Genomic DNA, 72,089 nt, shown 5'->3' with positions numbered 1-72,089 from the left:
AGAGAGTGAGATGGCTGGATGGCATCACTGACTCGATGGACGTGAGTCTGAGTGAACTCTGGGAGTTGGTGATGGACAGGGAGGCCTGGCGTGCTGTGATTCATGGGGTCGCGAAGAGTCGGACACGACTGAGCAACTGAACTGAACTGAAGTATTGATTGGTTAATTGAGTTGTAACTGCTGATAGAGAACTAAAGGCCAAGCAGGTTGTAGCAGGACCAAAGGGAGCATTTAGTCCTAAACTACAACTTCTGGATATAAAATGATGCCCAGAGAGAAATGAGAAGAAAATAATGTGCCTGACACAAAGCAGGTTCTCACCAAACATCTACTGAATTAGTAGATGAAGTGCTTTTGCCCACATCATCCCTCACTCCATTAAGCAATACTTTTTTATCCCCCCTTTACAGATGGAAAAACTGAGGCCAACACAAGGAACCTAGCCAAGTCACAAGTGTCTTCAAAGCACTTTGAGCAATTTCCCTGGTGGTCTAGTGGCTAAGACTCTGTGCTCCCAATGCAGGGTGCTCCGGTTCTGTCCCCGGTCAGAGAACTAAATCCCACATGCTGCAACTAAGACCCAGTGCAGCCAAATAAATAGATTTTTTTTTTTTCAAAAAGCACATTGAGCCCTGCTCCTAAGAATAATGTTTGTAAATTATTTCTATTGATCTTGACATGTTGTCAAGCACTTTCCTATACACTTTTTCATTTATTTTAATCCTCATAGGATCCATGAGGAGTATGTATTACTATTACAGTTTTACAGATGAGGAAACTGAGGCTCAGCAAGGTTGTCTGCCCAAGGACACACAACTGCTGAGGGTCAGATCCGAAAGTGAGGTCCCTAGTCTCTGAGTCTACCCTCCATCAGCAGGGGATGTTCTTGCCCGTACAAGAATTCACTGGAATAATTTTTCACTTTGTTTTTTTCATTGTTAACTGTCTTCCCAGCTTTACTGAGATATAATTGACATAACATTGTGTGAGTTTAGGCTTTCCTGGGCGGCTCACCGGTGAAGAATCCACCTGCCAATACAGGAGACACAGGTTCGATCCCTGGTCCAGGAGGATCCCATAAGCCGTGGGGTAACTAACTAAGCCCATGTGCCACAACTACCACGCCTGTGTTCTAGAGCCCAGGAGACGCCACAGCTGAGCCCACGTGTCAAGAGCCCATGCTCCACAAGAGGAGACATCGCATTAGCCTGTGTACAGCTAGAGAGTAGCCTCTGCTCTCCACAACCAGAAAAGCCTGTGCGGCAATGAAGACCCAGCACAGCCATAAATAAATAAATACAATTATTTTTAAAAAACAACATTGTGGGAGTTTAAGACGCACAATGTGATGACTTGATGCCAGTATATATTGTGAAATGTTTACCACAGTAAGGTTACTCCTGCACCTCACATAGTTACCCGTTTGTTGTTGTTATGGGGAGAACATTAAAGCTTTATTGTCATAGCAACTTTTAACTATACAAGACGGTATTGTCAACTATAGTCACTACCTTAGACCCCTGGAACTTACTCGTCTTTATTTGGAAGTTCGTACCCTCTGACCAACATCTCCCCATTTCCCCCATCCCCCAAGCCCTTGGCCAGCTTCCTTCTACTCTCTGTTTCTTTGAGTTCAGTGTTTTTAGATTCCACATATAAGTGAGCTCATATAATATTTGTTTTTCTCTGTCTGAAATTTAACTTAGCACAATGCCTTCAAGGGCTATTCATATTGTCACAAAAGCTTTTTTTTTTTTTTTTTTAACGAATGGGCACTTTAAAACTAATAGCTGCCTCCCAACTTCAGTGTCCTTGTTTATATTTTCCGATGGCTTCAGCCATTTTAATTATTCAGAGCCAACAAGAGAGAAGAAAAGAGAGAGAGACCTAATACCTAAATGATGCACTCATACCACGTGAAAGTCAAATGGTTCCAAGATACATTGTTAGAAGGGAAGATTTATAGGGGTTTAAATCAAGGCAAGGCTGGGGAGGAGTGAGTGAGCTGCCTGGCACACCCCCGGGCGTGCCACCGCGTGCTGTGGCTGGTGAGTACTAGTGCCTGTCGGAAAGTGCGACTTGGATGTAGAAAGAAAAAAATAACATTAGTGTCGCTCATTTGAATTTTAGAAATGTTGTAATTCTGTTTGCATTTAATCTGTAAATTTGCTTTTGGTTTCATAGTCACATAAGAGCTACAAGCATACGATTATACCGAGCTTCATGCTTCTACCTGCTTAAGTGATATAATGACATTAACTTGTCAACACAGAGTCCCTGGGAGTATTTTTCCCTTTAAAAGGACTGTGCACACAGTCAGGTTAGACCTGTCTTCCACACTTCCTGCCCTCAAAGCCGGGGCCATAGCCACGGATATCTTTTTTCCTCTGGTTGGGAAGGAGCTCTCTCCCTAGAGAACAGGCAAGAGTTCACTCCCAGGCCAGATGCAGGGCAGTGGGGAGGCAAGCCCTTCTCTCCTTCCCAGCCCTTCCCTGCCGCCGGGCACAGGCACAGGGAGTATTTGCTTTGAGGCTAAGAGGAGGATCCCGGTAGAAGCTTGGCAGCTCTCACCTGGTTCAGTCAGGAAGGCAAGAGGGTGGTGGACCTTAAAACTAGGGTGAAGTGGAGCCACGTTCCTCTCACCTGACTCACTAATAAAACAACTGGGATTCACGTCCAGGCAAATGAAGGTTAGGTCCAAGGCAACAGTTAGGTCCAAGATCTTACTGTTGGTTTCCTTTAGAATTTTACTAAACTCTTCAAAAATCACAAAAATAACTTATGCTGATTGCATTCAATGAGACAACTGTATAATATCCCCCTAAAAAAAGAATAAGTGATTAATCTCTTCCCCACCTCCCTAGTACTAGCTGCTCAATGTGATTCTCTACTCATGTCGCCATACTCACACAGCCATATCCAAACACACACATCCTGCTTAGAGGGTGCTCTGGTCATTGTTTGACAACACAGGACCATGCCACTTGCTTATCTCCCCTAACATCATCTTAAACTTTCAGGTCAAAGGATAGACCCTCAGCTCATTCTCTTTGAAGAGCTACATGAAGTTGCAGACTGCAGACGGGACACAATTTGCTCACCCACTCCCTTGAGGACTGACAGGTTGTTTCCAAGTTTTCCTTCCTGACCATTTCAAGCAAGGCTGCAAACAACCATCCTTGGACATATGGCTTTCTCCTTCACACTCCTTTCTGATGGATCTTAGAAGTGAGCTGGGTCAATATACGTGGGTCACTCTTCTTTCGTTCAACCGTTATTCCCCACATTATTATTCTTGTGTCCTTTTCTCAGATCTGCACTGAGCATCTGCTGTGTGCAGAGCACTGTCTTAGATGTGCAGAAGTAAATGAGACAAGGCTCTGCTCTCAGGCACATGAATACTAAGGAGATTTACACAGCTGGCATATATTAGTTACATATGCAATTATTAGCGATGTGCTAGAAAATCCCATGGATGGAGGAGCCTGGTAGGCTGCAGTTCATGGGGTCGCTACGAGTCAGACATGACTGAGCGACTTCACTTTCACTTTTCACTTTCATGCATTGGAGAAGGAAATGGCAACCCACTCCAGTGTTCTTGCCTGGAGAATCCCAGGGACGGGGGAGCCTGGTAGGCTGCCGTCTATGGGGTCGCACAGAGTTGGACATGACTGAAGTGACTTAGCAGCAGCAGCAGCAGTTATATAGTATATAACTAGTATTTACATTTATACAACAGACAAAGTAATAACACCCTAAGGGAGGTAAATACAGTCAAAGGGGTGAGTGACTATGTATGAATCTGTGTCCTCTTACTCCAGGGCAGCCAGAGAGTGAGGGTGATCTGAGGGGGCTCTGCCCAGCACGGGCAAGTGCTGGGGCCTTTCCCCTGGGTCCATCTTTCTCATCCCTGGTTGCCCACGAGAGCGCACCACTGGAACTGGAGGCCAGCTTTCCCACTCACACTAGCCACCATTTATCATGGTGGCCCTTCTACATGTTAAACATCTCACATATATTCCCCTACTCAAATGAATCCTTACAAACCCACTGCATTCATTAGCTATTGTGTTGTTTGTGTTAGTTGCTCAGTCGTGTCCAACTCTGCAACCCCATGGACTGTAGCCCGCCAGGCTCCTCTGTCCGTGGAATTCTCCAGGCAAGAATACTGGAGTGGGTAGCCATGCCCTTCTCCAAGGGATCCTCTCCACCCAGGAATCTGCATAGCAGGCAGATTCTTTACCATCTGAGCCACCAGGGAAGCTGTCATTAGCTATTGCTATGTAACAAATTACTTCAAAATTTAGTGGCATAAGCAATAAACTTCTGTTATCTCACGGGTTTTACGTGGCCTTTTGGATCCAACTTCTTTCACTTATCGTAACATTTTCAAGGTTCATCCATGTTATACACATGAATACATATGCCATTGCTTTTTATGGCCAAAAAAATTGCACGGTATGGATATACCACTTTCCTTCATCCATACATCAGTTAACAGACATTCTTTTAAAGTTGCCTTAGATATTATCAAACTAAGTGAAGCAAGTCAGAGAAAGGCAAATATCATATGATATCACTTATATGTGAAATCTAAAAAAATTGATACAAATTAACAAAGCAGAAACAGACTCACAGAAAAAGAAAACTAACTTATGGTTACTAAAGAGGAAAGGTAGGGGGAGGATAAATTAGGAGTTTGGGATTAACATATACACACTAATAGGTATGAAATAATCAATAAGAACCTACTATATAGCAGAGGGAATTCTACTCAACATTCTGTAATAATCTGTGACTTGCCCGGCAATCCAGTAGTTGAGACTCTGTGCTTCCACTGCAAGGGGCACAGGTTTGATTTCTGATCAGGGAACTAAAAGCCCACATGCCCCTTGGCAAATGTGTATGTATGTATATGTAGGTATATATATACACACACATACATAAATATATATATATTCTGTAATAACCTATATGGGAAAAGAATGTGAAAAAGAATGGATATATGTGTATGTATAACTGACAACTTTGTTGTACATCTGAAACTAGCACAATATTGTAAATCAGCTATACCCCAATATAAAATAAAAATTGAAACAAAAGAAAAATCTAAGCAAGCAAAACACCTAAAAATATTCTGAAGAAGAATAATGGCTATGGAGGAGGAAATGGCAACCCACTCCAGTATTCTTGCCTGGAAAAATTCCATGGACAGAGGAGCTTGGCAGGGCTACAGTCCATGGGGTCGCACAAAGTTGGACACGATGGAGAACACATGCTGAGACTTTTATTAGTATCTATATATTGAAACATTAGATGATCAGTTTGTCTTATTATAACTTTAGTAAAACATAAGACTTGGATAAATGAGTCGCTCTCCTAATCTATTTCACAATTACTTCAATCAAAATGCATAATAAGAATACAGATATAAAAAACCCCAGCAATACTGGACAAAAATTATATTTCAGAAAAGACAGTAAGAATCAAAACGTACATATACTTTTATTAGGTAAATGATATAGCTTTGAAAGAACAGTAAAAAACTAAAAATGGAAAAAATAAAGTAAAGATGCTATTTTATTAGATGTCTTCTACTTTTTTCAAAGGCAAATAAGAATTGTTTTGCCCTAGGAACATTAAGTTGTTCTCTGAAATTCCCCTCATTTATCTTCTAAATTCAAAACCATCATTGAGCAGTGACAGACTTGTTCCCAAAAGTTTGCATCATTATTGTTATTGACAATAACTTGTTCTCAATTTCTGGATAAAGGAAAACAAAATAAGCTACAGCTCTACAAGGACAGCGGTTACATATCTGTACTTAAATTTAAGCCAATAAAAATGACAGTCTTATTAAAACAAAATAACTACGGGTAAAAGAATAAAGGCAGTCATGCCCCCAAACTGAATTATATAGAGTTTTTTTAAGATTTAAAATTTAGTATTGTAAAGAGGCTATTAACTATTAGATTCTTCATTAAAAAGCCTGTTTCAATATTGTCTTTTCAATTCTATTTGGATGAATATAAATAAATGAAAACTCCTGTTTGTTAAAAAAAAAAAAAAAAAAAGAATAATGGCTAGTAACTCTCTCTACTGGATAATAAAATATTTTTTTAAATCTATGATAATTAATGTTGTTGACATGTTAAATAAATATATAAATGCAACAGAATAAAAATTCTACATTATTCCCATGTAAAAAGTACTATTATAATAGCACAGAAAAAGGAAACGGATACAAATTAATAAAATATATGTAGAATCTATATGCTGAAAATTACAGAGCACTTATGGGAAAAAAAATCAAAGAAGTCCAAAAAAAAAAAAAAAAAAATTCCAGGTTCATGGATCAGAAAACTCGGCATTGTTAAGATATCAGTTGTCTTCAAATTGATCTATGAATTCAGTATAATTCAAACAAAAACCCCAGAAAGATAACTTATAAGCATTAACAACACGATTCTTAAATTTATATGCAAAGGCAAAGAGACTAGAATATCCAAACTAATTTTGAAAAGGAATAGCCTTGGAGGATTTACATTACCCAAGTTCAAGACCTACTATAAAGATACAGTACAATGTTGGCAGACAGACAAATACATGGATGGAATAGAACACAAAGTCCAGAAATAAAAATATGGCCAAATGAAAAATAAAAAGGGGCAAAAGCAATTTAATGGAGAACAGAGTCTTTTCAAAAATGATAATGAAACAACTGGAAAGGACTACAACATACAAATGGAGGGGAGAAAGGGAGGGAGGGAGAGAGGAGAAGAGAAATAAACCAGGACCCATACCTCGTATTATATATAAAGTTAATTCCAAATGGATTATAGATCTATATGTAAAACTCTAAAACTTATAGAAAAAACATTAGTAGGAAACCTTTGTTACCTTGGATTAAGCTAACTGTCCTTAGATACACCAAAAGCACTATGCAAAAAGAAAAAAAATTAGACTTCTCTAAATGTTTTAAATGTTTTCTCTATAAAAGACAAGAGAATGAAAAGACAAGTCAGACACTAAGAGAAAATATTTGCAAATCGTATATTTGACAATGGACTTGAATCCAGAACACATAAGAAATTTTTAAAACTCAACAATGAGAAAACAAACAGCCCATTAAAAAGATGAAAAAAGGTATACAGGTAGCAAATAAGCACATGAAAAGATGCTCAATATCTTTTACCATTTGGGAAACCTAAGTCAAAATCACAACGAGGCATCACTACACTGTTATCGTTCAGTCACTCAGTCGCGTCCGACTCTTTGCAAGCCTGTGACTGCAGCGCACCAGGCATTCCTGTCCTTCACTACCTCCCTAAGTTTGCTCAGACTCATGTTCATTGAGTCGATGATGCCATCCTACCATCTCATCCACTGTTGCCCCTCCTCCTCCTGCCCTCCACCTTTCCCAGAATCAGGGTCTTTTCCAATGAGTTGGTTCTTCACATCAGATGGCCAAAGTATTTGAAAAGTTAAAATTAATAAAGAACAACTGACAATAGCTAGTGTCAACAAGGTGAAAGCAAATAATACTCTCATATATTCTTGGTGGGAATGTAAAATGGTGTGGCCACTCTGGAAAATAGTCTGGCAGCTTTATTTCTATTAGAGTATCGTTGCTTTACAATAGTGTTAGCTTCTGTGGCACAGCAAAGTGAACCTGTTATACATATATATCTATCCCCTCTCTTTTGGATTTCCTTCCCATTTAGGTCCCCACAGGCAATCTCTCTTAAACAAACACCATAAAATACAGTAATCCCACTCTTATTTATCCAACATTAGCATTAAACCTGTACACATTTATATTAATAGCAGTACTCGTAATCATCAAAATAGAAACCCAAATGTCCTTCTGTTGGGGATTAGATTAATACATCTTACATATTCATATGCTGCAATATTTCTCAACAATAAAAAAGAATAAACTATGATACACAGGAGAGCAACATGGATGAATCTCAAAATCATTATGCTGAGTGAAAGAAACCAGACCCAAAAAGAGTACATTGTATGAAAGAGTGAATGGTATGATTCCATTTTTACAAAATTCTGGAAAATGCAAACTAACCTCTAAGTGACAAAAAGTAGATAAGTGGTTGTCTGGCGAAGGGAGTTGCAAGCGCAGCAAGGACGGGAAAGGGCAGGATGACAAGCGGTTATGAGGAGACTTTTGGGTGTGAGGGGCATGTTTCTTAATTGCAGTGATAGTTTTAGCAGTAGCTACCTATGTCAAAACTTATTAAATTGTCCACTTTAAATGTCTGGTTTTTCCAGTAGTCACGTATGGATGTGAGAGTTGAACTATAAAGAAAGCTGAGCGCCAAATAATTGATGCTTTTGAACTGTGGTGTTGGAGAAGATTCTTGAGAGTCCCTTGGACTGCAAGGAGATTAAACCAGTCAATCCTAAAGGAAATCAGTCCTGAATATTCATTGGAAGGACTGAAGCTGAAGCTTCAATACAGGAGAAGCTGATGTTCTCCTGATATGAAGAACTGACTCATTAGAAAAGACCCTGATGCTGGGAAAGATTGAAGGAGGGAGGAGAAGGGGACAACAGAGGATGAGATGGTTGGATGGCATCACCGACTCAATGGGCATGAGTTTGAGTAAACTCCGGGAGTTGGTGATGGACAGGGAAGCCTGGCGTGCTGCAGTCCATGGGGCCGCAAAGAGTCGGACACGCCTGAGCGGCTGAACTGAACTATTGTATGTCTATTACACTAAAATAAAGCCGTTTTTTTTTTTTTTTTTAATGACCTGCCTCTTTGAACATGTTTGGATTCCTCTATAAGAAGTTGTAACTTTCTCAGTTTACAAACTCTGTTGGTTTTGTGTCATCTTGGTTGGGTTATGGTACTCAATTATTCAAATATTAATAATAACATAGGTGTTGCTGTAAAGGTATTTTGTAGGTGAGATTAATATCAGTTGAAAGAAAGAAGGAAAGGAGATTATCCTGGATAATATTGATAGGCCTGATCCAATCAATTGAATGGAACTGAGGTTTCCCTGAGGAAGAAGAAATTCTGCTAGCAGACTGAAGCTTCAATTCCTATTAAAGTCCCAGCCTGCCAGCCTACAGATTTCAAACTTGTCTAGCCAGCCCCCCAAAACACATAAGCCAAGTACTTACAGTAAATCTTTTTATATAGAGAGAATATATTACATATTAATATATTATATATATCTATTATAATGGCAATATATATGTATGAATGTATGTTATATATGGTTGGATATATATACACAAGTATCTCAGTTCTTTTTCTTTGGTATGAAGTGGCCCAAATATACATAGTCACTACTCCTGCCACATTACCTTTTCTCTCCCAGTCTGCCCCTACGACCTCATGGTGAGTTCCCTATAACCAGCTGACTGAGGAAGAGAAAACTCAGGACTGGCTTGAAACCATTCATCTCAGATTGGGGCTTAAACCCACGTGCTTGGACTCAAACCCAACCAAAACCCTGTTTGGGACTCTAACCCACCATCTTTTAAATAGAACCACTCACCTGGTGTCTGGACTTACTGAGGCTGAGGATCTTTGTGTCCCAGCACAGAAGGAATTCAGCCAGAGGCAAAGTGATAGGCAAGAAACAGATTTATTAGTATGGAATGCTTGTAAGAGATGCAAGCAGACAGGCGAGGGAGCTCTGCCCCAAGGATTAAGTGGGCTACAATTTTATAGTCAAAGAAAAGGGGAAGGGGTAAAGACTGCCTTCTTCAAGGCTCACATCACTAGCCCCTTCTTTGTATCAGGCAGGAGAGTGTCTGACCCTGAGGTCAAACTAGGATTATTATAGGCTTATTCAAATCAGTAGAAGGATGGTGACATTTTTCTTTTTCCTAATGACCTAAAGCACATCTCGTGCTTTTATTTATAGCTTTATAGTTAAGCAGGGCTTCTCTGGTGGCTCAGTTGGTAAAGAATCTGCCTGCAATGCGGGAGACCTGGGTTCAATCCCTAGGTTGGAAAGATCCCCTGGAGAAAGGCATGGCAACCCACCCTTGTCTGTAGAGTTCTTATCTGGAGAATTCCCATGGACAGACGAGCCTGGCAGGCTACAGTCCATGGGGTCGCAAAGAGTCAGACACGACTGAGTGACTAAGCACAGCATAGTTAAGCAAGCCTACTTCATCCCACAAAGTTCCAATAGCCTTCCTAAGCGATCATTAACTTACAGTGATCTCCCAAAGTTTCCTAGGTTTCCCTCTATCTAGTCCGCTACTGGAACTTCTACAACTACCTGTTATTGTTTAGTCACCAAGTCCTGTCTAACTCTTAGTGACCCCATGAACTGTAGCCCACCAGGCTCCTCTGTCCATGGGATTTCCCAGGCAAGAATACTGGAGTGGGTTGCCATTTCCTTCTCCAGGGGATCTTCCCAACCCAGGATTCGAACCCACATCTCCAGCACTGGCAGGCAGATTCTTCACCACTGAGCCCCCAGGGAAGCCCCACAACTACCTGTGTAACCATCTGATTCTACCCCTATCAGGCTTACAGATGGTTTTGCACAGTATGTAGGCACCTCCCTAAAAACGTGGACAGCTACAGCACTACAGTGGTAGTACACCCCTTTCTAGTGCATTCTCAAGGACAGCAGTGGCAGTAAATCTCCCCAGTGGGCAGCATTCTGATCAGGGCACCTGTCTGTTCATTTTGGGGAAAAAATGGCCAGAGGGATAAGTTTGATTCGTGCCCGTGGCCAATGGTTTGGCTAGATAGCCAGGGACTTGGAAGGAACATGATTGGAAAATTGGTGACAATCAATCTAGGTCACAGTCCTATCTGAATGAACATAGAATGTGAAGACATTTATATCTGATGTGAATGCTCACCAAAGGTGATTTTAGTAATCAGAGGTGGATTTTAGTAATCAAGTAGAGAGGGTGACCAGCCAGCCTGTCATTGCCCACTGGCTTATAAACAAAGTAGACAGATGGCAGGGATGAAGGTTATGCATGGGCTTAGCAGCATAACTTCCACTCGCCAAGGCCTAACTGGCTACAGCTACTGCTGAGTGTCAGTCTGCCAGCAGCAGAGACCAAGGCTGAGCCCCGGCACCCTTCCCTGGGGTGACCAGTCAGCTACCTGGCGGCAGATCGATTACACTGGACTGCTTCCACCACGGAAGGGACAGTGCTTTGTTCTTATTCTGCACATGGATTTGCTTTCCACGCACGTACTGCTTCTGTGGACTTCTAGAATGCCTTATCCACCATCATAGTATTCCACACAGCATTGCTTCTAGTCAAGGAATTCACAACAGATGAAGTGCAGTAATACACTCACGTTCACAGACTTTACTGGTTTTACCATGTTGCCCACCATCCTGAAGTTGCTGACTTGATGGTTGAATGGCCTTTTGAAGACCCAGTCACAGATGTAACTAGGTGGCAACACTTTGCAGGGCTGGGGCAATGTCCTTCAGGAGACTGCCTGTACTCAAATTAGCATTCCGTGTATGGTGCTATTTCTCCCACAGCTAGGATTCATGGTTCCAGGAGTCAAGGAGTGGAAATGGAATGGCAGCATTCAATATTAACCCTAGTGATTCATTTGAAAAATTTTGTTTCCTGTATCTGCAACCTTATGCTTGCTGATCTAGAGGTCTTCCTTCCAAAGGGAGGAACGCTTCCACATTCACATGAGGATTCCACTGAACTATAAGTTAAGACTGCCACTTCCATTTTAGACTCCTCATCCCTCTGAATAAACAGGCAAAGATGGGAATTACTACACTGGCTGGGGGGATTGATACTGGCTACCAAGGGGAAAGGGGGCTGCGACCACATAATAGAGATAAGGTAAAGCATGTCTGGAATACAGGAGACCCCTTAGGGCATCTCTTAGCACTATCATAACCTGTGACTAAAGTCAATGGAATACTGTAACAATCCATAAGTCAAGATTTCTAATGGCACAAACCCTTCAAGAATGGATGTTTGGGGGCATCCCACCAGGAAAAAAACAAAAACAAAAACAAAACACACAACCAGTAATGAGGTGCTTGCTGAGGGTAAAGGAAATACAGAGTGGAGAGCAGAAGACAGTAGTTGTAAATACCAGTTATGACCACCTAACCAATTTCAGAAATGAGGACTGTATGAGTATTTATTCCTTATTTTATCGTGAATACGTCTGTGTATTTTTTCTTCCCTCTCTTATCTCCTTGCCATCTAATATAAAATGTATTAATAAAAGCTAACTTTACATTAGTGAAGTTCAGTTCAGTTCAGTTCAGTCGCTCAGTCATGTCCAACTCTTCTCGACCCCATGAATCCCAGCATGCCAGGCCTCCCTGTCCATCACCAACTCCCGGAGTTCACTCAAACTCACGTCCATCGAGTCAGTGATGCCATCCAGCCATCTCATCCTCTGTTGTCCCCCTTCTCCTCCTGCCCCCAATCCCTCCCAGCATCAGAGTGAAGTTACAGGATTATTAACATCATCCAAGGACTTGGCCTCCTCTTTTGGGGGAAGTGTTAGTATATTTTCAGTCATACACAGGATAAATGTATCATGTTAGGTGGAAGCATGACTTTTTTACTGTCTTTATAAGGAGATTAAATGTGGTTTAAGGAGATGTGTATTGGTGTCAGGTTGACTGGATATAATCTGTGATCATCAGTTTTATGTGTGATCAGTTGACTAGGCTCTAGTACCTAGATATTCAAACACTAATCCAGATGTTGTTGTTAAGATACTTTGTAGATGTTGTAACATCTACAATCAGTTAACTTTATGTAAAAAAAAATTCCTGGATAATCTGGGCGGACCTGATCCAACCAGCTGAAAGGCCTAGAGGTTTCCTCGAAGAAATTCCACTCCTACCCAAGTGTTTCCAGCTTGTCCTTCCTTATGGCCTGCACTACAGATTCCAGACTTGCCAACCTGACCCCTACCACTGCAAAAGCCAATTCCTTGCAATAAATACAGATGAATAGATAAGACGATTGATAGACAGGAGAGAGAGAATAGATATCCACAGGTTGCATCTCTATCTCCTCTGTGGTGGAAAATCTTGCATCCCTTGAGAGTCAGAGCTTGTTTTACATCCAAAAGGGATCACCCAACATATTCATCAGGCATGTCCCCTAAAATTCCTGGGGAAATCCCAGGAGTTCAAAGGATTATTCTAACGGAGGAGTCAATTGGGCAGGTCAGGGCAACACTCCTAGTATTTTTTCAGGGCATGGCTTCAGATATGTTAAGTCCTTTCATATTTATTAAACTATCTGTAACACATTGGAATGCTACACAGTCACTTAAAAATATGCTCTTTATCAACTGTCTCTGAAAGGGGATACAAAACCTCTTAATAGTAATTGCTTCTAAGGAGGGAACCCAGTGGTGTGGGAACAGGAATGGGAGGAATAATTTTCACTGTTTGTACTTTAGGAATGTTGGATTATGTGAATCTATCATCAAAGCTAGGGATTGGCAAACTGCAATCCACAAGCCAAATCTAACCCACTGCCTGTTTAAAGTTTTGGTGGAACGCCTTCATGCCCATTTGTTTACATACTGGCTATGGCTGCTTTCATTCTGCAGTGGCAGAGTTCAGTCATTGAAACAATTACATACACTACAAACATGATGTCATATGGCCCACAAAGCCTAAAATATTTACTATCTGACCTTCTATAGGAATTTGCTGATATCAATTTAGATTTTTTAAAAATAGAAAAGTAAACTGACATCAAAAGATTAAAAGATACCCCCAAAAGAACTGAAAACACCTGTCCACACAAAAACTTAAATGTTAATGTTCACAGCAGCACTAGTCACAATAGGCAAAAAGTAGAACCAACCCAAAAGTCACTCGACAAATGAATACATTAAACAAAAGATATATCCACACAACGGAACACTGCTTGGCCAAAAAAAGGAATGAAATGTTGATAAATGTTAAACACAGATGAACCTTGAAAACATTATGCTAAGTGAAAGAAGCCAGACATAAAAGGCCACATTTCATTTATGTGATACACATTATGATTTCATTTATGTGATATGTCCAGACAAGGCAAATTCACAGTGACAGAAAATACATGAGGGGTTTACAGGGGTTGCGGAGGAAGGAAGAACAAAGAGTGACTGCAAGTGGGTTTCTTTGAGGAGTGATGAAAATGTTCTGGAATTAGATAATGGTGATAGTTGTATAACTCTTTGAATATATTAAAACCAGTGAATTGTATACCATCACCAAGTGGAAGGCATTTCACAGTAGGGGAAAGTTCTACATCCCAATTATTCCAAACATCCATGAGATCTTAGGTAAGTTTCTTTCCCTGTCTGGTCCTTAATTTCCTTCTCTATAATACAGATGCAATTGGACAACGAGGGGAAAGGCCAGTACAATGAGATGTGAGGGGAGATTTGGGGGGCCTGACTTCCCAGAATCCTTTATTCTTTCTTCAAGATTCATAATCACTGACTCTAAAAACCACTATTTTCATCATCATCATGTTCCAATTTCAAAACACTTTCACATACATGTCAGTTGATACTCATAACCACCCTTTAGGGAAGACAGGTATTATCCCCATCTTACAGATGAAGAAATTGAACTTCAAATGACTTGCCAAAGTTCATACAGTGGTTAAATGTAGGAGCTGGGACTCAGTCCTAGGTTCTGTCCACACCACCACACTGGCCTCTCTCTAAAGCCCTAGACACCACTGTCCAGCATTCTCATTACAAACTACACATCGTTTGGATAAAGCAAGGGAGGAGAGGCACAAGGACTTGGGCCCTCCTCGGCCTTTTCTTATGAACCTCTCTGTTTCGGCATAGCAGCAGCCTGTGCATAGGAGTAGACGTACACTGGTGAGGACACCAAGCCCACGGTGTCACAGAGACGTACATAAAGGTATACAGGACCTGCTCGACAGGTGACAGGTCACTCCTCGTTACCAGAATGGTGGGGAAGCTGTGCCTTAAGTTCAGGGGAGACCTGAGAGTTCAGAACTCTGGGGGTCTGCTCTCTCCTAAATCTAGAAGACTCATTAACCCTTCTCATGAAATTTCTAGAAGGGACAGCTCCTCAGTGCTTAATAGACAAGAGAAATGAGAAGGGAGGGCCTAGGAATTATCCTCATTGCCTTTGCTGAAGTAGAGTCTAGGAAAGGGAATAACAGTGAATAAGGCATTCAGTCCTAAGCTCAGAGAACTGGACCTAAATCTCAAGGAATATCTTTGAGACGACTGCTGTCAAACCCAGGTCAGTCCTTGTAAGTCAGTGTCTGAGCACCAGTAACACTACCAGCTATGTGCGCTTCAGCAGGTCATTCACCCTCCCTGATTCAGTTTGCATATCCAAAACTGTGGCTAATGACTGCTGGGGTCTAGCTCAGAGGGGATTTCAGTGGCATAAACTGAAATGCTTTAAAAATAAAATGTACTTTATGAACACTCTTTCATTCTCCCATGGCTGCCAAGAAAGAAGGGCTGAACACACTTGGGGAGTGACCCACTGACGACTTTCCAGAGCTTGCCAGCAAGGGGGAGTCAAGCCAAAGGCTAAAGTCTCTTCAGAAAAAGCCAGGTTGCCCATGTTTGCTTGTCCTTTTTTTTCATTTTACCAATAACATTTATCAAGTATTTCCTACAGCATACAATGTTGTTCTGGGAGCTTGAAGATTAAAGCAGTGAAAAAGAAGAAATGGTTCTGCTCTCAAAAAGCTTATTTTCTACTTGTGAGAGATGAATAAATTAATGAATGTCAAGCTTAGGGCAGGTGCTGTGCTGAATTTAACTGGGTAAGATTAATAGTGATAGGAGAGTGGTACTGTTTCCTATAGGATGTCAGAAAGCCCCTCTCATAAGAGGGTGTTTGAACAAAGACGTGAAGGAAGGGGATAGTTTAGGAAACAGCCACACCCCTGGTCTAAGTTCTGGGGAGAGACACATTGTCCAGGGCAACAGAATTTCCTACCATGCTGGTTTGGTTTGCCCTTCTTGGATTCATCTCCATACTTTTCTTCCTGCTATGCTCCCTGGGGAGAGGCGGGCTGACCCCTAGACTGGATCTCTGGGTCATCCTTGCCATCTTCTGCCTGTTAGGTTCAGCCAAAAGGAGGCCCCAGAAAATTGGAGTACAGGATGGAAGAAGTGGAATACTGATGCTCCAGCTTTCTCAGCTCTGACTGGCTGCATCCCTCTGCCACTGCTCCCATCAGCTTTCCACAGCCCTTTTGTAGTCCATCCTCCCATGCGATCCTCCTGGGTCCCAGTGGGTAGCGGCTCGTCAGGAGTCTTGCAGGATTCACCTAGATGAGCACCAACTACCTACCTGGGCCAGAGTGCCTTGTCCATAGTTGCCACCTAGACTGCCCCTCCCATCAGGACAGGAAGATGAGTTTTGACCCTAGAGGCATCCATCATAGATATTGTGGACCGTGGCCTCACTCTCCTCCCTCAAACTCCAGTTCTGTCGAATTCTTCACACCAGCAAAGGTAGGAACAGAAATTGAGGTTCTAGAGGGCCCCCCCCATTACTTCCTTAGGACCTCACTGCCCTGGAGGCTTTTCTCCCTAAGATCCAGCCCATAGACTTCCTATGTGAAGGAACTTGACCTACCTAACTCCCAAAACCAACAGCTCATTGCCCAGTTCATTTCCTTGATAGTATTTATCACTATTCCCTGTAGCTCAAACGGTGAAGAATCTGCCTGCAACACAGGAAACCCAGGTTCGATTCCTGGGTCGGGAAGATCCTCTGGAGAAGGGAATGACAATCCATTCCAGTATTTTTGCCTTAGAGAATCTCATGGTTAGAGGACCCTGACAGGCTACAGTCTGTGGGTCGCCAATCGCCAAGAGTCAGATACACCTGAGTGACTAACACTACTACTATTTATCACTACTGGCTTTTCATTGTGTATGTCAGCTCTGTCCACTAGAATGTACGTGTCATGAAAGAAAACTTTGCTGTTTTATTCTTCTTTGTGAACAGCATCTTAGGCTCAAGTATAAAACTCAAATGTTTCTCAGTGAATGAGAACAGAAATGAGTATAAAGCATCTCTGCTCCCTAGCACCCTCCACAAGGATTATAGCCATAAGCCTAGACATAAATGGCTTAGGGTCACTGGCCTGGGCAGCTACTCTCAGAAGCATCTTAGTACCGCTGACTTCTCCAGGTGTATGTGGGCAGGAGCCCCAAGCAAGCCAAAAGATAACCCAGGAGTCAGAGAACTACTCAGGTTCCATCTTGCTGAAATGAAGGCCCTCGGGTTCTCCATTCCCAAGTGGCTAGAGAAGGATTTAGCTGAGACACGGTCTTCCGGTCTCAACATCTATCATACAGAAGAATCAAAATGTGGCTCACCAAACCATCTCCACCAATAACCCAAGAAATCTCGTAGGTGAGTGCTGCTGGTTATTTTCCCTCACTTAAGGGCCCCAAGCCTTGGCCCTCCAACTAAGACCGGATTCAGACCAATCAGTATCTCTTTAGCCCCATTCCACTCCATACTATATACCCACCCCACCCATGTGTGGCACCCCTGCCACCAACTAAGCCATCCCCCCTTTACCCCCAAAGAAACCCAAACAGCTCAGAAGTGCATCAATCGACCTTTAATGTCCAAAAGAGGCGTGGATGCAGAGCACAGGAGATGTGGCGGGGTCTCAGCCCCTGCTCCAGAAATGAGGGAGAGATGAACACAAACTAGACATTTCCAACTGGCCACACAAGTCTGGGAGGGCAGAGGGAAACAGATCTAGACATTCATAAAAAAATAAAACCTAAAATCAAGCACTCAGCTTTGTGCCCACCGAACGGTTTGATATGGGGAACTCACTCACCATCCAAGTCCCCACCCTCCCCTGTCAGCATCAAAAAGAAAGCTCAGTACACACTAAAGGCTTGGGAAGGGGGCATTCTCCTGCCTCCCCGCCAACCCCAAGGATGGACTTGGAAGAAAAAGAGAATGAGCTGGATCCCAAACCCCCCACAGCATCAACCCTACACATGAGAGTTTTCAATGCAATTTATAAGAATCAAAAGCTCAATCAGCAATGACTTTCCCCCCACCCCATCCCCCACCCCATCCCTTTTGATCCACAGATAAGATTTCCCTAGCACTCCCCTTGGAATCTCCTACCACTAGTGACCCTGCTCCATCCCCAAATTCCTGGCTTCACCACTGTAAGACTGACCTCCTCTGAAGTTCCCCCAAAGCCCCTCAACAGCCCTTTATCACTTCCATCCTGCCTCCCACAAGAGGCTGCCACCATTCACAAAGTCACTTTCCCTCACCACTGAGACTAGGCTCCAGAATGGATGGTAGCATGGCCACCTCATCCTGGGCTATCCTCCTAAAGCCCACCTGGGAGCAGATGGCCATAGGGCAAGCAGTGTCTAGGCCAGATGGCTGAGGGGGGTGATACCCATACTCACCCCCAAAACAGATGCCCCAGAGGTTAACATAGGTCCACTTATCTACCCATATACCGGAGAGATTCCACAGTCCTGCCCCTCCCTCCCCTCTACCCCAAACCAAGATACACACACACATTCACACACATATACACAGAGGAAAATCAAGGGAAACATTGATTTGGTTTGATTGCTAAGACCTAACTAAGAACTAGTCATCAGAAATTCCCTTGCCAGCCAACTAACAGGGGCTGCTCTAAGAGAACTCCAGAGGAATGAGAAAACCAAGGGCTAAGCAGGGAGCAGACAGGAGGGAAGAATGAAAACAAACAAAAAAAATCGAGCTAATCCTACCCTCAACATCCTCCAAGCATGAGCTCTGGCTGGAAGAATAAAAGAAGATAATCCACAAAGACACAGCCCTTACTTACAAACTCTTCTGACAAAGACAGCAAGACAAGTCTGCTCCCCACTCCCACACACCACAGACAAACACGTCTCAGGGCCCCTTAAAGAATCCAGCCCCACTCCCTGCCCCAAGCCGTGGAATCACAGTTCAGTGGAATATTCTCCCTGGTACTAGATCATCCCCCTACCCTCCGTCCTATCCCTCTCTCCTTGTCAATCCTCACTGTCCCTCCCGCAGCCTTCCTGGCCCTCCTAAAGCAGCATCCACCACCAGAAAAGGCAGCTGCAGTTTTAGTTCCACCTCCAGAAACCTATTTCTTTTCCCCAGCCCTCCTAGTCTTACAGGCTTTTTGAGGGCTTTTTATTTGTATAGGGAGAGAAAGAGAAAAGGGAGGAGTGGGAGAGATTTCCTAGTGCAATACAACCAAAAAAAAAAAAATTTAAGTCTTGAAAAATAAACATAAAGCAGCCTTCTTCCCCAGGCAACTAAACAGAAAGAAGTTTGGTTTTGTTTACTGCGACATACACATGAAATCGAGTATACAGTCCATGCAGTAGCACAGCCATTGGAGAGGACATCCTGATGCTGGCCCCAGTGCAAAACAGTCCCAGCAACGCTGCCTGCTTGCCATTGCTGCCGCCGCCACTGACACCTTCACTGTGGCCACCTAGCCTGACTTGAAGAGGAGGATTGCAACTTGACCCAAGTAAAAATAGATGAAGTGCTTTGTCTCATGTGTAACGTAGCTGCCAAAATTTCGGCCCACGATACAGTGCCAGGTAGGGTTATATTTCTTGTCAAATTCCTAAAAGAAGAATAAAAAGGAGAAGAAAGGCGATTAGGACAGCTGGAGGATGAGAAATCAGAATAAGAGTCTGATTGGTTTAGCTGTCATCCCCACCCCATCCCCAGTCTACGGCCTCAGTTCTCTGAACTTCAGGAGCTCAGGTTCTAAGGTTGGCTAGAACACTCCTTCATTAATAATATAATACCACAAAGGCTCCATTATTTCTCTCTAGAACTTTACACCCCTAACATCTCTTGTCTCTCTAGCTACCCTACTCAAAAGCCCACCCCGCGATTCTTCAGCGAGGGAATCAGAAAAACCAATAGAATTAAGAAACACTCCAGTGATGTCACACAGCATTGAGTAAAAGAGAAAAGCAAGTCTCTCTGACTTGCCACTCACATTTCACACTACTGAACTAGCACTTCCAAATGCCAAAAACCAAGACACTAGAGCAAAATGGGGACCGAACAGGAAGCAATTCTGTCTAAGCCAGCTTTAAAGGCACTCCAGTGTGCCAGGCACTATGTGGGCTGTAAGCACGGACAAGGGCCTCAGTCATAAGATCGAGGCAATTCCCTCACTTCTCCCAGGGATCTAAGTTCAACATCAAAAGCCAGCGAGGAAATCCTCAGAACCTAATCAGACAGGCCCTGGCACCCTGTGAACCCAGCAGAAAACAGATGGCTCAGTTCTAGATGCATCCTGCCATGACTGTGAAAGGAGAACAGCCCTCCACCACAGGCTCAGCAATGCTGCCAACCCTGGAACTCTGTCTGCCAGGAGCTCAACCAACAACTTGTTTAGTTTTCTCACAGCCCCCATACCACATGACTCCAAAAGGTATTGGCAAACAGTGGATAGGGCATGGATCACCACACAGAGCTTTATTCCTGACTGAAGACTGTGTAACATAGGAGACCCATAGTTGCTTCCCCATAAGCAAAACAACAAAGCAGGACTCAATATAACCTAAGGATTCTCCCCAGAGTCCATGATTCTACACTTTCTCCCTGAAAAGAACAGAAAAGGCATCACTCAACAAGGAACCAGCACCCCTAGCAGCCTTGCTGGCTCTTCATCCCTTGGCTACACACACAGAAAAAGTCTCTCAGGACTCCAGTTTCCACTTCTCATACCACACATGGACAGCAAAGAGCTCTGTTAAACCCAAGGACACTATACCACCTGTATGGACCATAGTGCCATGGCTCTTAGGCATCCTTGGGATACCAGAGCTGAGAATATCACACTGGGACTATGCCACCAATGTACGTGGACCCTGACTGGAAATTAGGGACCCTTAGTACCACCTCTCACCTCTAGCTCAGCTGCTTCCTCGCTATATATATGTTAACTACATCTATTCACCCTTTCATTCAGAAACTTTTCAGGGATTAAATCTATGGCCCCAGTAATGCTCATCTATTAAAAAAAAAAATATTTTATATATATATATATATATATATATATATATATTCAAGCACACCCTTTCCTTAAGAAAGTAGGGAGAAGGTAATTAGTACATGAGTCCATTTTTTTATGCAGGGCAGGGGCGCACAAGTCGACTTGTGGGATCTTAGTCCCTTGACCAGGGATTGAACCCAGGCCACAGCAGTGACTGCACTGAGTCCTAACCAGTGGACCACCAGGGGTCCTTTTTAAAGAGAAGAAAAGGAAATCTCCTACATAATGAGACTATACGGCTATCCCACTTTAAATGATGCAGCTCCCCCAAAATTTATGATCTTATCTTATCCATTCAAACATCCCTGATCTTCATTTTGAATAGTTCTGAATTGGGACAGTTATATTTAATCCTGAAGTTTCACACCCTGTTGTTCTGCAGTCACATAATTATCTGTAAACACACCCACACCCCAGCACAGTTCCTACTAAGAACTCTTAAAGTGAACGTGCTAGTAAATAAGATTCATTCCCCAATTTACCTGCTTTGCAAGTTCCCAGGGTTCCGTCTGCATGGACTACACCTACTTTCATATGTCCCCAGCTCCAGCCCTCCCTGGGGCATAGGTGAGCTATCCATCCCTACCCCGACCACCAGCCACAGCTCTCCCAGCACACCTTCTTGATGTAGGCAGCAATGTCCTTCTCTATGTTGTACTTCTCCATAGCCTGCGTGGCACAGTCAACAGCATCTTGTTGCATGTCCTCAGACATGTCTGCATTCTTGATCACTGCCTTCCGGTCAGACATGGTGACACTGCAGAAGAAGCAGAGAGGTGAGGCTGCAACCCCGTGCTCCGGGCAATGAACAGGAACAGCTGGGTGTGGGGCCTCAGCGGAAGAAACCAGCACAAAAGGTAAGGGCAACAGAAAACATAGACATGAAGCATTATAAGAGGGACATCGTAAGATTTTAGCAGAGATGAGGTTGCCAAGTCTGGGAAATACAAGATAAATAGTTAAAAAGACATAAGTCGTCAGTTTTTGTATGTAAAATGAGGCTTTTCTAACTCTCAATTTATCTATTTCTAGTATTCTGAACAGCATGAACAGCCAAAATACCACAATACACCAGCTACCAGTTGTATCCTTGGGCAAGTTACTTAACCTTTGTGCTTTATCATCTTAAAATGGGGACTTGAGTTAACCTGAGGGCAAACCAGGTGATATAACACCTGAACATAATAAGCCCTGATTTAATGACCATTATTATATTATTGGCATCACAGTAGGAAGATGAATTAGGTCTGGTCCTTGAATAAGTCACTCAGCCTTTCTGCATTTGATTACTTCCATTTTAGCAATGAGGATAGCTCTCTATCAGGAGTTGCTATAAGAATTAAAATGAGGTTATATGAGAATAGTGCAAACAAGGGCAGTCTACACAGTGGTCTGTCCCATTAACCAGATTCAGCCCACCACCTGCTTTACATAGCTTTATAGAAATACCCTACAATGGCAGAACAATGGCAGAGTTGAGCAGTTGCAAGAGATGATATGGCTTGTAATGCCTAAAATATTTATTATCTAGCCCTTCAAATAGAAGACTGCTAAGTCTTAGGCTACCAATGTGCAATGGTGACAGAGACAAAGGTAAAGAATTATTATTTTAACTGCACTGCTTCATAACCCTGCCATCTAAGCCACTGCATTCACCCTACAGCAATCAAAGTTCCAGTGCAGACCTTGCATGTTCCCTCCTTAGGAAAACAGAAATTCCAAGTGGGCTGGCAAGGGCCTGCCTAGCAGTCTATGGCATGTGAGGTGCTTTGCAGGAACAGAGATGAGCTGCAAACTCCTGTCCTCTGTCCTTGACCACAGTCCCTGCAGCAAAAATCTATATCCCACCTCCCAGGTACTATTCCCCAAAGCACCACTCTGCGATCAGCCCAGTGGGCAAAAGATGCTGCTGTTTCAGCCCTATCTGATACAAAGCTACACAGGAACCTGTCTGCTCAAGGAGAGATCCCTGGTATCATTCCAGGATACCTTGATCTGAGTCCACACTAACCTGTGGGTTGGATGGGCAGAAAGGGAAGCAGAATTCATGACTACTCAGCCCGCACCAGATGCAAAGGATGCATGCATGCCAGCTGCTAACCAGGCAGCCCTTTAGTGCATCCAGGGTACCTCTGTCAAGCACTGGCAAATTAAGTAGGGCTGGTTCCACTTCAGCAAGAAGTGGCAGAGCAATGGGTTAGTGCCCCAGCGCCCTCTGCTCCCACACTCCTGAGAGAAAAAAGTCAAGAGCCTCAAGAGGAGTCTGTGAATACCACCTGGGGCTGAAGAAGAGGTCAGGAGAATCCAGTTCTAGCCCTAGCCATTATGACCTGAGGCAAATCAGCATCCTTTTTAAAAAAACAATGGTTGAAATAAATGTGGCACCTTCAATGGGTTTGAGCAAAGGTACAACAGCAACACAGAGAATATTCTAAGGCTCAATAAGTGTGACCAAAACTAGTGTCACCTGGTGGCTACCACTCAGAAGGGGGCACTGTTTACAGATCCAAGGGTGGGAGTGCGGCCCGGTTCAAGTATGAAATCAGCATCCCTTTTCCCAGCAAGCTAACCTGCCCCACTGCCTCATCCTCAAAAGTCCAAAGGAACAACTTTGTCACAGTGATTAAAAGCTACCTTACCCTCCAGGAGAGCCTGCAGTTACATAATGTTGGTCTTGTGACTACAATGCCACGATTCTTCACCCCTGGCCCCCCAGGCGTCAGAGAGGTGAGGCCTTGCCCCAGCCTCCCCTGTCCAAGGTGCCAGGGAGAAAAAGGGAAGGGAGGGGCCAACGTAGCCCCTCCCCCTGGTAGAAAAAAAAAATGCTAGGGACCTGGGCCTCCAGACTGAAGGATGACCAGAGGGCCCCAGGCCAGCTGCCTCAGTCACGACCCAGAGGCTCCCCTGAAAAGCAGAGGGCACTCCAGGACAGCTCTCCCTCCTCTATTACCAGCCTTGCGACAAAAAGGTCAAGCTTTCGAACGACACGACCCGCCCTCCCCAGCCCCCAACACGTACAACGCTCGTATTTCCTCCCTTCGGAACCCCAAGGGGCTGTCTCCCTCCACTACCCCATCCTCCAGAGGGCTGCAGTCCCGAAGGCCGGCACCTGGGCGATGAGAAAGCATCCTCCCCGCCACCTCCACCCGGCCGGCCGGCCGCCCTCCCCCGCCCGGCCTGGAGCAGCGCCGGAGTGACGGGGCGTCCTCGCTGCAGGAAGGACGCCCCAGAGGGTGGCGGCGGGAGGAGCCGCGTCACGCCCGAGCCCGCTCCGCCGATCTCCCTCGGCCCCGACACCAGGGCCTCTGTGCGCGCAGAAAGATCCCGGGGGGCTGGAGGCCGCACATCGGCAGCCGGTGGCCCCGGCCGCGCCCCGAGGTCGTGAAGGTACAGGGTGGCGCAACCCTGGGCCGGAGAGGCGACGGGGGCGTCATGCCGAAGCCGGACCTCCTCCAGGCCTCGCGGCCGAACCTAGCGCGTCGGGCCACCGCCCCGGGGCGCCCCCACCCACCGCTCACCTTCACAGAGGCGAGTTCTCGCGGGGCCCCGGGGGAGCAGCGATGGCCTGAGGCAGAGCGCGGGCAGGGCGGTGTCCCTTCGCCTCCGGCAGCAGCCGCCGCCGCCGCGGTCTCCGGCTCCCGCAGGCCCGGACCGAGCGCTCGCGCCGCCGCCGTCCGCCCTAGAGCTTTCCTGGCCGCCCGCGCTCCGCCTCGCGCCCGCCGACCCGTCTGCTCCGCGCTGGCACCTCGCAGCTCCGCTCTGCTCTGCCGCTGCTCTGCCGACGCGCGGTCCCCACTGAAATAGCGCCCCGCCCCCGCCCCCCCGCCGCGCGCGCCGCCGTCCGCGCTCCCCATTGGCTGGGCCCGCCCGGCCCCGCACTGCGGGCTTCTCCCCGCGCCGCTCTCGCCCCACATCTTGTTTCCTCCCACAATGCCTCGGGGCGGAGGGAGGGGGTGGGGAAGGGGAGCAGGAAAGAGTTGGGGGAGGGAGACGTGGCCTTCAGAAGAGAAAAAAGAAGTATGCAGACCCCTCTACCCAGGGCTGGAGAGGCCAGGCCTAAAAAGGAATAAAGAGGCAAGGTTCAAAGTGATGGAAAAAGAGGGAGGGGCGTCAAGACCCCAGTCCTAAGAAGAATAAAAGGAAAGAGTGGGATGGAGATTTCAAAGGCTGGGAGCAGATGGGAAAGGGGTAGAGACCCTGACCTTTGAAAGAGGAAGGGAAGGAGGTGAAGTCATAAGCTTTAAGGAAAACAGGACTCCTTCCCTCCCCCCAAAACTGTGGGAAGGAGAGGACAGCCAGCACTAAGGAGAGGTAAAGCCATAAACTGCCCCAGGGCTCCCCTCCCCGCACTTTCTGGGAAGGCCTCTTCCCTCCTGCTCTTTGTTCCCGAGTCTTAAGGCCTCGGGACCTAAGCTCCCAGCTGGGACTCCAGCTGCTGTTGAGCTTCGAAAGCAACGGATGCAGACCCTACGCACACTTGTGAGAGGGGAGGTTTGTCTTCGATACACAGGCCCATGGAAAATAATGAAAGTAAGCCATTTTTGGTCAGTCCGCCCTAACCATCTGGTTAGACGGTACCGGAGGGAGAGTGAATAGTACCTCCTAGAGGTACAAACCGAAGTACATCAGGACTGCCAGGACTCTTAAAATTCACCCTATCCATATTCCTCATCTTATAAACAAGGAACAGAGAAAGGGGAAGCCCTTGCCATACCACCACGGTTCAGGCCCAGACCTGGCCTCTAGGCTGAAAAGTGATGCTTGTAGGCAGCAGTCCCCCTGGTGTTTGTGGGTGGGTGTGTAAAATACCTGTGCACACTGGGAGAGTGCGTGCCCCTCCAGGCCACCCGCCCACCGCCAAAGGAGAGCGAGAAACAGCTGCTCTTATCCCGCCCACCTGCTTCACAAAGGAAGTGTCTACTTAAGGGGGTGGTGAGGGTCTTTTGTTGTTATTTAGGCGGTTAGTGGTTTCTGACTCTTGTAACCCCATGGACTGTAGCCAGTCAGGTTCCTCTATCCGTGGGATTTCCCAAGGCAAGAATATTGCAGTGAGTTGCCATTTCCTTCTCCAGGGGATCTTCCTGACCCAGGGATTGAACCGAGTCTACTGCATTGTCAGGCGGATTCTTTACTGCTGAGCTATCAGGGAAAACAGAGCGTCTTTATTGGGAGCCAAGCATTTGGGCCACACAGTGTGATTAAGAAGCTTCCATTCATTCCTATCAGTTTCCCTTCATTGCCCCAAACCATGGTCAGGAAATTGGACTTTTTCTGGCCCTCCCCTACTCTTTGGCGCATCATAATTTAGTGTTCATTACGAGTCAGGGGGAACGTGGAAAATAATCCCCTTTCACTCCCGCTTTTGCAACCTGCTCTATCATCTTCAACCTCAATCAGATTTCAAAGAAACAGCCAAGACCTGTGGTAGCCCCTCACACCAAGGGTATTCTGATGTCAGCCTCAGTGTGAATGAATGGGGGGTGGGGCATATATAGTCAGGAGGAAATTACCTCAGAGAAGTTCAGCAACTTGCCCCAAATTACCTAGCTGGTCAGAGGCAGTATTTAACCCCAGGCTGCCTGTTGCCAGTGCCTACACTTTAAGCTTTTCCACTATCCTGACAGAGAAAAGATAAAACTATAAACTAGGCATTGGGTGCCCTATTTCAATTATACCAGCATTTCCTAAGCTTATCTGACTCCAAAGACCTTGTTTATCCAGACATTTTTTATTAACATCTCCAGGAACTATTCCATAGGACACAGTTTTGGAAACTTGTGCTATACTAATTACTACTATTTATGTAAAGTGCTTACTGTTTAGGGTAATTACTATACAGCATAGTAACTATTATAATTAATGTTTCTGCTTAACTTGGTGGACATTTCTATTTGATACCACTACGGGTTCATAATTGTCCAGTTTTCTGTTGCCGGATAGCAGAGCCATGTCTTCAGATTTAAATATCATCTGGGACGTATGTTTTCCTCATATCTGTGAGCCCCTTACCCGTTAGCTGCTTCTTTAACTTAAGGGGACTGTGGTCAACTTAAGTAGTTTACACCATGATCTAAGTCTTGATGGCAGGTCCCTAAATTCCAGACCTCCACTGTGGGTGCCCCACAGGCTCTTTGGACTCTTCGCATACACATATATCCTGCCTGGTCATTAAGAACATTGGCCCTGGAGCCAGAATGCCTGGATTTTAAACTCTCTCCACCACACAATCAGCTGTGCAGATCTACCCAACCCATTTAACATCTCAAAGTTTCATTTTCCTCATCTATAATCAAGAATAATACCTACTTTATAGAGTTATGAGAAGATGCATGAAAAACTCTTGGCACAATGCCTGGTCCATATAAGTATTTAATAAATGTTAGCCATCATCAACATCTCTCTTCCAGATGTACTTCCCTTTCCTGTGTTTCTTCCCTCAGTTCCTGGCCCTATCAACCACCTCAGAAACCTGCAAGCCCACCTGATTTCCCTACCACCTCTCCATCTCCATCATCCCTCACCTCCTGGCCATTTCTCCAGTCCATGTCCCTTTCATCAGGAGTGCCTCATTCTCATTGTGTACACCCTGCAACTGACACTCATCATCACTTTCAGTAGGTTCCCTGCCCGCATTCTTGACTCTTCCTCCCCAAATCCACATGCAGAGGCAGTGACCTATCTAAAATGTGAATCTCCCAGGTACTTCCCTCTTCCCTGCTCAGAAAAAAAGACCCTGTTCTTTCCCATAACTTACTTCCCCTCCTCTTCCTTCGTTCCCCACCCCCAACAAACGAACCCCAGCCTCTCTGCCTTATCTCCCCACACTTCCCATCTCCTTCTTCAGGCTCTAGTAACACTGTCAGCTGTTGCCTGTGGCTTCCCCTACACCCAGATGTAGGGGAATTTCCCCCTACACGGGAAATTCTCTGTATAGGTATTAGTTAAACTGATCATGCCCATTAATGACTGAAAAGTACAGCTTGGAAGGGCACATTTCATCTCTTCTCCACCCAAAGAACCTTGTCCGGGCTCTTCTGTCTCTTTCCTTAGAACCAGTAATGCATTCTATTTACACTGGGCCCTTACTGCCCAGTGCAAGTTGCGAGCTAAGGTAAGTCATTGTCAGCCCTGGGGAAACTCCAAGCCTGGTTTCTGAATTGATTTCCTTCTCACATTCTCTGGTTATTTGCATGATATCCTTATACTGTTAGGTAAAGACCATCAAGGCTCTCTCACTCCAGCTGACTGGGTCACCTACAGGGAAGAGACCATGGCAGTGACAGAGGTCATTTCACCAAGCCGTTTTGCTATTGACTTGCTTCAAGGACTCCAGGAGGATGGAGAAGAAGGGTGGGAACAAAAACACATACCATATTGCCATGCAAAGTCTGGTCCCAGTTCCTTCTGCCAAGTCCCCACTGGGAAAACCTAAGGAAAACAATCCAACTAGAACTACTGGAATTTGCTGGTTTCTTGGGTGGCCTTGCAAGACATACTTCCCTAGGCAACCATTTGCCAAGCCCCAGATATTACCCCTCCTCCTCCCCAGTCCCCTGAAACTTAGAGGAGCCAGCCAAGGTCAGCCACATGACTGGGAACTGAAGAGGTGAACACTGGACTAGGAGTCAAAGACAAAGTCTTAAGCCCAACTTGGCTCTAGTCAGGTCATTTCTGTAAGGTCCCTGTCAGCCCCAAAGTCTGATTCTCTTGTTTCAATGCCCTATCCCAGGGGGCATCTTCCCTGTGGATGGAAGAAATTTCTCAGGCTAAGAGCCTCTACCTCAGGTTAAGTTTAAATGCTTCTTTCCTATTCTTTCTGTCTATCCATGTAGTCTGAATTCAAAGAGCATTTCTCTACATTCACACCACCCACCAAAGGTGGGATATGATTTTGTTTGCCTTTTATTCCTTCAACTAACAAAGCAACTTCATATAGCTAAGAGTCAATTAATGTTTAGAGCTTCAGTTAAAATATTAAAGCAGATGGTCACCAAGAAGGAACCAAGAAAAAGATGCTCCAATGGAAGTAATGGTTTCCTTATGATTTAGGAAATCACTAAATCATAAGGAAACCACCAATTTTTCCTTCATTGTCTGGACAGTCCTAAGGAATCCTGCCCCTGCTGTGGAAGAACTAAGACAGTGGTATGGAATGTGTCAGCTATTGAATATCCAAAAGGCCAAGTTAGGGTTCTTGGGTACAAGAAACCCCTGAAGAAAATAGCAGGACCTGAATACCTCCCCTGACTCTAGGGACCTGGAGCCCTGGAACTGTCTCCTCAGGGCAGACCAGTTGTTGCAAATCACCGGGTTTTTCTTTGAATCACCCCACACTTGATCCAAATTCCCAAAGAAGGGCATCTGATTGGGTAGATTGAGTCATAAGTCCACCTGTTGACCATGCAGCCTGACAGACCTTCTGAGATGGATGGGGGGATAGCTGAGAGGAAAATCTACATGCATTTACAAGAGCCAAGAGAGTAGGTACTGGGTGAGCAGAAACCACGGAGAGCCTCAAGAGTGGGAGCTAGGGAGGACTTCCCTGGTGGTCCAGTGGTTAAGAATCTGCCTTCCAATGCGGGGGACACCAGTTCAGTCCCTGGCTGGGGAACTAAAATCCCACATGCCATACTGCAACAGAGATCCTGTACAGCCAATTTTTTTTTTTTTAATTAAATGAATTTTTTAAAAAGAATGAGAACCAATGTTATTTATGAGGGGGATCCTCATCCCCACTGTTACAAAAACATACATTGTGCTTTCTCACCCTAAATCCCTTAGAGTGAGGTGGGAAATGGTGAGAGGAGCTCTAAAACATGAGACCTGTACAACTTTGCCTTCCTTTCTGAGGACAATTTTGAAGAAGAAAATCTTGTCTTGTCAGGCATATTATGGCATATTCCAGTTGGAAAAAAATTTAACCTTCTTACCAGGAAATGGAGGCATACCTTACATTTAAACACAGTAATGTATATGTATATGTGTGTGTGTGTGTATACACAAACATATTTTATAGTTCATATACCATAAAATTCACCTTTTAAAATTGCACAATTTGGTAGGTTTTATTTTATTCATAGAGCTATGCAACCATTGCCACCATCTAATTTTAGAGAATTTTCACCACCCCAAAGAGAAACCCCATACTCATTGACAATCCTGCCTCCTTTTTCTCCCAATCCCTACTAATTTACTTTCCATCTCTATGGATTTGCCTGGACATTTCATATAAACTTCTAATAATGACGTTTCATATAAACAGAATCATAAAATACATGGTTATGGCCTTTTGTAACTGTCTTATTTTACTTTGTATAGAGTTTTCAAGATACATCCATGGTATAGCATGACTCTACTTCATTCTTTTTATGGCTGGTTAAAACCTCATTGTATGAGCATACTATATTTTGTTTATCCATTCATCAGTTGGGTTATTTTCCACTTTTTAGCTGCTATAAATAATGCCTCTGTAAACATTCATGTATAAGTTTTGTATTGGTATATATTTTCAATTCTCTTGGATATACACCTAAGTGTAGAATAGCTGGGTTTTATGGGGCTTCCCAGGTGGCACAACCCATCTACCAATACAAGACACATAAGAGATGTGGATTGAATACCTGGGTCAGGAGATACCCTGAAGGAGGGCACAGCAACTCATCCCAGTATTCTTGCTGGAGAAGCCCGTGGATGGAGGAGACCACATGGTGGGCTACAGCCCTTAGGATCACAAAGAGTCAGACACAACTGAAGCATCTTAGCACACAGCACACGTGGCAACTCTCTATACTTCACTTTTTGAGAAATGGTCATACTATTTTTTAAAGCTGCACCATTTTGTATTCCTACAAGCACTGTGTGAAGAATTGTGATTTCTCTACATCTTCACCAACACCTTTTATTATCTTTTTTATTACAGCTGGCCTAGTGTGTGTGAAGTGGTATCATTGTGGTTTTTCATTTGTATTTCCTTGAATAGATGTTGAGCATCTTGTCGTGTTTATTTGCAATGTGTATTTTCTTTGGAGAAATGTCTATTCAGATCCTTTGCTCATTTAAAAAAAATTTTTTTTTTATTGTTGAGTTGCAGGAGTTCTCATCTTACAGAGAGACATGGTTCACAAATATTTTCTCCCATTCTCTGAACTGTATTTTCACTTTCTTGATAGTGACCTTTGAAGCTATATTGTTTTTAATTTTGATGAAGACCAGTTTACCTATTTTTACTTTTGTCCCTTGTGCTTGCAATGTCACACCCAAGAAATCACTGCCTAACCCGAGATCACAAAGATGTGTCCTGTGTTTCCTTCTAAGAGTTTTAGAATGATCCATTTTGAGTTAATTTTTCCGTATCGTGTGACAGGGTCTAACTACATTGTTTTGCATGTGGCTATCTAATTGTCCCACATCTTTAATGGAAGAGACTATTCTTTCATCACTAAATGGTAAAGATCAGTTGACCATAAATAAAAGAGCTTATTTCTGGACTGTCGTTTCTTTTCCATTGGGCTATAGATCCTTATGCCAGTACCACACTGTCTTCGTTACTGTAGCTTAGCAGGAAGTTGTGAAATCTGTTTGTGTAAGTCTTCCAACTTTGCTCATCTTTTTCAAGATTCTTTGTTTAATCTAGGTCCCTTTCATTTCCATAAGACTTTTAGGACCAGATTACCAATTTCTGTAAAAAAATAAAACAGCTGGGATTTTGATAGAGATTGTGTTGTATCATAGATCAATTTGGGGAGTATTGCTATCTTAACAATATTAAGTTTTCTGATTCACAAACACAGTATTTCTTTCCATTTATTAGGTCTTCTTTAATTCTTTCAATAATGTGTTATAATTTTCATTGTGTATATCTTATACTTATTTTCATACATATATTCCTAAATATTTCACTCTTTTTAATGTTGTAAATCAAATTTTTTCTTAATTTCATGTTCCAGTTGTTCATTGCTAGTGCATAGAAATGGGGAAGGCGATGGCACCCCACTCCAGTACCCTTGCCTGGAAAATCCCATGGACGGAGGAGCCTGGTGGGCTGCAGTCCATGGGGTCACTAAGAGTTGTACACGACTGAGTGACTTCACTTTCACTTTTCACTTTCATGCATTGGAGAAGGAAATGGCAACCCATTCCAGTGTTCTTGCCTGGAGAATCCTAGGGACGGGGGAGCCTGGTGGGCTGCCGTCTCTGGGGTCGCACAGAGTCGGACACGACTGAAGTGACTTAGCAGCAGCAGCAGCAGCAGTGTATAGAAATACAATTGGTTTTCATTTATTATATTTTGTATTCTGCAACCTTGCTGATCTTGTTTATTAATCCTTAAAAGTTTGTATGTATGTGTATTTTCTTTGGAATTTTCTGTATACAAGATCATATCATCTATGAATAGAGATAGTATTACCTCTTTCTGTCCAACCTGAGTGCCTTTTGTTCCTTTTTCTTGCCAAAGTTCCTAGCTAGAATTTTCAGTGCAGTGTTGAATAGAATTGGTGAGGGCAGACATCTTTGACTTGTTCCTGATCTCAGGGGGAAAACTTTCATCTTTCACCCTTAAGTCTAATGTTAGATGTGGAGTTTTTCTAGATGTTCTTTGTCAAGTTAAGGAAGTTCACTTCTATTCCTAGGTTTTTTGAGTATTTTTATCATGAAATGGTATTGAGTTTTTCCAAATACTTGTTTTGCATCTGTTGAGATGATCATATGATTTGGTTCCTTTAATGTATTAATATGGTGTATTACATTGATTTTCAAATATTAAACCAATATTGCACTCCTAGGATAAATCCCATTTGGTCATAACATGTAATCCTTTTCATATGTTGCTGGCTTCATTTTGCTAGTATTTTGTTGAGGATTTTTGTATCTATATTCATGATATTGATAATATAGTTTTCTTACGGTATCATTGTCTGGTTTTGATATCTGAATAATACTAGACTCATGGTATGAGTTGGAAGTGTTCCTTCCTATTCTATTTTTTGTAAGAGTGTGAAGGATTGTCATTAATTAAACATTTGGTAGAATTTACCAGTGAAGCCATCTAAGCCTGGACTTTTCTTTGTGGAAGGTTTTGAAAATACTGCAGGGTTTTGAGGGCTTTCCTGGTGGTTCAAATGGTAAAGACTGTGCCTGTAACACAGGACACCAGAGTTCAATCCCTGTGTTGGGAAGATCCCCTGGAGAAGGAAATGGCAACCCACTCCAATATCCTTGCTTGGAGAATTCCATGGACAGAGGAGTCTGGTGGGCTACAGTCTGTGGGGGCACAGAGAGCCAGACACGACTGTGTGACTAAGACTTGAGAACACTAATACAACCCCTTTACTTGTTCTAGGTCTATTCAGACTATCTACTTCTTGAAGCGGTTTCGATAGTTTGTGTTTTTCAGAGAATTAGTCCACTTATATATGTTATCTCATTTAGTCTAAACTTAGTCATAGTGTTCCTGTATAATCATTTTTATTTCTCTAAGGTCTCTTTTTTCACTCCTGGTTTTGGTAATGTGAGTCTTTTTTTTTTTTTTTTTTTTTCTTGGTCAGTCTAGCTAAAGATTTGTCAATTTTGTTCATCTTTTCAAAGAACCAACTTTTTAAAAACTATTTATTTACTTAGTTAGCTGTGCCTTAGATGCAGCACTCAGAATCTTTATTTGCAGAATGCACACTTTTATTTGTGGCATGCGAACTCCTACTTGTAACATGTGGGATCTAGTTCCCTGACCAGGGATGAAACCCAGGTCCCTCGCATTAGGAGCTTAGAGTCCTAGCCACCAGACCACCAGGGAAGTCCCAAAGAACCAACTTTTATTTTCACTAATTTTTTCTATTGCCTTTCTGTTAATAAGGTGATTCTTGAGCACCCAGATGACACAAGCTGCTTAGGTCAGCATAAACTCAGACCGGGACCCTTCCTTTGAATGGCTAGATTCAAACTCAACTCCTTCACTATTTCCTTCTTAAATCAGGATGCTGTCTATTTTGGTGTCCCCCTCATCATCCCCAGAGTAACATGACAGAGAAGACAGAGACTGCATTGTTATCTGGGGGCTGTGTGAGGGACAACAGTTCCATTAAATCCATAAGCATTTTTTAAACATCTGTAATGAGCTCCATGGAAAGCATCAAGAGGCACAGGGATGAGAAGCCAGAAGCAGCCTCAGGCTGTCCAACCTCACCGTCTAGTTGAGGCGGCACACACGGACACAGCCAGCTTTAACACAAGCTAGACTACCATGATGGAGAAGGCAATGGCACCCCACTCCAGTCCTCTTGCCTGCAAAATCCCATGGATGGAGGAGCCTGGGGGGCTTCAGACCATGGGGTCACGAAGAGTCGGACACGACTGAGCGACTTCACTTTCACTTTTCCCTTTCATGCATTGGAGAAGGAAATGGCAACCCACTCCAGTGTTCTTGCCTGGAGACTCCCAGGGACGGGGGAGCCTGGTGGGCCGCCGTCTATGGGGTCGCACAGAGTCGGACACGACTGAAGCGACTTAGCAGCAGCAGCAGCAGACTACCATGAGGACTGTGATTGAGAGTGATGAAAATGCTCCCAGGGGCCTGGGGTTGGAGGAGAGCAATTGACCAGCCTAGAAGAGTCAGGGAACAGAAGAGCTGGCATTTAAGGTAAGTCCTGAAGCATGACAGGATTTGTAGGGGGAGGGAAGGAAGGAAGGTTCTTCAGTCCAGAGAAGCACACGTGCCAAGGCAGGGAGTGGTAGGAAGCCAGGCCTGACATGGACAGACTGTGCTGGGGAAAGGACAGGCCGGACAGAAAAGCTAGGGCCAGACTTTGGAGGAGCCTGAAGGATGTGCTGGGCTTCCTTGGTGGCTCAGAGATTTAAAAAAAAAAAAAAAATCCTCCTGCCAGTGCAGGAGACAGCTTCAATCCCTGGATCAGGAAATGACAACCCACTCCAGTATTCTTGCCTGGAAATCCCATGGACAGAGGAGTCTAGCAGGCCACAGTCCATGGGGTCGAGAAAGAGTCGGACACAACTTAGCAACTAAACACCAACAACAACAAAGGATGTGCTCCAGAAACTAGAACTGTGTCTTTAAGCTGCATGGAGCCCACTGAAGGGTATCGCGCTGAAGGATGACATGTCCAGCCTTTATTGAAGCTGGAGACCGCAGCAGACATCTAGGTTGGTTTATTTGGGCTCTCTGATGCCTTCCTCACCTGGAGGGGCAAGCAGAGACGGCGGTCTTTACCCGTGTTGGTCACCCCATCCTGGGGACTCTCTCCTCCCTATGCTTCCATACAGCAGCTCTCCCCTGATTTTCTTCCTACCTGTCTGGTGGCTCCTTTTCAGTCTCCTCAGCAGGCTCCTCTTCCTCTGCCCATCCTAAGTGCTGGTGTTCCTCAAAGTTCTGTTCTAGAACTTTTCTTCATCTCACAAGACCATTCTTCCTTGGAGATCTCATAGGTTACCATGGCTTCAAGGACCAAATATGGATTGGGAGATTTCTCAGGTCTCTCTGCTTATTTAGACCCATCAGATCTGTCCATTGGACATCTCCATTTAGTTATTTTCATTAAAATTAGCTCCAGCCATGAGTAGAGGGAAAACTCTAAGTAAAATGGCCCAAACAAGATAGTTTATTTCTCTTTCAGATAAAAGGAGTCCAGAGCCTGGTATATTTCCAAGCCTGGTATAACAACCTGGGAGTCACATCTCTGAAATCTCTCCCTTTGTCTCTATCCCCAAGCCAGCATCCTCCCCCTTGGTCACTTGCACCAACTTCCCTGTTCTTGCTCCTCTCAAATGCATTGTCCACATCTACACTGCTCAGCATGGTGGCCAACAAACACATGTGGTTATTCCTAAGTACTCAAAAGGTGGCTAGTCCAAATGGAGATGCACTGTAAGTGCAAAAGGCACACTGGATTTCAAAGGTTTAATATGAAAAAAAATGTAAAATATTATGGTTTCTCTACTGATTATATGATAAATGATAATAGCTTTGATATATTAGAGTAGATAAAATATATTATTTAAAATTAATTTCATCTGTTTCTTTTTACATTTTTACTAGAAAATTTTAAATTACATTTGTGGCTCTCATCACATAGCTATCAAATAGCACTGCTCTACACCAAAGCAAAAAGCATCCTTCCAAAACACCAATCTGGACGTGTCACACATCTGAAAAACCTTTCAGTGCTTATCAGTTGTCTTTAGGCTAAAGTTTCATCCACTCCATATGGCTTTCCAGTCCTCCGTGGCCCAGCTTCTGCCTCTCCCTCCAGCCTCATCGTTCACCATCTCCTCCCTTTGCCTTCCCCTTGCCTGCCTTTCAGTTCCTGAAACATGACAAGTGCTCTCTAGCCTCTGGGCCTCCACACATGCTGTTCCCTGTGTCTGGGACACTCTCTCCCCTCTTGAGTGGCTTCATGCTCCACTCATCTCTTTCCCACCTCAGCCTAGATGCATCTCTTCCTGGGAGGCCTCCCCAGGTCCCCTGCTTCTCAGAGTTCCCTTCACCTCTCTACCCTGACCTCACCCCACCCACCCACAAATGACTGTGCCCACTTACTGTGACTTTTACCAGATTGATCAGAACCTTGTGTTCACTGTGGTACCCCCACCCCACCCCCATGCCTCACCACAGCACCTAGAGCTGGCACGTGGTCAGTAGTCAACAAACGTGTGCAGGATCAATGAATGACTCACCTCAAAGCCAGATAAACAAAGTGCCAGGGTAGGGCCTGACTAGATGTTTCTAAGCCTCGTCAGCCAGTGACCAGAGACTCCCAGTTTGGGAGATGGGACACAGGGCCTACACAGGCCCACTGTGTGGAGACCCAGGCCACCAATATCCTGTGCCCCTTCCCAAGGGCAACAGCAGTGACTCTCCTCCCAGGAAAGCTCCCTGGCATGTCCCCAGCATTTTCAGAATGAGTTATGCTGAGAATTCTCTCAGAGATGAGCTTCCTCCTGGGTGGGGTTAGGAGCTGTGGATGGTGGAGGAATAGAGGGAAGGGGAGGAGGGTGTCTGTTTACCCAGCACCAAGAGAATTCACGTTCCTGTTGCTCATGAAGTATGAGCCTCTCTGTGAAGATTTTCTTTCAGGGTCAAGAAATGAAGGAGATGGGGGCTGGCGGGGAGGTGGGCACCCAGAACTGAAGACACAAGTGGGTTTACATGAAGACAGAGCTGGAAACCGTTCTCCCAAGCCAGGGCCCAGGAGCCTGATCTGCTTGTTCTAAACCTGGACCAGAAAAGCTGAATCCTTTTTTTTTTTTTTAAGTTTTTATTTTGTGTTGGGGTATAGCTGATTAACAACGTTGTGATAGTTTCGGGTGGACAGCAAAGGGACTCAGCCATACATATACATGTATCCATTCTCCCCCCCCTCCCATCCAGGCTGCCACATAACATAGAGCAGAGTTCCCTGTGCTATACGATAGGTCCTTGTTGGCTATCCATTTTAAATATAGCAGTGTGCACATGCCCATCCCAAATTCCCTAACTCTCCCTTCCCCTCATCCTTCCCCACCCCTGTAACCATTAGTTCACTCTCCAAGTCTGTGATTCTGTCAGAAAAGCTGAGTTTTGAACAGAACCTGGCAGGAACTGTGCCCTGGTGGTTCCCCAACCTTGGGGGGCCGGAAAGAAGCTCATGTCACATTTTGGGTTCCTTTGCTTCTCCTGACACACTCAGGCATGCACAAACAGACAGGCACACACAAGCACACACACTTTGTAGATGATTCTCTGCCCAGTGCCTTGCACCCAAGAGCCTCCTGTTACTCCTCCTAAACTTAGAAAGTCTCCCAGGGGATTGACCCTGCCCTTAATCCAGCTAGAGACCACCCTGCCATGGGCTGTTTCATATGGAGTCCCTGATCCCTGGAGTATGACACAGAAAGGGTGGCTAGAGTCCTCTCCGCCCTACCAAGTGGACCTTGAAGGTAGGATGCATGCTGGAGGCCTCTGCTCTCAGGGCAGACCCTGCCCCTGGCAAAGCCATCGCTCCCAGGATGTATTATCCTCTTCTCTCTTTTCCTTTCACTGCCATGTCAGCTCACACAAAGCAAGAGGTAGTACCTGCAGTTCCCAACCTGGAGAACTGAAAACACGTTCCCCAGCGTGCTGCCAGCAGCAGTGGCTCGAAGAGGCTCTGTAATTACAGACATGCAGGGGTTTGCGCTACTGTTCTCACTCATCTATGAAACCCTTCCGTTCCCTTCATTTCCCATGGTGCCTTTAAAAAGGAAACGTGAAGCTGGGACCTTCAGAAAAGTGACTTCCAACTCCCTGCTCTACCATGGGCAGACACATTAGCCCTCACTACGATTCAGATTCATTCGGTCGTGTATTCATTCTTTCATCCGAAACATTTAATGGCCCCCTGCCATGTGCTAGCACTGGGCCTGTGCTGGGGACACACCAAATGTGACCCAGGTCGTGCTTTTGAAGACTCACAGTCTAGTGAGGAAGTGAAAGCATATGATCTAAGTAGTTACAGTCAAAATTCAAAAAGTGATGCGAGAAAAGGAAAATGCAGATAAAATCCAAGCGAAGAGCAAGATAATTTTGGAAAGGGTCGCTGCTTCTTGAGAGGTAATCAAGTGTGGTGACTGAAAATATAGACCCTGGAGACTACAGTGGGTGCATGCGTGCTGAGTCACTTCAGTTGCGTCTGACTCTTTTGTGTCCCTATGGACTGTAGCCCACCAGGCTCCTCTGTCCATGGGATTCTCCAGGCAAGAATACTAGGGTGGGTTGCCATGCACTCCTCCAGGGGGTCTTCCCTACCCAGGGGCTGAATTTGCCTATCCTGCATTGCAGGCGGATTCTTTACCACTGAGACACTGGGGAAGCCCCAACTTGTGGAGAAATGGGGAGAATTTTGAGGTTAGAATGAAGACAAAATGCAAGGTCCAGCACCTGATACAGCTCAATTGATATCAGTTGCTAGAATCAGGGAAAGTGACTTAGGACATGGGTTTTCCGCATGTGTAGAGCAGGCATTCTAGAACAATTGGGACACAGGGAAAATGTGGCGCTTGGATGGAATTCCTTTTGGGTGCAGCCTGTGAGAAGGGAAGAAAGAAGACGTGAGGCCAGAAAATCAGGTTAGGGTTAAACCTTGGAACACTGAATGCCAAAAATCGACCTTAGAAGTACAATGACATCAACAGCCTTAAGAAGACAGTGCCCACCTAGCCTCATGCAATGGGCCTCATCTTTAAAGCCATGTTCAATTGGGCCAAATTTCAGGGTCTTCAAAGATGGGAGCCAACCCACAGGGCTTGGTGCAGTTTTGGCCTGTCTCCTGATTCTACCCACCTAGAAAGGCCTGGTTCTGCCTCTCTGGCAAACTGAGCTCTGGAGTCAAAGCTGAGGGAGAAGAGCCATCTTCTTTTCAAGGATGAGTAGATACGGGCGTCTCTGCCCCACGTGAAGGCTGGTGCTGGGGCACAGAGGCTGGGAGAGGCCACACAGAAGGGGCCAACCAAGGGGAGGAGGGAAGGCAGGGCGCTTGAGGCCGGGCGAGGCTGAGCAGGCTCCCAGTTATTATCACCAGCCTCTATTTTCCCCTGCAGATATACAGAACCTTTTCAATCCTATTTTCCAGAGGGGCAGACTGAGAGCAAAGATTTCATCAAGTACAAAACAAATTTAGGAGCAGCCCTGCTGGAAGACCGTAAACGGGGCAGGGGGTGGGGGTGCCAAGAGTCTCAGAGAGCGAGTCCCAGCTCAGATGCATCCCCACCCCTGGGTTGAGGGGCCAGATTGGGAGGCAACGCAGCACAGCTCAAAGGCTCCTCACCTGGAGAATCTGGAGGCCCAGCCTCATTCTTGTCCAGGTTGTATCTCTGTGCAACTTTGGGGAAGTCGCTTCCCCTTGGCCTCTGTTCCTTCTCAGTAAAACAAAAGATCTTTGCTGGGAGACTCTCAGAGGTCTTTTCTAGCTTGGAAATTTAATGTGTAGTTGAATGAAGCAATGCCCTGCTGTTAGAATGTGGGGTGCCTGAGTGCATGCTAAACCCAGGAAGGAACCCAGAACAGCCAGACTTCAGAAAAAGAAGGAACTAGAGGGGTTGTCTGGAGCCCCCAACCCTCAGGTGAAGGGCAGAAGGGGTGAGGAGAGCAGGGGGAAGGAGGGGAAGGTGGGGGCCGCCTATCTAAGTGCCTGGCATCTCAAGGGCAAAGGAGGCTAACTGGTAAGAGGTTTCTTCTCCCGGCTCCAGCTACCTCGGGAGCCTGTGGAAAAACTGCATTCAAATCGATAGCCTCATCAATAAATAAAGAGTCAACACATCCCATCTCCAGCTCAGGGCTCCTTCAGGAAAATTGACCCTCGACCCACTTCTGCTCACCCATTCTGGATTTCAACAGAGGCTGCCAGAGGGAAGGGACCCTTAAAGGTCATCTTGGGCACCCCCTTGCCTCCAGGCTGGCCTGCCAGGTGCCCCATCCAAGAAGGTCTAGGCCGGGCCTGTGCCCTCTGCCCACCACCCCACTGCCTCTCCTGGCCGGCTCCTTCCTCCCAGTCCCCTGGGGCCACTACCTTCACTCCCTCACCCCCAGTCAACTCTCCTCTTTCAGCTCCACTCTTTGCTTCTCACCTCTTCCGACTCCGTGTCTTTCATCTGACTATTGCTTCTCATCAAATGGAATGAGCACCAGGAGAAGGGCTCCCCACTCCCCTGCAGTCTACCCTCTATATCCACCCATCAGACTTCTTGTCATCCACTGTAAATGAGCCCCTCAGGGTCGGACAGAGAAAATGCATCTCTGGGAGCAACAGATAGAGACCTTTGTAACTTTACAGAACAGATAACGTGTCAGCAGTTTGACTGCGAGGCAGCCCTTTCTCTCTCTGACTTCTATTACAACAGAGGCTCTTCTCCTAGGAAAACGCAAGTCTCCAATAAAGCAAGTTCATTCTTTCAGACCTCAGAGACCAACACAGTGGTCACCCATGTATGACGATGGATGACTGCCTTCTGGGTGGGCCTTGCAACACCTCAAGACCTCTCCTCTGCTTGGCTGCCTCGGTCTCCCCTCACCCTCCCTAGCCTGAGTGGAGAACATCCCCGCACCTAAGGAGGCCTACGGGCTGCTGGGCTAGTTAGCTCAGAGAAGAGACTTGTAGGGTTGTGACAGCCTCTCTGTTCCTAGTACTTGGCCACTACGCTCCAGCAGATCCCTGGGGACTGAACATTCCTTTAATTAAAGGTTTCCGACAAGAAGAAATCGCATCCCTGCTTTCTCTGTTCTAAGTATAAAATGTAGACAATTTCAGCTCCTCCTGAGTTATCCAAGGCAGAATTGCAACCCCAGCTTCCCAGCCCCACCTGGCCTCCTCCTGTCAGTAGTCATTATGTGAAGGAAACAATCAGGAGGCGAATCTGTAGCCAGTGTACCCACCGTGCTTCCTGGCACACACACCTAAGCAGGACAGTGTTGTTCTGAGACATCTGCTCTGAGGTTCTTTCCCTCCATGATACCTCGGACTTAATCATCTGGGGAGCGGGGATGGGGGTGAAAGATGGGATGTGGGGGGAACTCAGGCCTTGGAGGTAGTCAGTATTCCAGGCTCCTGGCTCTAGCTTAACCACCTCATAGCTGACTGGAGGCTCATCTGGCCTCCCAGAAAGTGGCAAAGGATTCATTCCCCGTATCTCCTAAGAGGCAAGGGTGGCCAGTAGCAGAGCTTGGTGGTCTTGGAAAGCTGGTTACTAATTTGCAAGGGGGCATTAATGAGCTCCCCCTGTGTCAAGTGTGGGGAATGTGTTTATGAGACAGACTACCTACCCTAGGAGGAGGCCACACAGCAGCACAACCAGCTTCAGGCATAGTTCTTAGAGCCATAAAGGTCTCAAGAAGTCATTTGGCCCAGGCCTCCCCCTTTCATCAGTCCCCGAGGCCCAGCCTTGCAGTGACCCGCCCGGGGTCTCCTGCAGGAGACTAGAGCCCAGCTGCCAGCTCTCCTCACAGCACAGCCTGGGCTGGCGCTGAGCAAATGGGTTGTGGCTGTCACCAGAGAGGAGCTGGCAGCAGACACAGCAGACTATGTTTTCTTTGCAGACTGAGGGTAACTAGAGGAAGCTGAGAATTCCGCTGTTCTGCTCCGCTCTGCCTCCAGCAGACAGGCAGCCGGCGGGCAGGAGGAGGGGAGAGGGAAGGCCAGCCGCTCTCATGCCAAAGCAGGAATCTTTCCTCCTAGGATAAGCAAGGTCATACGGACCAAAGATGGGAGGGAAGACCACCTTAGGGCCCCATGGCATCCCTGGGGAGGATGTCGGAGCCTAGGTCCCCTGTCTGGAGCTGCTCTGGGGGTGTCATGGTAAGAGCTCACATCCATGAAACACTTGCTCTGTGCCAGGCCTGGCACTGCAAACTCTGTTGCAATGTGAAGGCAGTTCGTGTGAGGGATGGGAACATGGTCTAAAGGGCACAAGAGTGGGTTCAAACCCCGCTTTGATACCAGCTCTGTGATCTTGGGCAAGTCACTTAACTTCTCTGGGCCTCAGTTACTTCATTAATAAAATGGGAGTAATAACAGCACCCACCTAATGAAGTCATTGGAAGATTAAGTGCATTCACACACATACAGCTCTTCAAACAGTGTCTGCCATGGAGTCAGCAGTAGATAAGTTATTGCTATTACTGCGTGTTGGAGCCGACACAAAGCTTTGAAGTAGATATTCATCCCTGAGGCTCAAAGTCCATTGACTTGCCCCAGGTCCGTCTGATTGACAGCACAGGTACCAGCTCCCCAGCTCCCCACCTCGAGTCCATTCCTGTTTGGAAACCTCTTCCAACCACAGCGGGAACAAAGGTGGATCTCTGTCCTCCCTCTGGGGGCTAGGCTGGTTGGTGGCTTCAGGCCCAGCCAGAAAGTCCCTGCCTCACACTCCGGCAGCCCCCGGACCTGGGAGCCTCTCACACCCCCGCCCAGGCTCCCCTGGGGCCTCCACCTTCCTCGGCAGTCTCCCCTCCTCGTGCAAGGCGCAGGCCGCCTGCCTGGAGCGGGGACCCTCTGGATCTCAGGATAAACAAACCGTCGCTCTGGCCCAGCCCTCCGCCGGCTCGCGCTCCCCGCCCCCTCCTGCCGCAGTGCACAGCCGCTCTGCCGCTCTGCTCCGCTGCCAACTTGGCAGCTCGTCTCTGCTGTTACTATCAACACCTCCGAGGGAAAAGAGAGAGAACTCAGCTCTCTCTGATCGCTTGGCGCACCGAGCAGCGAATTCGTGTCAGAGCCAGCCCTGGAATACCTCCGAAGCTCCCAAGACTTCCTTGGCGAGGAAGAAAAGGTGGGAGCAGCCCTTAGATCAAACCAGCCTCCTAGCAGAGCCACCGGGCCTGGCCAGGGCTGCAGGCCTCCAGGGAGCAGGCAGCTCTGATCCAAACGGCTGTAGGAGGGTGCTTTAGGCCAGGCAGGTGCACAGGAGAGGGCTAGGAGGCCTTCTCTCTCCAGACTGTGAGCCCCTGGAAGGCATGGACTGTACCTTCTTCCCTCTACCCGCCTCGGATGCGTGGGCAGAGCTCTGGTCATATTCCCCTAAGAGATGACGTTTTCACCACCAAATGGGAACTTCTCCCAGGCCGAAGCCACCTTTGTCCTTTCCCAACCCCCGCCCCAGACTCTCAGGCCTCTCCCACTGGCTCCCTAAAGCAGTTGATGGCGGTCTATGGCTCCTGCCAGGACTTCAGCCTAAAAGAACAGAGAGCCAGTACCTTCAGGAACCCAGTGCCCACAGCGCAGCGTCTCTGGTCAGTCGCCTACCCCTTGACAGGCCCCAGGTTGGAGGAATTTCCTTTCTAGCGTTCTCTCTGCTTGACAAGGGAAGGCCTGCATTCTCTGCTCCAGAGCTTTTGGCATCAACCGAAGCGGTGGGTTCAGGGTCATCAGCTTCCTAATTCTACATCACCCGGCCACCTAGTCTCCCCAGGGATGCAGGTGTCGGCTCCCACTCTGGATGCTGCCAGCCTGTTTCCCTCCCTGTAACGTGGAAATAACCTTTTATAACTGACTGGATTACAGCTGATAGTGCTAAAGACATGAAGACTATGGTATACACTTCTAGAAGTGCTTAACACTTAGAATCAGTATGCTTCCCTCTCCTCCTTCCTTCCCTCCTTTCTTTCTCTACTCCCTCCAGGAACCCTTCTCCCATATGTGAAACTGATCTGAGACCCCCTCTATTCCCCTCTCTGGATGTCTGAAAATGACCACCAAGAGAGACACAACCACTTTTCTGGTGAGAAGCCCCCAGATCCCCAAAGGCCAGCTGACTTTCCAGTAGGCAAGAGGAACAGAGAATTCATTCAGTGTGCAGGGTTGTAAACAAGCCACGAAGGACTGTGCCATTCCAGGCTGCACCTGTGAGCATCCTTCTGCTGAAGCCCTGTCAGCGTTTCCATGACAAACTCGTGTTTCCGGATGCCTCTCTCCCAGCTTCAGGAGGATGCCTTGCAATGAAACGCAACACTGAAAATGCCTTCATAATTTTCTCCCTAAAAAAGGTTGCATGCTCTAAAATTCCACCTGCCTGTTATATGTGTTTGCTTTTTATTCTGAGAGTTTTGTTGGTATTCTGTTTATACTGTATACCTGCAAGCATATGATATCCACGTGGGAGTTCTGTGCTGGAGAGCTGTGGTAGCAAATACACCACCACATAGTGTGATGAGACATCTCTCTTCCCTAAAACGTCTCCTACATCCATTTGCCCATCCCAAAGCCTGAAATACCACCATTAGGGATTTACCACTTTTGAACTTGAATGATTATCCATCCCTAAGAGTCTACTGTGACAATGTACCAACCCCTTATAGGGACTAAGCTACCATTTGATGAGGGGCTAGCCAAAGAACCATGAGACATCAGGAAGGATGACCAAAGGGTGCATGCATGCATGCTAAGTCGCTTCAGTTGTGTCCAACTCTGTGACCCCATGGACTATAGCCCGCCAGGCTCCTCTGTCCATGGGATTCTCCAGGCAAGAATAGTAGAGTGGATTGCCATGCCCTCGTCCAGGGGATCTTCCCCACCCAGGGATCCAACCCATGTTTTTTGTGGCTCCTGCAATGCAGGCAGATTCTTTACCGCTGAGCCACCGGGGAAGCCCCCACCAAAGGGTTTTTCTTTTAAGAGGATATGAGAGGCATCCAAGACATGTCACCTACTTTACACATTTGCAAGGCTTGCCTGTGGGAGGACACATGGTTGCATACACATGCATGCATGCACACACAGTGCTCTCAATAGAGAGCAATTTGTCCCCAAACCTAAACAGTGTTCAGATTCACCTGTTGTTGTGCAGTCGCTGTCATGTCCGACTCTTTGCTACCGCATGGACTGCAGCACACCAGCCTTCCCTGTCCTTCACTATCTCCTGGAATTTGCACAAACTCATGTCCGGATTCACCTGCGATGCATCCAAAAATGCAGATACCCAGGCCCTGCCCATTCATCCTGAGTCAGAGCTTCTAGAGCTGGAGCAGAGCCCGAGACTACGTAGGAAGAGTCGGGTGCCGCTGCTGATCGGTCAGGTTTAGAAACCACTACGATAGAGCAGCATCCCCAACCTCCAGGACCCAGTGCCTGATGACCTGAGGTGGAGCCGATGTAATAACAGAAGTGAAGTGTGCAATAAATGTAGTGCGCTTGAATCATCCCCAAACCACTCCCCTCCCCCATTTGTGGAAAAATTGTCTTCCATGAAACCGGTGCCTGGTGCCAAAAAGGTGGGGACAGCTGCCAAAGGATAGAGCCCCAGGAGAGGAAACAGAACAGCTGAACTGGGGTTGCAGCACCACCCCAGGCGTTGCACTCTCTAAACCCTGAGGGAGACATGTGAGACCTGGCTCCCATGGTCTGGCTAGGTGACTGTTATGGAAATACCCACTGAAAGTCATCAGACATGGCCAGTGCTATCCCATTCCTACAAGGTGTGCAGCACGTGTGGGTATCCGTGTACCTGGCTTTCCTACAGAGAGGGCAGAACTGATCTTCATTGCTCTCCTTCACCTACGCTCATGGCTGTCTTTACATCCAGATGGACTTTCTCTCTTCAGGACTTGCCCCCTGCTCTCCTCTCTCAACCTCTTGGCATAGTCACTGATAATGTTGTTTGAAATTTCTCTCTAATAGGTTTATCTATCATCTACGATCCCTTCTAGAGAGGAAGAAGGAAGAGAAGTAGTCACTCCTGCTTTACAACAAGCGGAAACCCAGGCAGGGGGCATTAGAGGGCTTTATACCATTTAAACATAGAGCAGTGACACTTTCCTTTTGAAAACCTGGTGAAAATGTACACACACATTTCCCATAGAGTTTCAGGGTTTCATGGGCTTTCTGGCACCTTTCCTAGGAGTCCAGGAAGCCCAGATAAAGAACATCTGCCCCACCTGGATCTGACCTCTGAGCTCCCAGACGGTCACATTCAAGCTTGACTAACATGTCACCCCCTTGCCCCAGGATGCAAGACGAACTTGCCTGACCTTCTCTTTCTCCCCAAGAAAGAGGGTTAAAACCCAGTGATGCACTGACACATCATCTGTGTCAAGACAGGATCTTCTCAGACCAGACTGGGCCTCCCCTTGCCTGAGCCTGCGGTACAAAGTCTGAGCTGCTATTAGGTATCGGAAGGGTGGATGACCTTTACTGCAATAACACAAGATACACCTCAAACTGACTTAAACAATGAAAGGAATCTTCTGATCCCATGACAGTTAAAAAAAAAAAAAAAAGTTCCAGGTGAGCAGGCTTTATACAAGGTCTGATTCATCAGCTCTGTGCTGTGTCTTTCTTGTCTCTCCACCTTCCTGCGTGGTGCAACTTCATCCCAAGACTCTTAGCCTTCAAGGTTGCAACATGGTCTCCAGCAGCAACCAAAGCTGTTCATTCATTCTCAGAAGAGACAGTGAGCTGCTTTTTTTGATAGTTGATTGAAAGTAGAGGTTTCTTTCCAGAACCCCTCAGTCAGTAGCTCCCCACATCTCCGTAGTTCATGTTGGGAAACAGCTGATCCTGATCGGAGCCTCTTATTGGAGTGTCGCCTGGCTGGGAAATTCAGAACATGGTGTAGAAGGCTTGCCTCGGTGCTCAGACTCCCATGTCCCTAGGCTTAGCCTCCTCTGCAATTTAAACTGCTTCCAAGAAAGGAGTTAAGGACTCAAAAGAAATGATTTTATAAATGCTAAGGCTCTGGTCTTGTCCCACAAAGGTCCTGGACAAAAGCCTTCTCAGAAAGGAAAGAGGAGATGGATTCCACTTTCTTCTTTAAAAATTTATTGATGATTGATTTTTGGCTGTGCTGCCTCTTGGCTGCTGAGCGGGCCACTCTCTAGTTGCGGTGCTCAGGCTTCTCAGTGTGGTGGCCTTGCTCGTTGCAGAGCACAGGCTCTAGGTCGCGCAGGCTTCAGTAGCTGCAGCCTGCGGGCTCAGTATTCGTGGCTCCCCAGCTCCAGAGCATAGGCTCAATAGTTGGGACACACAGGCTTCATTGCTCGACAGCAAATGGGATCTTCCTGGATCAGGGATCGAAACTATGTCTCTTGTATTGGAAGACAGATTCTTTACCACGGAGCCACCAGAGAAGCCCCAGATTTTCACTTTCTAAAAAGGAAAAGCAACAGAATCTGCACTCAGTCAGTTGAGGGGGATTCAGGTCACACAGGTGTTCAGAGAGCTGGGATATACCTCCTTCCTCCTTAGAAGCCTTGGATGATCATCAACAACCTGTTTATCCTCTCTGACTTCTGTCCAAAGAGAGAAAAATGGTCATCCCTTCCCTTTCACAGTGACCCGTGTAAGGCACGACAGCTTGGAACGAAGCTGAATTCTGAGAAGTCTCCAGGCTTGTGTGCTGCCCCACAGAGGATCATGAGTGTGGTGTGTGCAGTGGTTTTCAGCCAGTTCTCAATTGCCAGAACCATCCAAAAGGTCTTTTGTAACACCAATAAAACTAAAGGTTCCATGTGGCTCTGGATCTGTTTGGGGCTCATATACAGAAACATTGCTCAGCAATTGAAAGTCTTTTATCTTTTATTTTTGGGCTGATCTGGGTCTTCGTTGCTGTGCGAACTTAGTCGCCCTGAGGCATGTGGAATCTCCATTCCCAGACCAGGGATTGAAGCAGCATCTCCTGCATTCTAAGGTGGATTCTTCACCACTGGATCACCAGGGAAGTCCCTGAGAGTCATTAAAAAAAAAAAAATCCAATTAGTTCTTTATATCTCTTGAAGAGATATAAATGCTTAGTAAAGTTTTTCTAAAGCCCCTTTTACTCCTCCCCAGTTCGCTCCCATCCATAGCTACTCAAGGGCCTTTTGCATGTCAAAAGCTCCCATGCCCTCTCCAGCACCCAAATATCTCCCCTCTTTCTGAGTTCTTTATTATGAAAGGTGTTAGTGTCTGGTCTTGTTCCTTGTCCTCCAGGTTCTCTTCCCACTCATTGTCCCAGTTCTACATCTCAGAAGATCTTTATCAAAGTTGAGGCAGAACTCTCCTTAAAATGCTCATTAAAATACTCTTTACAATACTCATACATTTCAATAAGTCTGTCCCTCTCTGTCTCATAAGCATTGTCGGGGAAACAGATTTACAGTCTCATATGTTAATACACATAGGTTATTCTACTACTATGTATTTCAGAGAAACAGAACCCATAGGATTTATATAGATAGATAAACAGATTAGATACAGATATGAGTTTTATTATGGGAATTGGCTTGCTTGGTTATGGAAGCCAAGAATTCACACAATCTGCCATCTGCAAGCTTAAAAACCAGGAAAACTAGCTGGTGGTATAATTCTGTTCAAGTCTCAAGGCCAGAGAATCTGAGGAGCTACTGGATGACTCCTGGAGTCCAAAGGCTCAAGAACCAGGAGTTACTATGTCCAAGGGCAGGAGAAGGTGGACGTCCCAGCTCAAAAAGAGACGGGGAATTGGCCCTTCCTCCACTTTTTCACTTTTCAGTTGAACTGGGTGATGCCCACCTACACTGGTGAAAGCAGATCTTCTTTACTCAGTCTATTGATTCTAAATGCTAATCTCTTCCGGAAACATCCTCACAGACACATCCAGAAATAATGTTTTACTGGCTATCTGGGCATCCTTTATCCCAATCAAACTGACACATAAAATTAACCATCACACATTCCATCTGTCTTTTGCTCTTTTTTTGAACAGGCATGCAGGCTCTTTAGTTGTAGCACATGGACTTAGTTGCCCCACAGCATGTGAGGTCCAGGAGGCTGACCTGTGGGGGTCTGTATCAAGAGCATCCCTTGCCCTCTGGTTCCTTGTTGGGCTTGGCCAGTGGGAGCCATTGACAAGAGATGGGAAGGCAGAGGTTGGGATGTTTATTCTGCCAGCTCCCCTGCTCCAACCCTAGGCCCTCTCCCAACTACTCTCCTCCGGCGGGCTCTGGTCACTACTCCCCACTTTCCCCTGCAGCCTGGAGGTGCTAGTGAGTTCCTGTTGTTGCCGGTCCCTGAGTGTCTTACCACCTTTCCTGGCTTCCTTACCCTTGTTGCTTCTCTGCAGCCTATAAACAGCTCCTTCATCCAGCTCTCCTCATTGCCTGGAGTGACAGCACCTGGACGATTCAGGGCCCCTGTCTTATATAGCTTTATCACCTCATGGACTCTCATCGCTATGAACTGGAGAGGTGAAGGAGGATTACACTCTTATTTTATGGAGGTTCTGGCATGTAAAACTTTCAATAGTGATTCAGCCAGATGTCAAGGTCTAACTTGTACCTTTGGTCTGGAACACCTATTAATACCATTTTGGGCCAAGTTAAGGATTTAGTCAGTGGCTAAAGAACAGTGTCTCTCTGAAAAGCTCAGTGACAATGAATACACCAGTTGTCACTACTGTGACCTAACTGAGGGACAACCCCAACCAGACAGGAAGCGCTAAAATTCAGGGTGGGACTCTGCTGCACTGTGTAGCCAGTTTACCTTACTCTGACCACAAGACCAAAAAAGATAGAGAAATACCCAGTACATGCCACCGGAAGACTGAGCCAGCAATCAGCATGATCTGAGCTGTTCTGAAAAAGCTCCTCACTCCAAAAAAATCTACCCACATCCCCCATTTCCATCCCAGGCCTGATTAGAATAAAATCATATCTGCTCATATCTGAAATTTCATCATTGAAGACTTACAACTTTGCCTTTAGGCCAAATGGAAATATTGCCCTGAAAGGAGTCATTTAGTTATATTTGATGAATATTTCCAAATTCTGTGCAAGGCACTGCTGAACGCTATTGAATGTTTTAATCCTACCAGTCACCCTTGAGTAGGAATAAGCCAAATACCAGGAGAAGAAGGTGAAACTGCAGAGAGGTGGAGAGAAATATGCTAAAAAGAGAGGAAGTTGCCTTTATTCATACTGGGCTCTGGGGAGAGGCTCTGGATTAGAAACATAAATAAGGGGTCTGCAGCATATCAGTCAGTTCAGTTCAGTCGCTCAGTCGTGTCCAACTCTTTACGACCCCATGAATTGCAGCACGCCAGGCCTCCCTGTCCATCACCAACTCCCGGAGCACATGGATGGTGTTAAAGCCGTGGGGCTAGATAAGCACCCAGGAGGAAGGACTAAGAGGAGAAGAGAAAGGCAAGGCATTAAAGAGAGGAGGGGAGTAGGACACTGGGCCCTGGAGCACTCCAGTCTTAGAGCTTGTGAAAAGGGGGAAAGGGAATCCAGGAAGGAAAATGGAAAAGGAACAGCTGGTGAAGTAGGAGGAAGATTGAAAAACTCTGGTGTTTGGAAGCAACTGAGAAACTGTTTCATGAAGTGAATGATCAAATGACTTGAATTGTTGCTGATGAGTTAAATGAGAACAGAGAATTGACCATGGAATCCCAGAAGTCCCTGGAGACCTTGAAAAATGTGGTTTTACTGTCATGGTAGGGACACGAGTCTCACTGAGGGGTATGTGACAGAGAACAGGAGGTAAGGAATTAGAAACAGTCCAGATAATTTTTTTTTTAATTTTGCTATGAACGGTTAGCAGACAAATGGTGAAGTAACTGGAGAGGAAAGTAGGAGCAAAGATTCTTTTTTTTTTTTAATTTTATTTTATTTTTAAACTTTACATAATTGTATTAGTTTTGCCAAATATCAAAATGAATCCGCCACAGGTATACATGTGTTCCCCATCCTGAACCCTCCTCCCTCCTCCCTCCCCATACCATCCCTCTGGGTCGTCCCAGTGCCCTAGCCCCAAGCATCCAGTATTGTGCATCGAACCTGGACTGGCAACTCGTTTCTTCCATGATATTTTACATGTTTCAATGTCATTCTCCCAAATCTTCCCACCCTCTCCCTCTCCCACAGAGTCCATAAGACTGTTCTATACATCAGTGTCTCTTTTGCTGTCTCGTACACAGGGTTATTGTTACCATCTTTCTAAATTCCATATATATGCGTTAGTATACTGGGCCAAAGAACTAAATAGACATTTCTCCAAAGAAGACATACAAATGGCTAACAAACACATGAAAAGATGCTCAACATCACTCATTATCAGAGAAATGCAAATCAAAACCACTATGAGGTACCATTTCACACCAGTCAGAATGGCTGCGATCCAAAAGTCTACAAATAATAAATGCTGGAGAGGGTGTGGAGAAAAGGGAACCCTCTTACACTGTTGGTGGGAATGCAAACTAGTACAGCCACTATGGAGAACAGTGTGGAGATTCCTTTAAAAACTGGAAATAGAACTGCCTTATGATCCAGCAATCCCACTGCTGGGCATACACACTGAGGAAACCAGAAGGGAAAGAGACATGTGTACCCCAATGTTCATCGCAGCACTGTTTATAATAGCCAGGACATGGAAGCAACCTAGATGTCCATCAGCAGATGAATGGATAAGAAAGCTGTGGTACATATACACAATGGAGTATTACTCAGCCATTAAAAAGAATACATTTGAATCAGTTCTAATGAGGTGGATAAAACTGGAGCCTATTATACAGAGTGAAGTAAGTCAAAGATTCTTTTTTTAAAAAATAAAAGTTATATACCATAATGGAAATGGTCCACTAAAAAGACAAAATTTGACAACACATATGAGAGAGCAGATAATTGCTGGAGTGATGCCTTCTAATAAGCAGGAAGGAAAGGATCCAGTGCACAAGAGGAAGGCCTGACCTCAGATAGAAGCACTGGATGGTCCATTCATCATAAGAGGATGGGGGCAGAGTTAAAGGGCCTGAATACTGGAGGTTGGTATTTTTGATGGGATGAGAAGGACTTATTTTTTTCTGACTTCTTCTATTTTCTTGGCAGGGGAAAAAATGATATCATTGGTTGAAAGTGAGAAGCAAGGAGAGTTGCGTGAAGGCCTGGGAAGGGAGGAGTATAATAGTTATCACAAGGAGTAGGAGAGTGACTTGCCTAAGGAGAGACTGTAGGATTGCTGGGCCACAACATGGTCCTCTTGAGGTTTAAGTCCATGGTTTTTAAGGGAGACCTTTCAGCACAGTCACATCTATTTTTCCAGCCACATTCAGCAGCTGGAGTGCAGGTGTGGGATAGGTGGAAGTTAGATTTAACCAGTGTTGGGGCTTCACTGGGCCCACAAGTTGGAAGGGAAGAAGGTCAAGGTGGTCGTTGTTCAGTTGCTCAGTCGTGTCCGACTCTTTACGACCTCATGGACTGCAGCACACCAGGCTTCCCCATCCTTCACCATCTCCCTGAGCTTGCTCAAAGTCATGTCCACTGAGTCAGTGATGTCATCCAACCATCTAGTCCTCTGTCGTCCCCTTCTCCTTCTGCCTTCAATTTTTCCCAGTATCAGGGTCTTTCTAATGAATCTAATCAGGTGGCCAAGCTTCAGCTTCAGTCCTTTCAATGCATATGCAGGATAGATTTCCTTTAGGATTGACTGGTTTATTTATCTATTGCTGTTGAAAAAAAATTCCCAACACTTAGTAGCTTAAAACAATAGACATTATCTCTTATTTTTAAGAGATAGAACTTGGAATTTGGAGGGAGCTTATCTGGACAATTCTGGGATCTCTCATGAGGTTGCAGTCAAGATATTATCAGGGGACTTGCCTGGTGGTCCAGTGGCTAAGACTCTGTGCTCCCAATGCAGGGGCCTGGGTTCCATCCGTGGTCAGGGAACCAGATCTTGCATGCTGCACCGAAGACTCAGTGCAGCCAAATTAATAAATTAATTAACTTTAAAAAAAATATATTTTGTCTGGACTTTGATCATCTGAAAGCTTGACTGGAACTGGAGAATCTGCTTCCACTATGGTCCACATGCATGACTGGCAAACCAGATGTGATTGTTGGCAAAAAAGACCCAGTTTCTCTTTGTGTGAGCCTCTACACAGGCTGTTCAAGTATCCTCAAAACATGACATATGGCTTCTCACAGAGCTAGCAATCCAGGGAGAGGAGAACTAAGCAGAAACTATATTTTTATGACCTAGACTCAAGTCACAATGCAATCCTTGGCCACATTCTATTTGTTAAAAGCAAGTCACCAAGTCAAGCCTATGTTCAAGGGGAAGGGAATTAGACTCCACCTTTTGAAGAGAGGAGTGTCATTATGAATGGAATGTTTTTGTCCCTGCCCCAAAATTTACATGTTTTAGCTCTGACCCTTAGCATGGCTATATTTGGAGATGGTGCCTCTAAAGTTATTAAGGTTGTATGAGGTCATGAAGATGGGACTGTGATCTGATACAATTAGTGTCTTTATAAGAGACACAGCTGCCTGATACTCTGTAATAACCTAAATAGGAAAAGAATTTGAAAAAGAGTAGATATATGTATGTGTATAACTGAACCACTCTGCTGTACATCTGAAACTAACACAACATTGCTAACCGACTGTGTTGTTGTTTAGTAGCTAATTCGAGTCCAACTCTTTTGTGACCCCACGGCCTATAGCCCACCAGGCAGCTCTTGTCCATGGGATTTCCCAGGCAAGAATACTGGAGTGGGTTGCATTTCCTTCTCCAGTAACCAACTACATTCCAATATAAAATAAATTTTTTAAAAAAGAAATATATTTAGAACTAAATTAACAGTGGGAAAAAGGGCTTAACATTTTCCTAGTGATAAAAAAAAAAACAACAGAAGAGACAAAGAGCTTGCTGCTTCTGAAAGCGAAGAGACCCTTAAACTGAATTGGCCAGAACTTTGATCTTAGACTTCTAGCTTCCAGAACAGTGAATAAATTAATTTCCATTTAAGTCACCCACTGTCTGATATTTTGTTATGGCAGACCAAGAAGACTAACGCAAGTGTCAAAGAACTTGCAGACACATTTTAATGCCATTACAAAGGGCAAGGACATATGCAAATGTTTTTTGTGATGGACCAGGAACTCTAAGCCAAGAACTGAGAGAACTGATGGTCTAGAGGGGTGAATTAATGGACTAGAGAATCACTGCATGGAAGAGAGGTCACTGAGGGGGTGAAAAAATCTAGGAGTGGGAAGCAAATGGAACAGATACGAGGTAGCAGCCAGGGAGAGCTGCTTGAAATGAAGATTTCTGGACTTGGGGCAGTTGGTCCTGGTGACAAGATCTCGGCTAGGATGACAGAAGCAGGTGACTCAGGCGGGAGGAGGTTAATCAGCGGAAACGCAGAGCATTGGAGAGATCATCTCATAGACAATGAAGGGAGCAGGAGTGATGCCGAGTGTAGGGATGCCGGTGACTCAGAGAACTAAGGACAACACTCTACTTACATTTACTGAGTAAAGAACACAAACAAACAGCTGGATGAAGAGGTGCACAGGGCAGATCTGGAAGAGTCTTGATGCAGGAGCATCTGTCCATGGAGTTGGGAGGCACCACCCTTCCTACATATGGATATATCATTCGCCAGACCAGAAGCTCTTCGAATCTTGCTGTTCAAGAGGGTTTTTTTCCTAAGTCCATTTTTTAATATTATTATGACAAAAAAATCTAATAATGTCATATGAAGAAAACCCTGGGTCCCATCACTCTGGTCTCCTAAACTTTTAGAATAACCATTATCAACAGTTTAGAATGTATTCTTCTATATTTTTTCTACACATGTACCTGTGTGTGCATGTATACAGTATCAAACATTGTATGCGTACATGCATGATAATTTTTCAGATGCTATTATGCTTACCATCTGTATTTTCTAAAATAATTTAACTGGAGAATAATTACAATATTGTGATGATTTTTGCCATACATCAACATGAATTGGCCATAGGTATACATGTGTCCCCCTATCCTGAAGCCCCCTCTCACCTCCCTCCCCAAACTATCCCTCTGGGTTGTCCCAGAGCACCGGCTTTGGGTGCCCTGCTTCATGCATCAAACTTGCACTGGGCATCTATTTTACATACGGTAATGTACATGTTTCAATGCTATTCCCTCAAATTATCCCACCCTCTCCTTCTCCCATTGAGTCTTAAAGTCTGTTCTTTACATATGTGTCTCCTTTGCTGCCCTGCATATAGGATCATTGGTACCATCTTCCTAAATTCCATATATATATGCATTAATATACAGTATTTGTCTTTCTCTTTCTGACTTACTTCACTCTGTATAATAGGCTCCAGTTTCATCCACCTCATTAGAACTGACTCAAATGTGTTCCTTTATATAGCTGAGAAATATTCCATTGTGTATATGTACCACAATTTCCTTATCCATTCATCGGCTGATGGACATCCAGGTTGCTTCCATGTCCTGGCTATTGTAAATAGTGCTGCGATGAACATTGGGGTACATGTGTCTCTTTCAATTCTGGTTTCCTCGGGGTGTATGCTCATCAGTGGAATTGCTGGGTCGTATGGCAGTTGATGAAAGTGACAGAGGACAGTGAAAAAGTTGGCTTAAAGCTCAACTTCAGAAAACTAAGATCATGGCATCTGGTCCCATTACTTCATGGGAAATACATGGGGAAACAGTGGCAACCATGGTAGACTTTATTTTGGGGGCTCCAAAATCACTGTAGATGGTGATTGCACCCATGAAACTAGAAGACGCTTACTCCTTGGAAGGAAAGTTATGACCAACCTAGATAGCATATTCAAAAGCAGAGGCATTACTTTGCCAACGAACGTCCATCTAGTCAAGGCTATGGTTTTTCCAGTGGTCATGTATGGATGTGAGAGTTGGACTGTGAAGAAAGCTGAGCGCTGAAGAATTGATGTTTTTGAACTGTGGTGATGGAGAAGACTCTTGAGAGTCCCTTGGACTGCAAGGAGATCCAACCAGTCCATCCTAAAGGAGATCAGTCCTGAATGTTCTTTGGAAGGACTGATGCTAAGCTGATACTCCAATACTTTGGCCACCTCATGCAAGAGTTGACTCACTGGAAAAGACTTTGATGCTGGGAGGGATTGGGGGAGGAAGAGATGGCTGGATGGCATCACCGACTTGATGGACATGAGTTTGAGAGAACTCCGGGAGTTGGTGATGGACAGGGAGGCCTGGGGTGCTGCAATTCATGGGGTCACAAAGAGTCGGACACAACTGAGCAACTGAACTGAACTGATGGCAGTTCTATTCCCAGTCTTTAAAGGAATCTCCACACTGTTCTCCATAGTGGCTATACCAGTTTGCATTCCCACCAACAGTGTAAAAGCATTCCCTTTTCACTACACTCTCTCTAGCATTTGTTTGTAGACTTTTTGATGATGGCCATTTTGACTGGTGTGAGATTGTACCTCATTGTGGTTTTGATTTGCATTTCTCTAATAATGTGTGATGTTGAGCATCTTTTCATGTGTTTATTAGCCATCTGAATGTCTTCTTGGGCACCTGATTTGAAGAACTGACTCATTGAAAAGACCCTGATGCTGGGACAGATTGAAGACAGGAGAAGAAGGGGACAACAGAGGATGAGATGGTTGGATGACATCACCAACTCGATGGACATGAGTTTGAGCAAGATCCAAGAGTTGGTGATGGACAGGGAAGCCTGGTGTGCTGCAGTCCATGGAGTCACAAAGAGTTGGACACGACTGAGCAACTGAACTGAACTGATTTGATGTCTTCTTTGGAGAAATGTCTGTTTAGGTCTTTTGCCCACTTTTTGATTGGGTTGTTTGTTTTTCTGGTATTGAGCTGTATGAACTGGTTGTGTATTTGGGGGATTAATTCTTTGTCAGCTGTTTCATTTGCTCCCATTCTGAGGGCTGTGTTTTTACTTTGCTTATAGTTTCCTGTTAAAGAGCTTTTATCTTGAACAATCTTGGGCCCTCCTCTTTCTCCAGAATTTGGAGGATGGAACTGAAAGCTTCCATCCTCTTATCTTGCCTCTTAGGTCTTTCTCTCAGCCAAGCTCCATCCTGAAGCTGTCTAGGGCCTTCACCCTGAATCATCTCATTAGCATAAACTCAGATGTGGTCAAAAAGAGCTCATTATGGATGACAAAAGACACTATCATCATTCAGGAAATTCCATGAGTTTTAGGAGTTCTGTGCCAGAACCAAGGACAAAGATCAAATAAATTTTATTATACCACGGCCTGTCTCATAATAGGCACTATATAAGTATTAATAATCCCTTGTTACAGATAAAGTCACCGAGGCACGGAGAAGTTCCGTAACTTGGCTTATGGGCACACAGCTACTAAGGGCCCGAGTGAGGGACTCAGAGTCGTGTTAAATGAGAGAAAGAGTCAATCTATTCAAGGAGCAGAAGATCTTAGGTGAACTCTCCCTGAGGCTCCATTGGTCAGCTCTGCCTGAACCCCCCACATCTAACAGTATCTGCTACCATTGTTTTCTTCTCCTTCTTCTTGAGATAGTCTGAGCTGGTGCTCTGGCATAGCTTATGTGACCAGTGAAAGCCAAGAGTGGCTGGAAACCATATTTAAAATGCCAATGGCAAAATTTCTCTTTGGAAAGAACTGTTTGAATCTAAAATAAAGGCTTTTAGGCAAAATCTGAAAGCGGAGGGCAGAACAAAAGGAGAGTTGAATTGCTTTGCTTAAAAATCAAAAGGAATTTATTTTTTTCATTTGGCCTCCCCAGGAGAAATTTTAGGTTGTCTTTAACCTGATTTTATTATGAAGCTGTCAAGAACAAATATACTCAAACTTTGATCATACTTCTTTCTAATTATTTCCTTAAGACCAGATTCTAAGAAATGTAATTATATGGTCTAAGGGCATGGATATCTTAAAAATATTTTTTAACCAACTGCTCTCCCAAAAGATCAACATAGTTTATACGTTGACCAACAGTGTACGAGTTCTGGCTTCCTAGTCTGTGTGTGTGTGTGTGTGTGTGTGTGTGTGTGTGTTTTGGCTGGGTCATGCCGCACAGTTTGTAGGATCTTAGTTCCCCTATCAGGGATTGAATCCACACCCTAGGCAATGAAAGCACAGAGTCCTCCTCCAGGGAATCTTCCCCACCCAGGGATGGAACCCAGGTCTCCAGCATTGCAGGGAGATTCTTTAATGTCTGAGCCACCAGGGAAGCCCCCTAACCACTGGACCACCTGAGAATCCCCTGTATATATTTAAATCTTTGACAAATAGGTGAAAATTGCTTTAGCTTGTATTTTATATTATCAGTAAATTTAGATGTTTTCAATGTGTTTATTGGCCATATCTAGTTCTTCTTTTAAGAACTGCCTTCCCACAGCCCTCTGGAAAGATGTTTCCCATCTTTCTGGTGAACAAACCGTGACCAAGTCTTTTTTTCCTTCCCACTCTGCCCACATGGATTTACTCCTCACAGCCCCTTATAGGGTGATTGACTTCTCTGATCTTAAAACTGAAAATCCTCATGTTATAGAAATCCCTCATTCCTAGGCAAACTGAGACAGCTGGTCACCCTACCTCTAGGTCTTAGACCTTTCCATGGAAAACGAAGATCAGATGCCCTTTCATGCCCCTCCCAGATCCTCACTCATTCACCCCACAAGTATGGACCATATTCTGCTGCTCTGGACAGGCATTCTACTTCGGGAGGCACCAGAGATTCCTCTGTGATCAGGACCCAAGTATCCCTCATGTTTATGATGATAGTTCTTGGAGGGATACCATCTTGAAAGATTTTCAACTAAGACCTTCATGTGATGGGTTGACAGCAGATTGTTGTTCAGTCGCTAAGTCGTGTCTGACTCTGTGATCCCATGGACTGCAGCACGCTTGGTTTCCCTGTCTTTCACTATCTCCTGGAACTTGCTCAAACTCACGTCCACTGAGTCGGTGATGCTATCCAACCATCTCATCCTCTGTTGCCCCCTTCTCCTGCTTCCTCTTTCCCAGCCTCAGGGGCTTTTCAATAATTTGGTTCTTTGCATCAGGTAGCCAAAGTATTGGAGCTTCAGCTTCAGCATCAGTCCTTCCAATGAATATTCAGAGTCGATGTCCTTTAGGATTGACTGCTTTGATATCCTGGCTGTCCAAAGGACTCTCAAGAGTCTTCTCCATCACTTCAAAAGGATCGATTTTTTGGCACTCAGTGCTCTTTATAGTCCAACTCTCACATCCAAACATGACTACCAGAAAAACCACAGCTTTGACTAGATGGCCCTTTGTCAACAAAATGATGTCTCTGTTTTTTAATATGCTGTCTATATTTGTCATAGCTTTCCTTCCAAGGAGCAAGTGCCTTTTAATTTCATGGCTGCAGTCACAATCTGCAGTGATTTTGGAGCCCTAGAAAATAAAGTCTCTCATTTTTTCCATTGTTACCCCATCTATTTGCCATGAAGTGATGGGACCAGATGCCATGATCTTAGTTTTTTGAATGTTGAGTTTTAAGCCAACTTTTTCACTCTCTTCTTTCACTTTCATCAAGAGGCTCTTTCGTTCCTTTTCACTTTCTGCCAAAAGGGTGGTGTCATTTGCATTTCTGAGGTTATTGATATTTCTCCTGGCAATCTTGATTCCAGCTTGTGCTTCATCCAGTCCAGCATTTCACATGATGTACTCTGCATACAAGTTAAATAAGCAAGGTGACAATATACAGCCTTGATGTATTCCTCTCCCAATTTGGAACTATGCTGTTGTTCCATGTCCAGTTCTGACTGTTGCTTCTTGACCTGCATACAGGTTTCTCAGGAGGCACGTAAAGTGGTCTGGTATTCCCACCTCTTTAAGAATTTTCCAGTTTGTTGTGATCCACACAGTCAAAGGCTTTAGCATAGCCAATGAACCATAAGTAGATGGTTTGTCTGGAATCCCCTTGCTTTCTCTAGTAAGTCCTAATATGGAATCAGAGAATACCAAAAGGAAATTAGATATCAGGGAGAGTAAGTAACAGGCAAATCTGACCTTGGAGTACAAAACAAAGTAGGTCAAAGGCTAACAGACTTTTGCCAAGAGAACGCACTGGTCATAGCAAACACCCTCTTCCAACAACACAAGAGAAGACTCTACACGTGGACATCACCAGATGGTCAAAACCAAAATCAGATTGATTATATTCCTTGCAGCCAAAGATGGAGAAGCTCTATACAGTCAGCAAAAATAAGACGGGAAGCTGACTGTGGCTCAGATCATGAACTCTTTATTGCCAAATTCAGACTTAAATTAAAGAAAGTAGGGAAAACCACTAAACCATTTAGGTATGACCTAAATCATAGATTTAGGGATTAGATAGGGATTAGATCTGATAGACAGAGTGCCTGGGATTAGATCTGATAGAGTGCCTGAAAAACTATGGATGGAGGTTTGTGACATTATACAAGAGGCAGTAATCAAGACCATCCCCAAGAAAAAGAAATGCCAAAAGGCAAAATGGTTGTCTGAGGAGGCCTTACAAATAGCTGAGAAAAGAAGAGATGTGAAAGGCAAAGGAGAAAAGGAAAGATACACCCATCTGAATGCAGAGTTCCAAAGAATAGCAGGGAGAGATAAGAAAGCCTTCCTCGGTGATCAGTGCAAAGAAATAGAGGAAAATAATAGAATGGGAAAGACTAGAGATTTCTTCAAGAAAATTAGAGATACCATGGGATTATTTCACACAAAGATGGCCACAATTAAGGACAGAAATGGTATGGACCTAACAGAAGCAGAAAATATTAAGAAGAGGTGGCAAGAATACATGGAAGAACTATACAAAAAAGATCTTCATGACCCAGATAACCACAATGGTGTGGTCACTCACCTAGAGCCAGATATCCTAGAATGCAAAGTCAAATGGGCCTTAGGAAGCATCACTATGAACAAAGTAGTGGAGGTGATGGAATTCCAGTTGAGCTATCTCAAATCCTAAAAGATGATGCTGTAAAAGTGCTACACTCAATATGCCAGCAAATTTGGAAAACTCAGCAGTGGCCGTAGGACTGGAAAAGGTCAGTTTTCATTCCAATCCCTAAGAAAGGCAATGCCAAAGAATGCTCAAACTACCGCACAATTGCACTCATCTCACATGCTAGCAAAGTAATGTTCAAAACTTTCCAAACCAGGCTTCAACAGTACGTGATCCGTGAACTTCCAGATGTTCAAGCTGGATTTAGAGAAGGCAGAGGAACCAGAGATCAAATTGCCAACATCTGCTGCATCATAGAAAAAGCAAGAGAGTTCCAGAAAAACATCTATTTCTGCTTTATTGACTACACCAAAGCCTTTGACTGTGTGGATCATAACAAACTGTGAAAAATTCTTAAAGAGATGGGAATACCAGACCACCTGACCTACCTCCTGAGAAATCTGTATGCAAGTCAAGAAACAACAGTTAGAACTGGACATGGAACAACATACTGGTTCCAAATTGGGAAAGGAGTATGTTAAGGCTTGTGTCACCTTGCTTATTTAACTTGTATGCAGAGTACATCATGCAAAATGCCAGGCTGGGTGAAGCACAAGCTGGAATCAAGATTGCTGGGAGAAATATCAATAACCTCAGATAGGCAGATGACACCACCCTTACGGCAGAAAGTGAAGAAAAACTAAAAAGCCTCTTGATGAAAGTGAAAGAGGAGAGTGAAAAAGTTGGCTTAAAATTCAACATTCAGAAAACTAAGATCATTGCATCTGGTCCCATTACTTCATGGCAAATAGATGGGGAAACAGTGACAGACTTTATTTTCTTGGGCTCCAAAATCACTGCAGATTGTGACTGCAGCCACAAAGTTAAAAGATGCTTCCTCCTTGTAAGAAAAGCTGTGACCAATCTAGACAGTATATTAAAAAGCAGGGACATTACTTTGCCAACAAAGGTCATCTAGTCTAAGCTATGGTTTTTCCAGTAGTCATGTATGGATGTGAGCGTTGCATTAGAAAGCTGAGCACCGAAGAATTGATGCTTTTGAACCATGGTGTTGGAGATGACTCTTGAGAGTCCCTTGGATAGCAAGGAGATCCAACCAGTTCATCCTAAAGGAAATCAGTCCTGAATATTCATTGGAAGGACTGATGCTGAAGCTGAAACTCCAATATTTTGGCCACCTAATGCAAAGAACCGACTCATTGGAAAAGACCCTGATGCTGGGAAAGATTGAAGGCAGGAGGAGAAGGGGATGACAGAGGATGAGATGGTTGGATGGCATCACAGACATGATGGACATGAGTTTGAGTAAGCTCCAGGAGTCGATGATAGACAGGGAGGCCTGGAGTGCTTCAGTCAGTGGCGTAAACAAAGATTTGGACAGGACTGAGCTACTGAAGTGAACTGAACTAAATAGAGATGAAGAGGCAAAAGATAAGCCTGCAGGACTTTGAAGTTTGGCTAGGAACAGTAAACAATGTACATTTCCTAGGGGGCAGATTCTCTACAATCTGAGGCTATTCTTTTGTACCCTTCCCAAAGTCCTTAAAATAGGCATTTGAGGGAATTCCTTGGCATTCCAGGCTTTAAGACTCCTTACTGACGAGGGCCTGGCTTCAATCCCAGGCTTCAGTCCTAGAGAACTAGGATCCCACAAGCCCTTGGGTGCAGCCAGAAAAAAGAAAAACACATTTGAGAAACTCTCCTGGGTTCCCAGGGCTATAGTGACTAATATGGGTCTCTCTTGCTGATCCAGGTTTACACGTCCCAAGATATGGAAAGAGTCCCTCTCCATGGGACATCCTGTAGAAATGAGCATCACTAGAGATCATGTATATAAAGCGAGCACTTTTCTGCCCCATGTTATTGAAGGGCAGAAATATATTCTCACTGTCCCCAAGAAAGGACATGAGAGAGAAGCCACCAAGGACACAGAGCTGTCCAAAACCTCTCTCTCCTCTGCCAGGCTCAAATAGGCCTATCTTTTGATTCCAGTCAATAGACTGCTCGGTGGATGGTGAGCTCGCTGAAGGCAGGAACAAAGATACCCCCTGCAGCACTGAATACAACCCGCACTCCTCAGAAGCTGAGAAAGCTTGGCTCAGACCTGGCTCTGAGAGGAGGCAGCAGAAAGGGAGAGGGAGCCAGAGCCAAGAGCTCCTGCCTCCCCCTTCAGGCGGCGGGGAAGTTCTAATGAAAAGCCTGCCAGGCCTCTAACGAGAACTAAACCGCCAGCAGGCTGTGATTGCTCATTGTTTGGTTATAATTAGCCGTGTGTTCCGCGATGGCAAAGCTGCAGCCTGCTGCAAGCAGGAGCAGAGCTGGGGGTGGGCTGCCACCCTCGCAGCCACCAGCCTCTGGCTCTGGGCTCCAAGACCTGCTTCCTGGCCCTGCCTGCCCTGCACCCTGGGGCAAGGCCCCCGGCTGGCCTACGTAATCACTGGTACTGGGCCCACACCAAGTCCTGTCCCTAAGCCAGAGAGGAACTGCCTACTGTGGCAGCAGGAGAGAGTGAGCTGAAAAAGCAGGTATGGCTGAGCGGTAGACCAAGTTGTAATTCCAAGCTGTGTGACCTCAGACAAGTTATTTAACCTCGGGGCCTCACTTTCCCCACCTATAAAAAGGGACAGTAACAGTACCCGTCTTCCTTGTGGGGTGTAGTGAGAGTTGAAAGGGATACCTCATCTAAGGCGTTTGGCAGAGTGCCTGGTGTGCTGTTGGAGCTCAGTGCCCTGTGCCTGCAGTTGTGGAGGGGATGGGAAGTGGGCCTCTTCCACTCAGGCCCTTTCCTCTCTCCTATCTCCACTCCTTGTCCTCACACCCTTGGTTGGGCTCCACACCCCTCCCCGACTCCCCCAGCCCCCACTCCAGCCTCTGGCTACTCTTTTTTTCTTCCCTATGGAACCAACTTTTGGGTGAGGGTCTGCCTTAGCAGTTTCAGTCTCAGTGTGAACTCTGTGACCTCTCCTAGGAGGTCTTGAAGTTTTTTTAGTGACCATCAGAAAAAAAGGGCTTCCCAGGTAGATGATGATTTAGTTGTTAAGTTCTGTCTGACCTTTGCAATGTCGTGAACCAGAGCCCACCAGGCTCCTCTGTCCATGGGATTTCCCAGGCAAGAATACTGGAGTGGGCTGCCGTGCCCTCCTCCAGGGGATCCTCCCGACCCAGGGATCAAACCCGAGTCTCCTGATCAAACTGATGTCTCCTGCATTGGCAGGCAGTCTTCTGCATTGCAAACAGATTCGTTACCACTGAGCCACAAGGGAAGTGTTAAAGAACCCGCCCGCCAGTGCAGGAGACATAAGAGATGCAGGTTTGATCCCTGAGTCGGGAAGATCCCCTGGAGGAGGGCATGGCAGCCCACTCCAGTATTCTTGCCTGGAGAATCCTATGGACAAAGGAGCCTGGTGGGCTACAGTCCACAGGGTCTCACAGAGCTGGACATAACTGAAGTAACTTAGCACTCACACGATGGAAAAAAAAAAAAAAAAACATTTTACATAGTGACCCAAGACACACATATATATAGGTAAATAAAACAGAAGAATCAAAAGATTCAGGAAACAGTATTTATCCAAATCAAGTGTGATATATTCTGACACATTCTGTTCTCTTCCTTTTTCTTTTCTATTCTGTGTCTCTGTCTAAATCTGTATCTCTCTGTCTACCTGTAGTTTTGAAGTTTTGCTAAAACTTAGTACCTTTTAAGGGAGAAGGCAATGGCAACCCACTCCAGTGTTCTTGCCTGGAGAATCCCAAGGACGGAGGAGCCTGGTGGGCTGCCGTCTATGGGGTCGCACAGAGTCAGACACGACTGAAGCAACTTAGCAGCAGCAGCAGCGGTACCTTCTAAATGGATTTCAGGACCTAACAGTGTGTTGAGACCAGTAGTGTGAAAAACAATGCCCCAGGTGGAAGAGGCCAGTTAACTCTCACCTTTGATTATAGAGTCAAACTCTATTCCCTCTTAAATGGATTTTTATCAGGGAATTAGTGGAAAAGAGAATTCTGAAAGCTGAAGCCATACAGCCACATCTGAGACTTAAAGATAAAAGCAAGTTTGAATCTCTGTTCATCAGGAGAGTGGGTTTTTTTGCATAAGTTTTGGGGGCTTCAGAATCAAGCTTCCAAATACAGGAGATCTCCCATCCTTTGTTCCTACACCAACCCACAAGCTAACTTTTCCTTAGCTGGGATTCCAGCAAATCTTTCAAATGCCACTCTGCCTAGGTGTTGGGGAAGGACAAGATTTATATAGATTCAGCTGGACAGGAAATGCTCTGAGTTAAGATTGTACTTACAGTTTTTTTTTCCGTAACAGATTCAGGGCATGTGGCCTTGCAAGTACTTATGAAGACAATCGGATAAAATATTTAAAACTAGAACTGTCTTGGCAAGCCCCCAACTTAGAATCACAAGGTTACCATAAGAAGTGAAGAATCTGATGCCAAAAGAGTCAGAAGGAGGGCGAAGTTAGGTGTATTGATTGGAGGAAACGAGCCTTGGGCTTCCAGAACCTTCTGGAATACCAGAAACGTCCCCTAATACCCTTGAGGGTGCTTAGTAATTAAATACACTAGTAGATTTGTAGGAGGACTGGCTCCTGATTGGGAAGAGAAGAAATAGAGTAAGGGGAAGAAGGCTTCCAAAGTGTGTCTTGATTTGGCTTACAGCCTCATGGGCTCTCAGTTTCTTGCTCACCCGGCTCTGCTCCAATCTCCCCCTACTCCCTGCCAAGCCCTCACAGCTCCCTCAGCCGACTCTGCCCTTCACAACTTGACTTTGGCCGAAGGTGGCTGTTTTTATTGAAGAAGGAAGAAGTCCTGGGCCGGGCTGAATGTTCTCACTTGATTCTTCTTGGATCAGTCCCATGGAGAAGAGTGACTGAATAATTTCCTCGTAATTTAGGCGCTCAGATGCTGGGATTCCTTCTTTCTATACTACAACCTGGGTTTCTGAAGCTTGAGTAGGACAACAGTCCCTTGGAAGGATCTAAGGATCCCACTCTTCACGACTGTCTACTTCCAGCCCTAGCTGTACATGCTGCCTGCATCTACACTTCTCAGCAGGACACAGAGTCAGTCGGAATGGTCATCTCCAGGCCTGGGCCTCTGTGAGTCCCTCAGGAAGGAGGTTGATTCCAACATATACAGAAGGATTTGCTTTGGGACACAAGGGAGAAAACCAGGTGAGATGAACAAAAGCCTCATCTGAGACCTTCCTCTCACAGACCACAAGGAGAGAAGGTGAAGGGCGCAGGGGGTCATCTTTCAAGATGTTTTTCGATTGCTATTAAACAAATTGGTTCAGCCCAGCACATGAGATCAGTGTTCACAGACTCCCAACCTCAAAGCCAGAAAGTAAAACTCAAGTCCTTTAAACCGTTTACCCAGTCGCCTCCTGCCAAGCTCCGACCTCACTCTTCCTTAGCCCTGCACCTTTGGAAAACAGTGCCTTTGATGAAAAGCCCTGGCTGCTGTTACTTTCTGCCATCTACCTCCTTTGCCTACTGGTTTCCTATGTCTATGTCTCTGGGAGTCTAATTGTGATTAAATTACAGGGTAACGCTAATAGGGGGGTGAGAACCCAGCTAATGGCTCACTGTTCCACTAGGCAACAATTGCAGTAATCACAAAGTGAAAGGCTCCCGCATGTTAGCTGGAGGTTGCTGGGGTTTCCTGGCCTACGCTTCCTCCACACCCCTGTCTGAGCAAGTGAATACAGTTCACAGGGCACACCAAAAACCCAGAGGCAAGTGAAGACGAAAACAACATTATTGAAGGAGTGAGGGGAAAAGCAAGAAAACTTTCAGAAATGAGAACTGGCGCCACAGCAAAAGCAGAAGCAAAGAGAACTGGGTTCGACATCTTGGAAAAAAATACCTTGGAAAATGAAACCAGGTAACCACATCAATACGAAAGGGCTTTGGTGTAGGATATCTCGGATGTGATGAAGTTGGAGAAGCACCGGTCCTGCCCTCACTTTCTCTGGATTTGGCCTGACAGAGAGCACATGTGAAATAAACAGGCAACTCTGCAAAGCAAATCCACACCGCAGGTGTTCCAAAGAGACACAGGCAGCAGCACTACCATTCCACCTAATAAACTGTACTCGCCTTGAGATAGGAGAAAAACAACATGACTCAGTGTCTGACGTCAAGGTCCACACAGTCCAGGGTGGGGGACTCAACAGTCCCCAATTCCTGACCCTTATGACCCATTTCTCAAAAAGCACTTCATAGGATCTCAGCTATAAGGAACATAGGGCTTCCTGTTCTCATTCTACAGATGTAGAAACCAAGACTCAGAGAGGTAAATTGCTCAAGACCACATACAGTCCAAGTTTCCAAATTTCTTTGGCACTTGCCTCATCCTGCAGGAGTCCCCAGTGATGTCTCAGTCCGTTCTTGAAGAAATCTGCTCCACCACCTCATACCACACCCTGGAGATGCTAGAAAGCAGGGAGGGACTGCGAAACCAAAACAGCAAGAAAGATGGCAGGGTAGAGTTTACTTTTGGAAAGTAACTATACTCACAGAGTTGTTGGGGTAAACATGAGAGCTTGTGAGTGAGTGAAAGAGGGATGCCTAGAATAGTCAGAGATCCTACCAAGAGAATAGCTGAGAGGGGCAGAGAGCCCTCAGCCAGGAGGAAAGTGAAGGGAAAGCGCAAGTCGCTCAGTTGTGCCCGACTCTTTGTGATCCCATGGACTATACAGTCCATGGAGTTCTCCAGGCCAAAATCCTGGAGTGGGTAGCCTTTCTCTTCTCCAGGGGATCTTCCCAACCCAGGGATTGAACCCAGGTCTCCCACATTGCAGGCAGATTCTTTACCAGCTGAACCACCAGGGAAGCCCAAGACTACTGGAGTTGGTAGCCTATCCCCTCTCCAGGGGATCTTCCCAACCCAGGAATCCAACTGGGGTCTCCTGCATTGCAGGTAGATTCTTTACCAACTGAGCTATCAAGGAAACCCAGAGAAGCTAGAGGTATGGCCAGATTCCTAGGGATGGGGGAAGGAGCAAGTGATAAGCCCAAGGAAAGTACATCAGTCCGACTAAAGAACTGTGGATGACAGCAATGGAGGTGTTATGGACTGAATGTTTGTGCCTCCTCAAATTTTGCATGTAGAAATCCTAGCCCTAGATGTGATGGTGTTTGAAGGAGGGAGATCTCGAAGGTGATTAGGTCATGAGGGTGGAGCTCTCATGAAATGGGATTTAGTGTCCTTAGAAGAAGAGGCCGAAGAACTAACTTGCTCTTATTCTGCCATGTGAGGAAACGATGGGACTGGTTAGCATTCGGCAACCAGGATCAGCTCTCAGGAGAGCCCTGCACCTCAGACTTCAGCCTCCAGAACTGGGAGTAATCAATTTCTGTTCTTATAAGCCACCCAGCCTATGGTACTTTGCTATATAGCTCCCCGAACTGATTAAGACAGGAGGTGACATAAAGCATCCACACAAGTCAGCTTTAAACACCTGCCAAGCCCAGAAAACAAGGCCAGATTCCCACGCCTGCACCAAGCAAGTGGGAACTTCCCTACTTTTTCCTGCTCCAACACTGTAAGCATCAAAAACTACAGTTAAAAAGATGGAAGAATAATTCTCTAATAAAAAAAGATATCCAGCATCTAAAAAATAAAAGATGGAAGAGGAGGGACAGAGGTGTTGTTGACTGTGAGTGCTTCACCTAAGCTGAAGGAGATGGGAAAAGCCTTAATTTTACATCATATTTGGAATGTTAATGATTATATGAACTTTTTAATCACTGAGTTTTTTCCTACTCCAAGGGCCCTTCCTGACCCAGGGATCGCACCCATGTCTCTTGTGTCTCCTGTAGGTGGATTCTTTACCACTGCGTCTCCTGGGAAGCCGGTCTATATTCAGGCTTGGATGAATACAGGTTAAGAAAGATCAAGAAAGTCACAGAGCCTGCCTGAAATTTTATCCAGGTGCAGCAGATACAACAGCCCCACCCAATGAATTTAAAGGCTTAACAAGAGAGAAAGCTTAAGGTTCTTTACAATTACTTCCCATGAGTTGTACTTGTTTAATGTGACAGTTGTTCAAAAAATATATTGATTGGAAGCTATACTCAATATTTTGTAATAACCTGTAAGGGAAAAGAGAAATGCTGGGCTGGGTGAAGCACAAGCTGGAATCAAAATTGCCGGGAGAAATATCAATAACCTCAGATATGCAGATGACACGATCCTTAGCACAGAAAGCGAAGAAAAACTAAAGAGCCTCTTAATGAAGGTGAAAGAGGAGTGAAAAAGCCGGCTTAAAACTCAATATTCAAAAACTAAAATCATGGCATCCGGTCCCATCACTTCATGGCAAATAGATGGGGAAACAATGCAAACAGTGACAGACTTTATTTTCTTGGGCTCCAAAATCACTGCAGATTGTGACTGCAGCCATGAAATGAAAAGACGCTTGCTCCTTAGAAAAAAAGCTATGATAAACCTAGACAGCATATTAAAAAGCAGAGACATCACTCAGCTGACAAAGGTCCACCTAGTTAAAGCTATGGTTTTTCTGGTAGTCATGTATGGATGTGAGAGTTTGACCATAAAGAAAGCTGAGCATTGAAGAATTGATGCTTTTGAACTGTGGTGCTGGAGAAGACTCTTGAGAGTCCCTTGGACAGCAAGGAGACCCAACCAGTCCATCCTAATGGAAATCAGTCCTGAATATTCATTGGAAGGACTGATGCTGAAGCTCCAATACTTTGGCCACCTGATGTGAAGAACTGACTCATTTGAAAAGACCCTGATGCTGGGGAAGATTGAAGGCGGGAGGAGAAGGGGACGACAGAGGATGAGATGGTTGGATGGCATCACCAACTCAATGGACATGCATTTGAGTAAACTCCAGGAGTTAGTGGTGGACAGGGAGGCCTGGTGTGCTGCAGTCCATGGAGTCACAAAGAGTTGAACATGACTAGCGACTGAACTGATAAGGGAAAGGAATCTGAAAAAAAAAAAAAAAGATGGATTTGTATGTATAACTGAATCACTTGGCTGTACATCTGAAACTAACACAACATTATATATAAACTATACTTCAACTTAAAAAAAAAAAACTGATTTGTTAAACTGCTCTCCTAAGAAAGCTAGGAACAGTGATGCCATTCATAAATAGACCTTTACTCCTCAGACTGGCTACTGGGGAGAGAGAAGCCAATGATAGACCAGGCTCCACTCCCACTAAAGGACCTGTTTGGCCAGGAGCCATCCCCCTCTACAGGGTGGAGCTGGGGGAACCGATACCCAAGGTCACCCTGAGCAAAGTCTGCAGCTGGTGGAACACCACCAACGTGTTCTGAGGATGTCCTGAGTGTCCGAGGCTCTCCCTGGACAGGAGGAAGGGGGAACCATGAGCAGAATCTGGTGCAGGAGGAGCCAGGAACAAAGAACCTGCTCCACTTGTCTGGATGGGAGGAATTCTGCTCTGGGCTGGCTGGGAGGTCATGTTGAACTGTCCGTGCCACCAGGTTCTTTGTTCACAATGTATCATCAATAGGCCTCTTTGTGCCTGGGGTGAAGCAGACTCATTTAAGCTGGAGGCCCACAGGTGGGCAAGGGAGGATGGACATGGACATGTTGGAAAATAATGAAGGAGTTTAGAGGTCATGCCTCTGGATGGAGGCCCACCCTGTTCCCCAGTCGAGTCCCAAGTCTGAATTCTAGCTGAGCATCAGGCTGAGACCTCTCTCTCTTACACACATACACACACACATACACACACACACACTCGTAGAAGCAGCATTAGGAAGTAAAACATAAAACCCCAGGATTTCTAGCACACATCTTCCCCATCGTGTCCTCACTGAACTCCCTGCCTTAAAATATCCCTCCTCAAACACAGCCCACACGTCACCACCAGGTTAACATCTTCAGTCCCATTTTTACCTTGTCCCTTCCTCCAAAGTGCTCCTGGAGTCCCCGTTGCCTTCAGACTGTAGCCCAAGTCCTAGGAGGGTTTCAAATCACCCACGTTCTTGACCTTCGGTGGCGCTTTCTTCCAAACAAACCTGCTCTGCTTACCCCCAAAGCTGCTTTGTGCTTCCTGCCTCATTGGTCCATGGGCTTCCTGGGGCCTCAGCCAGGTGGACAGAGCTGCGGGTAGTGCACTGGACCTGAGACCTGGCCACTGAGTCTGCATCTGCCACTGCCTCTTTGCAGACAGGTGACCTTCAGGAAACCTCCTCACTCTCTAAGCCTCATTGTTTTCCGTCTTAAATTATTAGACAATGATTTTGACTTTTTTGTTTGCTTCTAGCTCAAAGTTACTGATTTTCCTGCTTTTAAGCAAACCTCTGCCTCTTAGGTAATTTCCAGATCCAAAGTGACCTGAATCCAATGACAGTCACTACATCTCTTCTGTTGCTCTTTATACGCATTTTTCTCTCCTGGGCAGCAAAGAGCTTGCTTTCCTTTTATGAGCAAATGTACCAGAAAAAGAAATTTTGTCTTCTCTTTTTTTTTTCTTAGTATTTTCTGGGTTCCAGTATTTGTGTTTTTATGGCAACAACTTGACTGGAGGCCCTTTCAAATGGTTCGAGTATTTTAAATTTCTGCTGTCCAAGCTTTAACTGGACACAAAAGGCTCTGAGTTCATTTGGGGCCACAGGAACAGGATTCTGAAGGAGAGAAGGGCAAAGGGCTAATTGGAATGATGCTTTCAAAACCCAAACCTGACTACAATTTCATCACTCAGGGAAAACTGGAAGCTTTCACATTCCAAGAAGTGTGCCAAGCGATGTTATGATTACCCACTTATCTGCTCTAGGTGCCTGTTTTGGTCCCACTCTGGGTATCAAGGGTCTCAGGGT

General features: G+C 45.3%; 1 protein-coding gene across 2 annotated transcripts; it reads right to left on the bottom strand.

Moving 5' to 3' along the window:
- Window positions 1–17,592: 17,592 nt before the first annotated feature.
- DYNLL2 (dynein light chain LC8-type 2) lies at window positions 17,593–35,396 on the bottom strand. 2 transcript variants are annotated; one of them, XM_070772516.1, is made up of 3 exons: window positions 35,373–35,396; window positions 21,691–21,829; window positions 17,593–19,623 (listed from the first exon to the last, which is right to left on the bottom strand). In XM_070772516.1, exons 2-3 carry the CDS (start codon window positions 21,820–21,822, stop codon window positions 19,486–19,488), a joined length of 270 nt encoding a protein of 89 aa, XP_070628617.1. In that variant the 5' UTR covers window positions 21,823–21,829; window positions 35,373–35,396; the 3' UTR covers window positions 17,593–19,485. The 2 variants fall into 2 exon arrangements, with proteins under 2 accessions (XP_070628617.1, XP_019837337.1); XM_019981778.2 differs by lacking the exon at window positions 35,373–35,396 and adding an exon at window positions 24,591–24,853.
- Window positions 35,397–72,089: the final 36,693 nt, after the last annotated feature.

Source organism: Bos indicus, chromosome 19 (genome assembly GCF_029378745.1).
Source record: "Bos indicus isolate NIAB-ARS_2022 breed Sahiwal x Tharparkar chromosome 19, NIAB-ARS_B.indTharparkar_mat_pri_1.0, whole genome shotgun sequence".
In the NCBI taxonomy this organism is placed as follows: Eukaryota; Metazoa; Chordata; class Mammalia; order Artiodactyla; family Bovidae; genus Bos; species Bos indicus.
The sequence above is the reverse complement of the archived record's forward strand: the minus strand, read 5'-3'. Positions and strand labels throughout refer to the sequence as shown.

Excerpts from the sequence above, each read along its gene's own strand:
- DYNLL2 (XM_070772516.1), bottom strand. The coding sequence starts at position 21,822 with ATGTCTGACCGGAAGGCAGTGATCAAGAATGCAGACATGTCTGAGGAC. Across the intron at positions 19,624-21,690 it reads TTGCTGCCTACATCAAGAAG|GAATTTGACAAGAAATATAA; the intron begins GTGTGCTGGGAG and ends TTCTTCTTTTAG.